Here is a 72,089-nt window from a genome sequence, read left to right as displayed (position 1 = left end):
GAACTGAAGAACTTTGCAGCCAACATCTTTCTCAAGTTGGTGATTAAGCCGCATACTGGGATCCGTGCATTGATTGGTTAGTCACGTACTGGGAGCCGTGCATTGAAAAGGAGAGATTGTCACTACAGAACAAGTCCAATTTTGTATTAGGTCAGGGTTCAACTATAGGTTGGTATAAGGTATTGGGATTCCTTTACTTGTAACCGCTTATTGTGATATTAGTGGATTCTCCGAATTGGTGACTTTAAAATCACCTGGTGGGGTTTTTGCCTTGGAGGATTTCCTCATTCGTAAACAAATCACTGTGTCAACTTTCTTTTCCGCTACGCATTAACTTAGTTGGTGATTTGTTTGTGCTACCACGCGTTTTACATGTTAATTGGATTAATTAATTAACTTGGCTAATTAATTAATTAATTTATCATAAGGGGTCTATACATTCTTGGCCTATCAATATCTAGACCTATGTGTAACCTCCTAACAAATGACACTCCCTTTGAATGGGCCCAAGCTTGCTAAGAAGCTTTTGATAAGCTAAAAGGCATGCTTACCACTTCACCTATCATGCAACCACCAAATTGGACTTTACCTTTTTAAATTAGGTGTGATGCAAGTGATTATGCGATTGGAGTTGTTTTAGGGCAAAGAAAGGATAAAAAATCTCATGTAATTTATTATGCAAGTAAGACTTTGAATGAAGCTCAAATGAATTATGTTACAACTAAAAAAGAGTTACTTGTTGTGGTATTTGCCTTAGATAAATTCCGTTCATATATTCTTAGCTCTCTTGTTGTTGTTTTCACTGACAATGCAGCTTTAAAATATCTTCTTTCAAAGAAGGATGCAAAGCCAAGGTTGATTAGATGGATTCTTCTACTACAAGAATTTAATATCACCATCAAAGATAAAAAGGGAGTAGCAAATGTGGTGACAGATGCGCCTCACTTTTAATGAATCCATGGATGCATTGCCCATTAGGGATTCATTCCCTGATGAACAATTTTTTTCCATCTCTACTTTGCCTTTGTATGCTGATATTGTCAATTTTCTTGTCACAGGGCAAACACCATCTCACTAGAGTGCTTAAGATAAGAAATGCTTCATGGTTGAGGTACGCAATTTTTTCTATGATGATCCTTATTTATTTAAGTACTGTCCAGATCAAATCATTAGGAGATGTGTCCTTGATAATGAAATATTTAGTGTCATCTCCTTTTGTCATAATGAAGCTTGTGGAGGCCATCTTTCTTCAAGGAAAACCATTGCAAATATTTTGCAATGTTGTTTTTATTGGCCTAATATGTTTAAAGACACACATCATTTTTGCAAATCTTGTGAGTCTTGTCAAAAGTTAGGAGGAATAACTCGTAGATATATGATGCCTTTAAACCCGATTTTAGTTGTTGAAATTTTTGATTGTTGGGGCATAGATTTCATGGGTCCATTCCCTCCTTCTTTTGGATATCTTTACATTCTAGTGGCTGTAGATTATGTTTCAAAATGGGTTGAGACTATTTCTTGCAAAAAGATGTTAGGATATGTGCCCTTTTAAATCCTATTGTATGATGCTATGTATGACATTATGTATGATATTATGTTATGATTAATAAAGTTGTTTTATTATTATCTAAAATAATGGTAACATGAATATTTGAACATTATCATATAGTCCATGAGATGCATAGTATGCAATTTATGTGATTTAGTCACAGAAGATATAAATCACAAGTTCTTTGTACACTCATATTTTTAGTTTGTAGTCGGTGATGAAATTGGGCATTTCATCTGCGAAGACTATAACATATTAACTAAGATGATTTGTCTTAATCATGGAAGTGGAGACTTCTAGTTGATATGTTGATATGTTTTAAGAGTTAAGACATATGTTTTAAGAGTTAAGATATATTGAACTGGACCGCTGTGAGATTTATTATTCTACTAACTACTGTCAAATGAATAATAAATCTCACAACTTCTATTTACATGAACTCTCAATCCTGAGAGTATAATGAACCTAATCATGAAGCGTAGGTTGCTTTGATATATCAAGAGTGAGCTCTAAAGTTACAATCAAAACCTCAGTATGTTGGGCAGCTGCATTTAATGTTGATGGAACATATATTCTCAAGATGGAATTCATAATCTCTTAACGGAGATATAAAATATTCCCTTGAGATAAGTTTAATGAGTTTGGGTATTCAGAATGTTAGGCCTAACTACTTTAGTAAGAAGTTACTAAAGTATATATTTATGAAATTGGATTTCATAAATATACGATGAATAATTTAAAAGATTAAATCGGGTACTCAAGGATTAAGAAGTAGTAATCTTCAAAGTGGCAGCCAACATTCATGACTTTGTATTACTACGAATATTTTAATGAAGGGGTTGCATGTATAATAAAGTCTTGGGATATAATTTATTAATAAGGCCTAGAGTGCAATTATATTTATATAGTGGTATTAAATATAATTAACGGTAACTTTGGACTTGTCAAGAGTTGACAGAAAAGCCTAAGCCTCCGCTCTATCTCTGTGGCAGTAGCACGGGCCTCTCTATCCCTCTGCCAATGCTCCCTCTCCCGAACTAATGCCCAAGCAGTCTCCTCCTACATGTGCGCCTCCCTAGCGGCAGCAGTAATCTCGAGCTCTGTCACCCTGGCCTGCAAAGCCTCTGCACGCAATCTCCACTCAGCCCCGGAGGCTACCTGAGCACGAACCACGCCTCCTAGTACTCTACCTTCACTCATAGGAACATCTCCAATAAGCCATGTCATCCAGGACAATTGACTCAAGTGATAGACCAAGAGAAGGCAGATCTCTAGGAACTCCGAACACCGGCATGACCTAATGAAAGGTCCTCTCTACCAAAAAGAACTCCCAGCTCGACAGGGCCTAAAACTAGCGCCGTATCCTTAACTGGCCCATGGCAATAGTAAGTTCTGGTTGCCTTAGTAATGAGCCATGGTAGGGACGAACCACCATTTCGCCCCAGGTAACACAGTCCAAAGCTGTAGAAATAGTGACTGGCTGCACCAAGACAACCCTGGTAATCGTGCAAAGAGACCAAGCATATGCTTGAGGATACACTGTCGCAGACAAACCCACAAGCCGTGGTCGCAAAGTTGGGATATACTCATATGCCTACTGTGTCAAAATCTGCCAACACCCCTCCAGGCTCTTGAAGTCTCGCTGGAAAGCTCGCCTAAGGAAAGCGATAAAAAGCCGTAAGTGACGGACCCCTAATCATATCTCCCAACATCGAAGACTGCTCTAATGGCCCACAGTAGTTGGTAGGACAGCGCTGATCAGTTGTTGCCAAAAAAGCAACTACCGAGGAAATACATGAAGAACCACCGGAGATGAATATCAGTCGGTGTTACGTCCCAAGGGATGCTACCCTACAACCACTCGGTGCGAATTTGTGGCGATATGGTGGGCCCAAAGTATGCTCTTGTGTCCCCAGTCAGTGGGAAAGGGATGCCCAAGAGCTCACAGGCTATCTCAAAACTCATGTCAATAGTCAGGATCGGGTTCCCACCAAATCTAATGCCCATGATGGCAGTCCAGTCAAGAGGGAGAATAGCATACTCCTCGCAGCTCAGATGAAAGTTGCTTGTCTCGGCATGAAACCGTTGCACCAAAGCCTCCCCAATCCCATGCCTCATTGTGTACGGGGGATCCTCAAAAAGTCCTCAAACCCCTGGTCTCCCAAAAAGTCTGCATAGCACCGATGGGTCCTAAGATCAAACAGAAGCCGGAGAAAAGTGGAGCAGGCACCCCGACCCCGGATCTTGTTGGGCCCCTGCAATCAGAAATAGAAGCTATCTGTTAGCATATGCATATTACAAGAATCTAAATAACAAAAGAATGAAGACAACATACCTGTTCCTTCCGCGCCTGAGCGGAAGGATGCCCCTTCAACCCCCGCTAAAGGTGACTGTCTCTGATATTGTCGTCCGCTACTCTAGTATAAGCATCGACGCCCGCTTGACGCAGCGGAAATCTCGGCCTCAAGCCGCGCCTCCGGGTGCCCGGATAAAGCACCTCCTCCCTTGAAAAATCGGCCTTTATATCAAAGAAGAGATCCTCAGCTGGCGTCTCTCCTTCAAAGGTCCCTCTCCCTGTAGCCGACGCGTGCCATGAGGAAGCCCTACTAGAAATAGGACAGGACCCAAAGGAGACACTAACCGTCTCGACAAGGCGCCGTCTTGGACCGGGTCTCCATAGAAATCCTACTGACGGGTCTGATGTCATCACCCCCGCAGTCAAAATGGCTCAGTAAAACTCGAGCCGCCCTTTCACTCGAAGAAATGGTCTCGTCATTAGAAGAAGATTCCCCATGGGATATAGCATAAATGGGGGCCTTCCCCCGATCTCCTTTGGATCTCGACCTTCATGACCTAATTTGTAAAGCAACTAGAAATTCAGACACAAGTGGTAAGCCCATGAAACAAATGGCAATACAGATGAACTAACATTGTTTTCTAAACATGTTGTGTCAAACATATGTTCTCACACGAAGACAGACTCTTACAAGGGTCCTATAGTAGGTTATCGCGGCCGCGCCGTAAGCTTGCATCTTATTTGGAGATTATCTTGGCCGCGCCGTATGTTTCTATAATGGGTTATCGCGGCCGCGTGCCGTAAGCTCGCATCTTATTTGGAGATTATCTTAGCCACGCCATACGTCTCCAGCCATCACAGTTATCAAGTTCCTAAAGAAGTTCCGAATTACTGATCTACAGTGGGTTATTGCGGCCGCACCGTAAGCTCGCATCTTATTTGGAGATTATCTCGGCCGCACCATACGTCTCCAGCCATCACACAGTTATCAAGTTCCTAAAGAAGTTCCGAGTTCCTAATCTATAGTGGCTTATTGCGGCCGCGCTATAAGCTCACATCATATTTGGAGATTATCTCGGCCGCTCCATACGTCTCCAGCCATCACAGTTTTCAAGTTCCTAAAGAAGTTTCGAGTTCCTGATCTAAAATGGGTTATCGCGGCCGCGCCGTAAGCTCGCATCTTATTTGGAGATTATCTCGGCCGTGCCAAATGTCTCCAGCCATCACAGTTATCAAGTTCCTAAAGAAGTTCTGAGTTCCCGATCTACAGTGGGTTATCGCGGCCATGCCGTAAGCTCGCATCTTACTTGGAGATTATCTCGGCCGCGCCGTACGTCTCCAGCCATTACATAGTTATCAAGTTCCTAAAGAAGTTTCGAGTTCCTGATCTATAGTGGGTTAACGCGGCCGCGCCGTAAGCTCACCATTTCCACTATTCCCGACTACCAAGTAAGTCCCTTTACCTATCCCCCGCATTTTATTTTCAACATTTAAGCTTCCGCATGTTTACACACCCATATAACACAGACAAAAAGCAAATAATAATAATAATAATAATAATATAAAAATATATGCATTTTCTTAAGATAGCATGGCATAAATCATGGCAAATATATATATATATATATATATATATATATATATATATACATGCTTATGAAAATTCCAAAAATAAAATAAGCACTAGCATGCAGAAAATAGACACTGACCTCAAGTGCAGAAAAGACTAAAGCTGTAGACTGAAGCTGAAAAGCTGGACCCACTAAGTTCGCAAGCTGCTCCAGAGAACTTTTTTAGAAGTGAGAAGTCGAGAAAAGTGTGAAATGAGCTAAAAATGAGACAAAAAGAGGTTTATATAGTGCTTTGGGTGACCTGGGCTGCCCGGCGCACCTTCTAAGGCCGCTGGGTTAGCCCGGCGCACCCTAAAGGGCCGCCAGTCAGCATTGACCAAGACAACGTTGACCCTGTCAAACCTATAAAAAAAAACCCTTTTTCTCTCACAGAGCTCAGAGACAAGTCCAGAAGATGTTTCAGAAGCAGCTGCAGCAGATCGGTCCAGTCAAGTAAAATCCGGTCTTGACCCGTGAGTAGTCTCCACACGCAATTTGGGGGCGATAAAATTCGAAATCACGTTTTTTATCCGACACCTCTCATTGCACTCGAGATGTCAAATAAAGAAAGGGTAACTGTTGATACCGTATTTTGTTCGCCCTCGATTTACGTGTCTGACCCCGAAAAACCCAAAAATATGATTTTCTCTCCATGGGCCACGAGAACATCCAGAATGACGTGGTGCAACCTGTTCGGATACCGGAACACCCATAGTGCCTTTTTCGACTAAAATGACCAAAACGCCCCTAGTTAACCATAGGTTGGCCGAAAGTGAAACAAGGCCAAAATCCTCACAAAACAACTTTTTTTTTTATGGTTTTACATCAAACCCAAGCTTCTCGGAGATTTTCGGCAACTTTGACCAAGTTTGACCCAGCCTTTAGAACAGGTTGAAACCAACACCATTGCGAAGATTATCAAATTCTCAGTCCAACGACTATTCATGGGTCAAAATCGGAGTTAGAACGGTCGAGATATTAGGAAAACCGGGCTAATGCACCGATCGATGCACCACTAACTTCCGGGAGCCATAAATTTTGATCCAACCTTTGGATTTTCAAGTTCCATGCCTTTTTAGAAACAGGAAGTCAAGATCTTTCCAAGGGTGTTAATATCAACCCGATCAGAAGCCATTTCAAGGTGGCAACCCTTTGGCTGCCCTACAAGGGCCGCCACCTCGAAAAATACGTCGGGGCAATAAAAGGCCCCAGGGACCCCCCAAACCAAAAAAAAGAGATTTTCTGATTTTTGCTCTCTGCTTGGACATTGTCTGCACGTTTTTCCTCTCTTTTAAAGACAAAAAAACACATCAAAGCCTCTTGATTCTTCCTTTGTCACCAAAATACAAGGTAATGTTCTTATACCCAGTCTTCTTCTCCTTGGTTCTACACTTAAGATTTGGGGTTTAGGGGTGTGGATGTAGCTTTTTAGCTACTATCCACACCCCTAACCCTCTAAATCTTTTATTAGCATTTATCTTGCTCTTTTTGCCTTAATAACATGATTTATTGCTTTCCTTAGCATGTTTCTTGCTTTATCTTGCTCCTAGCATGTTCTTAGTTTAGATCCATGTTCTTCCATGCTTGTTTATATGTTATTTGTCTTGATCTACATGCTTTATGCTTTATACCATGTTTTCCCATGCTTTGTTCCTCTTTTTGTTCTATGTTGATGTTAGGGTTACATGCTCACATGCTTAATGTCATGACTTTGGTTATGCCTTGCTTAGATCTACATGTTTACATGCATGTTTCTATGCCTATATTTCTAGATTCATGTTTTCACATAATTGTATGCTTAAGTTTGGTGTTCTTCCAAGCTTTTATGCTTACATCCACATGCTTAGATGTATATTCACATGCCTTCACGCGCTTATCCATGCTTATACATGTAGATCAGTGTGTTCTCATGCTTAGATCGTTGTTCTCTACATGCTTTATGCCATCATCTATGTGCTTACGTGCTTCACGCCATGCTTATGTGCTAAGGCCTAGGCTTTGTTTGTCAGGCCATGTGCTATTGTAGCCCTTTTGTTCCTTTTATCGCATTTTCTTATGTCTTGGCCTAATGGTAAGGACCCAATCTAGACCCTATGGTCTTTGTCATCGTCTATACACCAAGGCCCACATCAAAGGGTTTGGATCATCCTATTTGAATGTCTATGCTTGCTTGCTTGCTTCTATGCTTTATGCTTGTGCTAGCCTCTCTTGTTCTAGGCTTTGCCATGCTTGGCGCCCTCCGCGGGCTTGATCTTGTTTAGTTACATCTGACGCCCATGAGGCCTTGTTCGTATGTAACCATTTGGGAGGCATCTCCGGATGCGGGTTGCTTTGTGCGTACCCTTCCCTTTTCCGCTCCATGCGATGCTATGTTTACCATGATTGTTTATGCCACTCGCTGGCTTTCTATGCATCTTTACACGCTTGCTTACATGTCCATGCATGAGTCTTGCTTACTAGTGTGTCATCCATGCTTCAACTCAATGAAGTTATGGACATTCGATCCAAACCTACATTTGTCCCTCGCGAACACCACCTTTTTGTTTGCTTCCTTGCTTGTTTTGCCTTTTAGTTCGTTTTCTTATCTTGTTGCTTGTCATGCCTCCTACCACATGCTATGCTTGCTTCGCTTGTATGCTTGTTTACTTTATTCCCATTGCGCATTATCTATGCATCTATTCCTTCCATTGCTTGTCTGCTGGTTTCTTGTCTTTGCCTTTGCATGTACACACATTGAGCGAGGACACATTGAGCTAGGGCACGGTCTCCTAGGCGCCAGCAAAAAGGGCGCAGATGCAAGCATGTAGAGATAAGCCAAGCAGCTATGTTTAGTAGGTTTAGGGGTCTAGCCTCTCCCATTTGGTTATGTACTCTTTTAAACCCCCTTCCTTCCTCCCTCCTTTCTCTCTTAGATGGGTTGTATTAGGTATATCATGCCATATACCATTCATCCTCATCTCTAGAGTATGGTGACCCCTATTTACTTTCCTGCACCTATATTTTAGGCCATGCTCTATGGATGTAGGCATTTACTCTCTCGCTTTGTGTGCTAGCATTGTGCATGATGTATGTCTATATATATATATATATACATGTTCGCCCTTCCGGTGTGATTGTCACAATCCATGTCACCTAAGGCAAAGCAATGCCTAATTTCAGCCGCGAAAGTAAGGTGACACGTCGTCTGATTTTCACTGTGGAAATCTGGTACTTTGCTCGAATGCCTTAGGAAAGCATAGATTGGGACCACACCCATTCAAAAGCCAAACCTCAAAGCCCCCCATGCATGCAAAGCCACAAAAGCCAATGCCAAAATCATGTTTTTTACTGCCAATCTCTGAAAACTAAGGTTTTATCCAAACAAAGGACTGTCCATGGGCAGGTGTTGTGGGGTGCTTAACACATTCCCCACACATATCCAAACTTCCGAACTCAAGAATCAAGATTTTTTGCCATCCACATTATATTAGAAAAAATGCCATTTTTTCTTAGCCTAGGATTGGTAATAAAATTAACTAGAAACAGGTGACCAATCACACGTTAAAAAAACCCAATAATTGGTGGCGACTTCACTTACCTTTGGTAAATCCTATAAAATTTGGTCAAGATTCCTGCCACACCTCCAAAGGTAGACAAATACATTTCCTCTACTGAGAGAGAGAGCACCCGAAGCTCAACGCGAACCGCACCATTATCGAGAGGGGCCTCCAACGGGCCCCCGGCGCTCGGGAGCATCACCACGGCAGGTGGTCGAACGAAGGCCCGATGACGGTTATCCGTCTCGAGGCCGGGCGTCGACACAAACCATAGTACCACCTTGATGCACCTCCCGTAAGTGAGTCCAAATCTTCTGTCCCACTTTTCCTGCTCCACTCTATACTCCACCAATAAAAACTTGCCACGTGTTCACCTAAGTAATTAAATACTATCATTATTGACTTATTAATGCTACTGTTATTAATTAATAGTAATATTCAATTACTTAGGTGAACACGTGGCAAACTTTTATTGGTGGAGTATAGAGTGGAGCAGGAAAAGTGAGACAGAAAATTTGGACTCCCCGTAAGTGACAGAGGAAATGCATGCAAGGTTTGCTCCTCATCCAATCCTTTCATTTCAGCAATGCTTAGATACCTCCTAACATGTTAATTTGGGTCTCCAGTCCCATCAAACTTTTCCGCATTAGAAATCTTGAACTTTAAAGGTAATGCCATGGGAGTCTTGGAGCTTATGCCACCCATAGTTTAGAGACAATCATCCATTCCTCGAGCCTTGTGAAAGGCTAGTGGCATCTTGTCTATCTTTTCCTTCATGGCCATGGTATTAGCAGTGAGCTTTTCAAATTGTTTGTTTCTTTTATATTCGGCCTTATCCCTTTCATCCCAATCTTTCCTTTCATCTTCATCATGTATATCGACATGTATGGACTTCTTGAGCTTGCTCTCCTCTAGCTTGGTGAGGCAAGCCCCCATTTTCTTGAGAACGTCGCTTTGTTCTTCTATTTCCTTGAATATCTTTTGCACAGTTGCATTGCCGATTGGAGCAGCCATTACGTCTTGAGATGCTTCCCCTTGCAATGTCTCTTCTTGAAATACTTCTTCTTGATATGGTTCCTCAATTTTGACCAAACACATTCCGTTTTTTTCTCGGACCCAAATTGGAGTGGAGACGTGTTTTCTTGATCATGGTGGTGCAATGGTGCCTGAAAGGAAGTCCCATTTATTAAGCCCATGTCCCAATTAAAAGGTTCCTTGTACTAACTTAGTTGTTTTTAGAAAATCTTTAAGTCCATTTTAATGGAGACCCTATTACAAAATTACTCCCCTTCCTCTCATGAACCTTGCCCCTTGTTTTAATGGGCTTTATTTCTTTTACAATAATGCTCTCATCTTACTCTCATGGGCTTTCATTAGAATGTGCTTAGAGATTTTCAACCCTTTGTCTCAAATATGGGCTTACAATGTATCCATCACCTTTGGGCTCTTCTTCTTTCCATTCATTATCATCATTTTTTTGAAGTGGCCTTCTAGTAGGATATATTGTAGCCTTCCTTTCAAAGTCCATGAACTTCTCATCATTTTGGGCCTAGGCATGCAACAAAGAGGCCCAAGATTAGGAAATTTCATATTGGCTTTGTAGGATGTTGGATGCTAAGTCCATAGCATATTTGTTACCCTGGGGCCAAGGATCTTTTTCAAGAGGCCTTTTGATTTGTTACCCTAGGCTCAAGGTTCTTTTAAGATATACCTTTGGATTTTGAGACAAGCCTTTTACATGTGAGAGCTTCTTTTCTTTTATCCCAATATCTTAAGGTATGCCATAACCTTTGGGTCATCCTCAAGCTTTTACATCTTTTATTTTTACTTTAGAATTAGGTGAACACAAGATATATGGTTGAACAAACAAGAAATATAAAAAAGTACCCTTTCATTGATAGGATCTAGGATCTCTCTAAGTGTAGGTATGCTCCCTAAAGCTAAAAGGACAAATCAGTAGGTCACTCATAACTAGGTGAGCCATGAATTCAACCGAGGGCCTAAACGGACCTTTGTGGATTGGTGGCAAATCGTAACATACTCAAAGCTCATCATATGCAATGGCATAGATTGTGAGTTGGTGAGATGAACTTCAAAAGACTTTAGCCCAAATAGAGCGTACTTATCTTCCCATTCATCACCAACCAGGGTAAAAGGGACAAAAGAACCAAGTGAAGTGTGTGCAAACAAGTATTGAACAAGCCTTTGTTAAAATTAAGAAATAGGACACATTGAAATCAAACTCCCTATCCCCAGCGGAGTCGCCATTGTGGGCACAATGCTTTTTTGGAGGGGAGTAGGCCTCGACCGAATGGACTAGGGGAGAGAAAGGTGTTGGAGTTGCCACCTAGTTTAGTTTTAGGAACCATGTATATAGTGCCCTTACGTGGAAGGACTAGTCTTACTACCAGAGTATGGGTTTGGAGTTTAGGTATGGGGATGGAAAGCTGTTAGGCACCCAGGCCCGGGACCCATGGGTCGGCTTCCACTCATTGTGTCTTACATCTTAATCTCATTAAAGACATGTTCAATATTGCATCCTAAACTCACACACACACACACACTGACATTCATCTAACAGTCAACATGGTATCAATCATCTCAAAACCCTAAAATACATCCATCATGGCAACTCACAACAAGCCTAGCATATATCTATCATGCATATCATATTATCTCATCTAAAATAGTAAACAAACAAGATATCACAAAGGCAGAAACAAAAGCATATTGAGATCAAACAATCATGTTATCATATCCAAGGAAATCCTAGGTTACACATCCAATTTATACCATATTCATCATATCCCCAACCAAATGCATGTTCATGTGAATGCATGACTTACATCACTTACCTCACTACATCACAGCACCTATGCATCAGTGCATGATCATGTGAATCCATGTTCATGGTATATCAAAGAAAACATCAAAAAGTGAAACCCTAATCTAACATATCAAAGGAAAATAAACAAATAAACAGAGAAACAGAAAAATATACATGTGGAAACAAGCTTGAATAGAGACATATTAGACAAACAAAATAAAGAAACAGAAACAGAAAGCTGTAGATTAGGGTTTTTGGGCTTGGGTACCCGTACACATACATAGGACCTACGTACGCATACATGCCCAATCCTTAATCCAGAAACAGAAACACAAAAAAAAAAAAAAAAAAAAAAAATTGCAGAACTTAAAAACTATAAATCTAATAACCGTTCCCCTCAATCAATCTATTCACAACCAAACAAAATTGATTAGTAAACTTCAAAACTCAAAGACCAAGACCAGAAAAGTTCTCAATCAAAAGAAAATTGACTTAAGGATGTTTTGTGAAAAAATCTCTCCTTGATTCACTATTTCTAGTGAATCTTAGGATTTTTTGTGTGTTTTGAAAAGGTACCATGTATAGTTTTTTTATATTGAGAAAATGAGGGTTTGGAACGGCTCCCAGACAATGTGGTATTCATTCCAAACCTTAGCTTTAATGCAGAAAACTTATCTTTCATAGTTTCTGGAACCCTAACATGCGTACGCATGCCTGTGTATGCGTATGCATGCATAAAGCTTGTGTACATAGGTCTGAAGCATGCGTACGCATATGCGTGTCTCCATACACATGCCTTAGGGTTTCTGTGACCTTTATTTTCCAAAAATAGTTTTATTTAGCTCATATAATAGTTATATTTTCCATAAAAACCTTCGTCAAGTCAATTTCAATCTGATCGGGCCCTAAATCAACCTTGGGTTTTAGAATTTCACCATCATTAGGGAATAGGGGCCCTAGTCGTAAGGGATACAAAATGCGGAGTCTACAGGTATAGCACGACTCAACCATTTCATCCAGGTCCAAGAGGATTTTACCCTCCTTTGCAAGCCTTAATATGAGGTCTTTTAGAACAAAGCATTTCTCCACTGGGTGACTTACAACTAAATGGCATTTGCAATACTTTGGATCATTAGTGCATCTCATTTCTTCTAGTCGTTTGCTTACTAGTAGCTTAATTATCTTCTTTTCTAGGAGTTCATCAAGCATTCCTAAAACATCAGTGTAGAAAAGGATATGTCTTTTCTTCCATTTCTTTTAAGGTGGGTCGATGCTTCTCTTTTTCTTGTGGTAGACTTGCATTCTTCTTTTAATGAATAGGTTCTGTAGTGATGGTGAGAGACACCTCAACAATGGACTTGGAAAACTTGTCGCCTTTCTTTGTATCTTTATCAATAGGTAGGCCTTTTTCTCCATGGCGAGACAAGCTAAGCTCCATGTCATGTTCCCAAGTAGAAATTTCTTCAAAGGTGTGAGACTTGATCCCCTGAAGGATGTACAGTAGTCCTCAATGCATACCTTGGATGCACATTCTCACCTTGTATGCTTCTGAAAGGCGATCTTTGTAATCAAGGCTTATGGAATGCCAACGATTAATGTAGTCAACAACAGGCTCATCCTTCCATTACCTCATATTTGTTAGTTCCATCATGCTCACTGTGTGAAGAGTACTGTGATAGCGATTTAAAAACTCTCTTTCCATTTGCTCCCAATTGTCAATGGACTCAGGCTCAAGATCGATATACCAATCGAAAGCATTCCCTCGAAGGGAGCGAACAAACTGTTTCACAAGGAGATCTCCTTTTGTGTCAACATTGTTACAAGTTTTGACGAAGTGGGCAACGTATTGTTTGGAATTTCCCTTCCTGTCAAACTGTTGAAACTTGGGAGGTTGATAACCTACAAGCATTCATAAGTTTTCAACCCTATTTATGTATGGCTTTGAGTACATAAGAGAACTTTGAGGTGCACCACCATTTTGAGCTCTAATTGTATTCACTATCATGTCTTGCAATTGCTAGAATGATAGAGAAACGATGAAGGTGGAGCTCCCTTGTTGGTTGTTAGCCTTCTTTGGAGAAGATGTATGAGCCCCTTGTGATGTATGCTGATGAGTTTGAGACTGGCCATTGCTAGACTCCCCTCGACTCTGAATCTCAAGCTTGTTCATAGGGTAGCGATTTGAAGGTCTTTCTCCTCCACAGTCTTGGTAAGTTTAGAGATGGCACATCCCATTTCAGCAATATTTTCATTGATGGTAGCAATCTGAGTCATCATGGCTGGCATGAATATCGAACGAGATGAGCTTCTCAAAAATATTGAAGAGGGAACCTCTTGAGGTGATCTTAGGGAAGAACCCGACTGCGAAGCAGTGCTTGACTTAGTGTTTGATGCAGAGTAGGAAGATTTGCCCCCTATCATTGAGTTCTATAGAATGAATGTTGAACCTCTCGCTTCTATGAAGGTATGCTTTCTTGCCCCTAGAGTGCTTAAGGAGATGACTGTCTTTGGTTGAGTCAGGGCACTAACAAGGTTGGTCATAGGAGCTTTCCCATCGACTTCTTGTGATGTGAAGATTCCTATTGCCTTGACTTTGTTTCGAGTCATGGGGCCATGGAAGTATTATTTTGTTTGTCTTATTCATTTTAGATTTTGAGACTTTGTTTAAATTTGTTACTTCGATATATTTTGGCATTTAGAGATTTAGTTTTGATAAAATTGAAATATTAGGTTCAATTGTGTGCATGGTAGTCATTTTGAAAGCTCGGATTTGTGTTAAAACACAAGAGCTTGTTTAGACCCCAAATTACAATATTACGACTCAGTTGATTTTACTCTAACTTATCTAAGTGCGAAAACAAGAGTAAATGAAGCGCAAACAACAGATACTACTCTAGTGCATAAACATGAACAACAAACAATAAAAGTAAAGCACAAGAGTAAGGGAAGAGAGATGCGAACACAAGATAACACGGCGATGTGTTATCGAAGAGGAAACCGAAGAACTCGGCGAAAAACCTCTCCGCCGCCCTCCAAGCGGTAATCGATCTACTAGAGAATAAAGTTGGAGTACACGAATAACAAAAGACCCTCCAAGCCTAGTCTACCCAATGTACTTGAGCCCTCCAAGCTCCTGCTACCAACGGACTTCACGGAGTCATGTCTTCTCTAGCTTTCCGAATCCCACAATACGCCCAATTGCATCCGCCAAGCCTCACCGGCTTCTTTTGGCAAATCCCCAAAGCTTCCCAATCTCTAAAACACTCTCTACACTCTGAAAATGTGTGGATTGTGTTTGGGTACAAATCTCCTCTCAAGGTATGGCAATGGGAGAGGGAATGAGAAAATGCTAGGATGATTTCTCACTAAGGATTAGTAGCTCTCTCTCTAAAAGATGGGTGTGTGCGTTGTTGAAAACCTAACTAGGGTTTTTCCCTCTGAATGGCCTCCTTACACTTTTGTGGGTAACTAGGGTATATATAGTATGGATGAAGGGTAAGAAAGTCACACTTAAAAATTCTTCAGGCAAAGAGTTTCGCGGGTATATCACGGGAAGACCTTACCCGCGAGACACTCGCAAAATCCTCCAGGCTGGCACGACTCTTCAGCTTCCAGCATGTGCTTCTCACATGCCCTTTTCGCTGGATACTCTTCTCGTGAGCCAATCCCGAAAATGCACTGATTCTTCATTTCAAGCTTGATTCTTCACCAACTTAATACTAAATCCAATATTTTTTAATAAAATCCTACAAAATACAAGGAACAAATTAAAGCAAATACAACACTTTTGTCATGGAATAAAACCAACTTAAAACATAATTGTAAATTATAACTTTACACATTTATTAACAAATGTGCTTAAATAATTGAATGAAAGCAAAGGTGGAGGGAGGGGGTCATGCCCCTAATTTTTTTAAATTGCTCCTTGGAATCACATTGACCACCTTGGACTTTTCAAAGTCCTTCAATGAAATTGAGATGACCAAAATATATTTTCAAAACTAATCAAGTTTCAGAATTTACCAAAGACTAGTTTGTGTCAACAGAATGGAGAAAGTATATTTGAACCAAAACTACAGTCAACAAAGTCAAGATGCTTACGTTTATGGCTAAACCCTAGAGCTGACCAAGTTTGACTGAGATTTGATCATATTCTAACTAAAAAACCGACCATTCCATTTAACCAAGTTCATCGTCATTGCAAAGAACACGAGAAAAACCTTTCCATTGATAGCTCCTACATTAGAGAAAAAAAATGGATAAGCAAGATATCATAGAAATAGTGTAAAAATGGCCTAAAACCTGGCATATTTTGCCATTTGATTTTTTGGCAAAAAGAATAATTTTGAAGCAATATCTGTGCAAATATTTGCTCTACACCGCAAATCAGGGATCCAAAAAGTAGGAACATTACTAAAGTGGACGACATTCTCTACGACATAGCACTCCTAGTTGGTTCATTGAAGGTTAGGATTAATGGTAATCCCATTTGGAAAACGGTATATTTTTAGGTTTCCAAGCAAATATTTCCAACCACCCAACTTCAGAAATGCATAACTTTTTCACTGATCATCCAAATGAAATAGGGTTAGATTCGTTTGAAAGTATAATTCACAATCTTTCCAACGACACTGAAATCATTTGAATCAAACATCGGCAAGACCTCCCACCAAAGCCTCGAAGATAGGCTGCCAGATGTAGAAAACATGGGGAAAAAGTGTGAGCTCTGCACAAACCGAGGAATGAAATAGCTGGCGTAGCTTCATGCTATCATTGGTTGGAAATTCAGAGGCTTTGTCCTTAAATATGAGAGTCAAAGGTAAGAAAGAGAGAGAATGACTAAACTATACAAAGTGTGTTAATCTAGTAACTATATCCACTACTATAGTAACTAACTTCATCTAAGCCTTATACATGTCTCTTAGTGTCATTACAAGAGAATGTAGTTTAGAAAGAAATTCTTCTTCTTTATCCTACAGTAACTTCAATTCTTTAATGTTTACGTGTCTTCAAGATGCTTAATAATTAACCTTACATATTGAACCCAGATTTGGGAATCGACTTTCTCACCAAGAAGATTTTCCAAATTTTCACAAACACAAGGGCTCAAATCAAGCTCCATAAATTCAAATAAACATTCAGCAACCCAAAATTACTAGAGGAATCAATTTTTTATCTAAATTTTCTTTCGAATAATTTTTATAAAATAAAAAAATAAAAACATTAACGTCAAATTTGAAAATCTGGGCAACAAGATTTTTACAGATTTTCATACACGCCAAACACGCAAAAAAAATTTTATATAAATTCAAATCAAACCCAAATAAATCAAGGAACCAAAAAGAAATAATAAAAAACACACTCAAAACCACAAATAAACCATCGTAGAGCCACTCAAACAGCCCCATCATCACCGAGTTCAACCACCAGACCTCCACAACCCATCATCACCGATTACAGTAACACCAAACCTAATATTCTAGGACTTGACTGAGGTTAAGGTTGGTCTTGGTGTTAAAGAACCATGCTATTTCATCAGCAAACATGGTGTGGTGGGGCTCCATGGCACTTGCCGATATCTGTAGTCCACGACCAGAGTCGGATCTCTCAATATTGTCGTCCATGGCTGACTATCAATTCATCCATATTCTTGACCGGAGGGAGAGAGAGATTATGGATTCTGGAAACCAAAGGGAGAAGAGAGAGGGAGAGACTATGGAAACGTTGGAAAGAGGAAGACTTTCTATAAAACCAAATATCTAATTTTTTCACCTAGTATCAGGAAGCATACAATGCAGAACAAACAATGTTAGAAGATTTGCAATGCCTAAGTCAACAAGGGTTAACGCTTTTCATCAAGTCTATACCTCTGAGACGCCTATACACCAATGCTGGGTTAACCCAGCAATTTTGTAACACTCACTTGAACTCTGCCTAGGCATTTTTACTTGAGTATAGAAAAAATATTAATATATTAAAAAAAAAGTAAATATTTTAATATAAAAAATTAGGGATAAAGGAAGACTTCGTTATTTTAAGGGGTATTTAAAGGCAAATTGACAGTAAGTGCAACGTAAACTTACCAGACTAAAATGACCAAAGTAAAACTTAAAAGGACTAAAATCACAATTGACAAAACTTAAAAGGGTATAATTTACATTTCTACCTAAATCTTTCATAATTAGTACATGATTCATGTTATCTTTTATTAAGCACGGGTGCGTTTTGTGACTCGGGTGCGGGAGCGGAACTCGGCAATTTTTGAAAAAGGTGAGTGCAAGTGCGGCGAGACTTGGCAATTAAAAAATTATTAAAAATATTTTTATTTATATTTTCTATATATTTTTACAATTAAAATATTCTTAAAAAACATATTACTATGCCTTGATTCACAAAACAAAGAAAGAAGAAGGCAAGAAACACAAAAGAAAACACAAAACCAAAAAGAAAACACAAAAAGAAGCCACAAATATTCAAAATAAATTGAGGAATGACAGATTTAGGGTGTTTGGGCCTTATTCAAAGCCGATTTCGGCTGTTCCGGCAAGATTCAAGGCCGATTTCGGCCTGTTTCAACCGTTTCGTCTGTTTCGATTGCTGGCCGATACAACCCAATACAGTCGGATTCTGGCTGAATATGTCTGGTTCGGCGTGAAAAAAAAAAAAAAAAAAAGCTCAGATGCAGCACTGACGCTTGGGCAACCGCGTCGGACTCGGGTGCAGCACCCTCCCAGCAGGGTTCGTGCTTTCTAGGTTATCTTAAAGGTAACTCTTCAATAAATACAAGTAATTCATCTTAAATGCTGGCCATCAATAAAACGATTCATGTGTATTTGAATATGCTTTTTGCTTATTTCCTGTAAAAAAATGACTAAAAAAGCTTTTATAAGATAATAAGCTAAATAAGCTTATACCAAACGCACTAAAAACCTCAATAAAACCAAGTCGGTCAAATACATATTGCCTAATGTTTGACACATATATTTCACATTAAAAATCACAAAAATTAACCTGTTTTGGTATAATAGTTATTAATTACACATACATTACATCAAATCTAGAAGAATATAAGCGTCAAACAAAAACCTCACTTCGCCGAAATTCAATTTTGGGGTCTACACCACGGCGGCATTCATCTACAAGAGCTACACTTAACATTTCAGTGCAAAACTGATCATCCGGTTTCAGCCATAGAGCCTGATTCAGTAACAAGAACAATGGGAACAATTTCAAACCAGTGAAGCAAAACCAAACAAATAATTAACAGGATGCAGACTTCTCAGTGCACTCCTTTTAAGATCTTATAGTTAATGATATCATATCAAGCAATCCAACAATTATTGAGTATTTCTTAAAAATATTCTTAGAATAAATTTTATAATATTGTTACAGAACTAAAGGTAGATAACCACGCTTATGCATGAAACGCTATATAATTGGACCAGCACAATACATGGTATAACATAATTTCTAAGTTTTCAATGACAAACATCCAATCCTTCATCCCATTTGTATGATGGCTCTCAACCTTTCTTATGGTCCCATTAAAAATCAAATCCATTAAATAAACACCAGCTAAATCAAAATGGCAACAATTTTTGAGGGGTAAATAACAATAGGGCAAAAAAGTTCATCATGCCTTAAATGAAAGAGCACTCAAGTAAATCGGTGATTCCTCACCTTGTGATAGTATGTAATTGCTGCAGTAAAGTTATCCTGCACATATGAAAAAGGAAGAGAACCAGTAATATCAACATTAGACTGATTATCACAATTATCAGGGTTAAAAATGCAAATGTGTTTGAAATCTTCATGTGCTTAGAGACAAGTACAAATAATACTTTTCAAGCAGGTATACAGAAGTTTATTCATTTTATATCAAAAGAAATATGCACCTGCCCCAAGAATGTATCATGCATTTATTTAAAAGCAGTAAGCCAATCAAATCATCAATGACACATTTAGTAGCTATCCTCAAATTATTATTGTTTTGATAGGTGAGCTATCCTCCAATTATTCAACTCAGAAAAAAGCAATGCTGGTTCTTATTGATTAAGAAAGCATACCCAGTTACTAAAAAGTTTGATCACATTTCAACATTTCAAAAAGGATAAAGTTTGGCTATAAACTTAATTGTAGCCTAAGACTACAACTCCTACTCAAAAAATTAACTCTAAATATATATATATATATATATATATATATATATATATATATATTTGATAACTACATATTTTGAAAATCTAACTATTAAATTTCATGTTTTTTTAGTTCTTAATACACTATGTTAATCAGATGTTATTTACCATTCAATCCATAAACTTATTTTTTATTGCATAATTTTAGATTACATAAACTTGAAATTTAAACATTTGATTGATGACATAATTATTGATTTTTGATATTCTAGAAATTTTATAAGCATGGAGAATATATAAGGAAAACTAATCTAATGGTGGATTTGTTAAAATTCACATCCAATAAAAAAATATTGAGTGGAGTTGTAGCCTTAAGCTATAACCAAGTTTGTTGTCAAATATTGTACTTAAGTTTCTTTAAGGATTACATAAATAAGGACAAAATTTGGCTACAAATTAGTTTGTATTCAATGGCTACATCTCTCATTTTATAAAAAATTAACATGACTATATATTTTGAAAATCTAACTATTGAATTACATGTTTTTGGTGTTCTTAACACGCGTGTCAAATTTTGTGTCAATCGGATGTTATTTACTATTCGATCCATAAACTTATTTTTTATGCATAATTTTATACTACAAACTTGAAATTTAAACATTTCATTAATGACATAACTATTAATTTTTAATATACTCGAAATTTCACTAGCGTAGAAGATATAAGAAGAAATTGTAATCCAATGATGAATTTGTCAAAATTCAGATTCAATAAAAAGATATTGAGTGGAATTGTAATTATTGGCTACAAACTACTTTGCTAAGTCATTAAAACCATTGCTGCATACACAAGTTTTATAATAAATAGGCTTTTTATCTTTTCTTTTCTTTTCTTTTTTTTTTTTTTAAATTAACTTGTTCAACAGAGTGCATCATCGCAATTAATTGACCAGCTTTACTTTCCATTGAAAGATACAAGTATCAAAATTTCAGTTTAATTGACATCTGTACCCCAATTACCTCTTTGGAAATTGGTAGCAGTGTTGTTATAAGCATGCTCAAAGCTCGAAGCACCAAGGTCTAAGCACTTCGCTTGGCAAAAAAAAAAGCTCATTTAATGAAGCAATGAAGCATGCTAAGGCACGCTTTTTTGGTGCTTTTTAAAGAAGCACAAAGCATGCCTAGGCACGCTTTTTTTATTTTATTGCCAAAAAATATGACTCATCAAAATAGATTGCTTGATCTGGAATTAATGACATGGACCAATGATTTACCATACAACCTCTATTCTTAAGTTGTATTACACAAATTTTTTACTAACATGTCCAAAGATACAAACAAGATTAATCTTGTGCTTTTAGTCTCTTAAGTTTTAGATGTAGGTTTATTGAATGATATACATCATCTGATCATAAGTATCATGTTTATGTATTTCTATAAAGCACAAGAGAATTATACAAAATGCTATATTTAAACTTATACAACTAGATAATCTTGATAATGTTCGTTGATACTTTTTTTTCAATTATCTTTATAAAAATTTTAAGAATTGAAATAACTTTAAGTTAAATTTGAACTTACAAACATTATAACCTTATACAATTGTACTTACCAAATATGTAAAATATACAAATTTCGAGTTTTTATATCTTTTTTATTATATGTTACAAATATTTATAATAAAGGTTAATAGATATTGTATTTGAGAAATGTGCACTTGACTTCAATCAGGCGTGCTCTTGCACTTTGCGCCTAGGCTTCAAGAGGCCTATGCGCTTGTGTGCGCATGAAAGTTTTACCAACATTGATTGGTAGTCTATATAAATAAAAACCCATGCCAAAAAACCAATGTATTAGGTCTATAACTCTCAATATATGGAGAATACCTGCCATTTTAATTTGTAACTATTTTACACTCTTTTGTACAAATATTGTTCGTAACAATAAAAGCATGGTCATTTTTAGTTCTGGCTGAGGCAAAAAGGGCAGGAGGGTGGTGCTGGGCATGGATGCACCCCCTAATCGCAGTCCTAGGAAAAAGGGCATTTACCCAAATGACCCCTTAGAGGTAGATGCCGCTTCACCACAACATGAGTCAAGCAGGATTTGGACCCAAGCATTGAGCGAGGAGAACAAGCGCATTTACCACTCCACAATAATTATTAAATCCCAATCAACCCCTCCCCCCCACCAGCCACTCTTCTCCCACACAAAAAATAAAAATAATTGAAGACAATTTTTTATGCAGTCATGGAAGATTTATTTGTTACAATTATGCAAATTTGTTTATTGAAAATTTATTCTATGGGGCCCACATGTGAAACCCAAATGAGGTGAAAGTTATGTGGCTTTAAAGGAATAGTTATGTGTCCTAGGGTTAAAAGTTAACAGTTTTTCATGGGTTTTATTTATTAAGTTCAATGGTCAATTTTGCATTCACGGGCAAAATTGTAATATCTGCAATTCCTGTGAATTAAAAGTAGAGTCTAGATTTTCCTATGAGATCATAAGTATTTTAGGTTTAATTTTATGAGTCCAAGTTAGTCTTCTATTAGCTTTTAGTTTATTAGTCAAACTAAAAGCCCTAATGTTACTGTTACAAGAAATAGTCCATAGATATATTTGTGCTCATTTTACTCAAGGTGTATTCATGGGCAAAATTGTAATCTCCAATTTTTAAAAAATATACATATATTTTTTATAGGTATAACATCCAAAATTATAATAGCTGCAATTCCTACAAAGTAAGAGTATTTTGATATTTTAGTTCAGTCTCGAATTTTCTACGAGATCCTAAGTATTTTAGGTTTTAGTTTATGAGTCCAAATTAGTCTTTTTATTAGCTGAGTTTACCAGTCAAACTAAAGGCCCTAATACTACTAGTACAAGAAATATATATATATTACAAATAAGAGAAGAGAAAGTGAGAAAATAATAAGGCTAATGTGCCCCAACACTATTTTCTCTCTCTTTCCCTTCTCTTTTTTTGTTGTACTGTTCATACAGTCCCTAAACACCATAAAATTCTCTCTTTTCCTTCTTCCTTAAAACCTACAATCAAGCCCTTTCTTTCACGTATCAAAACCCTTGAAACCCCACATACTTTCTTATACTGAATAGCCATCAAATAACCTTCTAATTCCTAACACAACCCCAAAAGCCTTTCTTCAACAATTCTAAACCCCACATCCAAAAATTCCCCTAACCCTAAACCCCCACAACCACACAATGGACAAATTCTCCAATTTATCCTACGTCAATTTTTAATGTCCAAGTAGTCAATATTATTTAGACCAATCCATCTCTTAGACAATGCCAACTAAGAGGAGGAAATTTTCACAAAGATAATAGAATTGCATTTGCATTTGCATTTGCATTTGGTATTTTTCAGAAATTATTAATTGATAATGACTTCTAATCCCGACAATAATTGATTATTGGTTTCCAATAATAAGTCTGTGTTTAGGAAAAGGCAAAAAGGCAAAATTTGTTTTTGTCTTAGTTTTTTCGCAAATAATCTAACTTTTATTTTTATTTTTTGGAAACAAACTAGCTTTTAGCTTTTTGTCACACATTTAACATAAAAGTTGCCAAAAACTGCAGGGTATCCAAACGGATCCTAAGTATCATATTTGAAGGGAAGTCATGATCAACCATGTAATTTTACAGTAAGGAGCAACCCAAGCTCCTCATTCAAATCATTTTACCTGCATTCCTGAAACCATTTTAACTCATGTAGGAACTCAAATAAAAAAAGTAAACACATGTGCAGGTGTAGGGTACACACTCTAAGCAGGTCATGCGCAGAAGTTCAACTTGAAAGCAGTTGATCCCTCAAGTTGCATTCAAAAACACACTGCTACAACTGAGCACTTATTTCTAGAGGTAAGCAGAGGACATTCTAATTAAGACAATGGAAACAAACATATAAGAGCATTGGAAAACTGTAGATACCTGCAAATGATAAGTGTATGCAAGACCTGCATAAGTGCTCACACTTCTTGTTGATAACGCAAGTGCTTTCTCATAATGTGAAATTGCTTCATGGTACATCCTGAGACATGTTAGGTTTCTATGATAAGTACTAGAATAATCATATCCACCTTAAAATTCCAAATAAAACCCAAGATAACACCACAAGGAAGACTTTTTTTTTTTAAATGCGACATGAAAACGTAAATCAGTAAGAGAACAAGGTGTTTGTTTCACCGTAGAGGATGTGAAACTCACCTCAATAAGGACACAAAATAAAAGCAGTAAAAATACAAAATCTATAAGCAACAGAAAGATACTAACATCTCCAGGTAAAAACCAACTACTTGTCAAAATCCTTCACTAGTGAATGTCTTCTAGTGAGCTCCAAGCTATTGGCAACACAGGCTATTTACATACCAGTCAGACTGCTATGTAAATATACATTCACTTGTCATAATGGACCTTTAAATGAGATACTATGTTTTATTTTTTATTATGTAACTTAGTATCATGAATGTTTTATGCATATCTTGGCTCCTTACATAGGAACAAGGTAAGATATTGCCAGCAACGTTCAAAATGCCATCCTAAGTGACATCAGCAATATGTGAAACATCAATAAATAGTTATCTAATATAATTATAATGCCCCTCTTTTTCTCTTTTTTTTTTTCTTTTTTTTTGGGGGGGGGTGGGTGTTTGTTAATTTTTGGCCCCAAGGGAAATCATATAAGGGGCAGGAGGACATTATTTGTCAATATACTATGAAAAAAGGTCACTGTATGAAACGCACCTACAAGTGCAATATTGTTCTCTTAAACTGTCAGAATAATTTCAGCCATAACAGGTAAAGAGGCAACAAGACAATGAAAGATAATTGACTACAGAAGTACTACATTACATAGTCGTCTATGTTTCCTTTGTGATACCACAATAAAAAAGAATCAAACAAAAAAAATTCCAGGAAGTAAAAATAGCCCCAAGAACCATTTTAAACACATACTTTAACTTTCGGTATGCATGAGCAAGATTAACCACAGTTGGTTCCCATAATTCACTTAAAGGGGATGGAATATGAGCCAAAGTCTTCTCGAACCACAAAGCAGCTTTATTATACCTGAACCAAAATACAAAAAAATTGCTAGTCAAAATCACTCAACAATATATCAGAATTTTATACAAGAGAGATCAACCTTTCTTTCGCCTGATTTATCATATTTAAGTTTCCAGAATAGGCTCTCAGTACAGGCCAAAATGGGTTTAATTGATCGATTCTCAAGAAACATTCATCTCTTAGGCCTGCATTTTCTGCATCAGGCTTAATTGATTAGTGTTTTTGAGTAATTTTGAAGAGAGAAGGGGCTTAGGAATTAGGATAATTGAGATTGGTACTTGGAGGTCAATTTTGTCAGTAAAGTGTCAAGTCGTCAATTATTGCTAGTTTTGAGGCTTGCACAAATCAGAATGTTTATATACGTGCTATTTTTGGATGAAGAAGCATCATATCAAGTGTGGGCTGTCTTGCTTCAGTATCAATCATCTTATGAATTGGGTACAAAGTTAAATCTACTCTCAAAGACAGCTTCATTATCTTCGCATCTTTTCCGCGTTCTTTTTTGGAGTTATCTAGATGAATTTATACCATGCATTTGTGTAGTGCTTATAGTTATCTATTAAGAGCAAGCCTTTCAAGTTTATGCTTCATGTTCTTGCAGTCTTTTCCTCTTCAAAAAAGATAATTCAATTCTAAAGGAGAAGGAGAAAGGAGTAAAGCCCCACTCTCATAGGAACAAAACCTCCTACTAGTGACAATATGAGAGTGATGACAAAGCAATCAATTACCAGTAATTTTTTTTATTGGTAAGTTACACACGTACCAAGTGGGTCTTCAACCCATGACCTCACTCTCCATCCCATTATTATGGGAGGAGAAAGTACCAGTTAAGCTATAACTCAATGATAAATCAAGTACAAGCAAATTACACTTAGAGCCCTCATCAATGAGAAAAAGAACTACTCTTTGGCCAAAGAGCTCTGGCTCCAATGACACTTCCTTGCATGTAGTTTGCTCACCAGTAAAAATAATAATAGAGAATCAGTTAAATCCACAAAACAAAACAAAAAAAGCATTAAAGTCACATAACTTTTAATTTTCACATCTCTATTCTAGTGGTAAATTAATTAATCAAGATCAGGAACATAACTAAGTCCACAAAATTTTCATCATTTAAGTCATTGAGTATTGAGAAGCTCATAACTAGTTAGTAGTTCACACTTCACATACTAACAAAGTGGAAGAAATATGTAAAGTAAATTTGAATTTTGAATTTAAGAAAAGAGTGTTTTTTTTAACTTCTGCAGAATTTCACAACATTCTACAAAGTGAATACTTAAACCTCTTAAAACCTTACATCAAGCCTTACTGATAAACTTCAATAACTTCTACAAACTTGAAAACAATTAACAGACCTCCGAAGTTAGATGTTTATCTATGCCATTTGTCAAACTTTAAAAGTAGAAATTTCACAGGCAGAAAAGGTTTAATAGAAAATTGGTTAAATGTTTAAATTTACCATTTCCTAACAACTTAATCTTTGGGAATCAATTGGTAATTTATCTTTTATTTTCATTTATTTATTTATTTATTTTATGACGAGGAACCCCCTCAAGGTTTGGGCCAGTGGGACCACCCCTGAGGGGTAAACCTCGAATTCCTACACACCCCCACTGAGCAGGCATCAGGTAAATCACGAAATGCCTCAGGTAGGAATCAAACCAGAGTCACTCCCTCACTGCTGAGGCACCCCGGGTGTGGGTGTGTTGGCATCCGGGCTTTGCGTATTTACCATCTTGTATATCTAAAAGTCGAACTTCTATAGTTTTAGGTACTTACCATCTTGTATATAATAAAAGCTTTAAACACAAAACACTAACTCTAAGAAAATACATCTCACAAGAATATTACGCATAACACGAGCATAATATTTCATGAGGCCAGAAATCCTTACTCTTTCATATGATAAGCGACAACACCAAGTTCATTATATACAAGTGGATCTGAAGGGCATATTGTCTTAGCCTGCATGAAAAACTAAAGAAAAATAGGTGCATCAAATTTTTGAAAGTTTGATATAAAATCATGAAGAGGTCAATAGAGAAGCCACCAAGCTACTTAAAAAATAAAAATCAATAGAGTTAGATGATAAAAACATTAATAACAAGGAACTAATAAGGCCAGATTATGTTCCCAAACAATCCACCGGTGTCTCCTCTTTATAACCCAACTATAGGTTTCACCGTTTTAGTATTCCTTAATGACTTAATAGAGAATGATACAATTCTCTTCATTTACAAGCAAGGGTTACACATCAATTTCGCGCACTCCAAATCCTAACCACAAACAAATCAAAGACTGTTATAATTATAATGCTCTCAATTAAAAGGGAGAATGAGGTTGTGGATACTAAGCAGAAACAAAACGTATGCACATGTTTTACAAATTTTAATTTTCTAAAAGTGCTTATTCTTTTTCCATTAAAATCAGTTAGGATTAGAAGTCCTATACTGTGTTGCAAACCAGCCAACAGGTGAAAAATGAACTTTCTATATAAGAAAAATGAGTGTGGATAATATGGGAATGTTAAGATGGACATGTAGCAAACTAGGAAAGATATGATAAGAAACACAGTTATCGTGAGAAGGAGGGGAAATGAACCAATTGAAGATAAAATGAGGGAGAGTATTTTTAGATTGTTTGGACATTCATAACAGATACAAATGAACCAATCCAAAAGAGAGATTATGAAAATGCAGAAGGAACAAATTGGCCAAAAATGACATTGATAGAAATTATAAAGAAAGACATGATATTAAATAATTAACAATTGATATGGCCCTAGATAGGGCTAAGTGGCAAAAAAGGACCAACATAATCAACCTTCGACAGCTGGGAATAAGGGTAAGTTGAGTTGAAGTATCTCTTTAAAATAAATAAACCAAAATAAAACACTATCTAGCCTCGAATGGTTACTTTCAGTTTATTTAGGTAGAGTTCCTTTTGCTCTAGAGATAAGGTGTAAAATATTTGCATAAAGTTATGATACAAAAGTCCATGAGGACGACATCAATGGTGTAAAACGTCTTCTTTCACTTAACAAAAATATATATTTTCCTTCTTTCTTTTTTTGATAAGTAAAATAATTTTATTAGGAAAAAAGGTAGCAATTAGAATACACGCATTCCAAACTACACAGAAAGATAAATATTTATCTTCTTTATTGGTTTTGTTTCATATCTTACTTTTTCTAGAAGTTTTTATACAATTAGAACTCGTAACTTAAAAACTTGTTTCACAAAAAAAAAAAACTTAAAAACTTGGTTAAATTGAAAAACAAAGTCCAACAAAAAATAGTTTGGGGTCATGTATTTCATGCCACTTTTTGTATCCACTATGCCAATAACCTCTATTATTTCATAAGCATTACTATCTAACAAAATCAAGAAAAAATGTGTTCAATTTGTGATTTTATATCATGTTTCAAGATACATACAGATTGAACATGATATGATATTATTTCATACATGCATGATATAATTAGTTAGCTTCATACTTTTTCTTCTCTTAGGATAGATTTCATATAATTGAACACATGTATGTATCTGCAAAGACAATGTAACAAATAATTCAGTCTTTTTTTGGAGAACTAAAAACACCATGACTTTCAACCCTATAAACTCACTACTTAACAAAGAAGTCTACCAACATCACCTTAGAAAATAAGTACGAAGCTTGTGTCAAACTTAAACAGCAATATCTACAATACAAGTTCAGAAAGTACTCTTCCACTAACATAACACATGATGAATTCACATTCTTGAAAAACCAAAACCAAAAATGTCAATTTGCCAATGTATTTAAGAGGGTGAGTAACCTGCTCTGCAAGCTTAAAGCTGTGGGTTCGCATATATTCCATCCCAATGTATAAAGTTGGTAAATGGCACCTGGAATAAGTGAATATCAAGATTTAACCTGTAAAGTAACAATTTATAAATACAAGCAGATGTCCTTGATGCATCACTTTAGTTAAAATGAACTGAACGCTAGGCATATGCACCACCATGAAAATAATCACATATTTGTTACACAATTTTGATTAAGACAGACAACTTTATGCTGTAATAATAGTAATAGGGGTGCATCTTGGAAAAATTTTTCAAGACCAACCTGAAGGTCCTGAACCCAACCCAGACTTTGGGCAAGCCAGAGTTGCACATGGTAGTCACTTAGGTGCCCAGGCAAGGAGAGGCACTCACCTTTAGAGCCCAGGTGAGCAAGGTGAGCACCTTAAACCATGTTCAAGGCATTGAGGAAAGAGGCTCACTTATATTCAACAGCAATGAGCCATTAAAAAATAGTGGCAGTTACAAAATTTGGTCTTAAAAAAATGTGGCAAACACATACTCTAAATGAAGTTAGTGGGGGATGAGCTTGCAATCACAACCCTCTTAAAGTTAAACCAAAAAAAACAAAGGACTAACAAAACAAAGACTTGTGGCCACTAGCAAGACCATGGGTTTAAATTCCATCTTGAAATTGGAATTCAGCCTGTTATCCCATCTAGGAGTGAGGTTTGGCCATTAGAAGATTGTTGGTTTATGGCGTAGGGTGATTGCTGCCAAGTACAGAATTTCCCCGGGTGGTTGGCGAACAAATCCTGTGGATGGGACATATGGTGTGAGCCTATATAAGTGTATTAGTAAGGGATGGGAAAAGTTTTCCAGTTAAGTGAAATATGAGATAGAAGCAGGGGATAGAATTCAATTTTGGCATGATAGATGGTGGGGAGATTCACCTTTAAAGGATCATTATCCAGAACTTTTCTAATTGCTAGAGATGAATAGGCTAAGGTGGCTGACTATTTAAATTTTATCAGATGGAAGACTTCATTGGCATCCAATATTTATCCAAGATGTGCATGCTTGGGAATTGGAATACTTGAATTCATTCCTGAATGAGTTATACTTTGTTCGGTTACGTCCAGGACAATAGGATAACTTGGATTCTGTCCAAAGCTCAGGGGTTCAAAGGTAAGTACGTTTTATCATGGCGGATTCATTGTTCCCTAGGCGAGCTGTTTGGAGAGCTAAATCCCCTCCTCAGGTTGCATTCTTCATGCAGACGATAGGGAAAGGCAAGATTATCACAACAATCTACGGAAGTGGGTTATTGTTATCCCAGATTGGTTTAGTATGTGTAACTCTAATGGAGAGACAATTGACCATTTATTTCTACATTGCCAGATAGCTCGAGAACACTGGGGTTTATTGCGGTGCATGGGTGATGTCTAGACAGGTGTCAGACTTGCTGCTAAGTTGGACTGGTCTGTATGTTAAAAAGGGCCTGTTGCCTATCTGGAGAGTTGACTCCTAGTTTAATGCGGACACTTTGGAGAGAAAGGAACTCACGTGTCTTTGAAGATAAAGAAGGTCGATGGATCAGATTAGGTCACAGCTGGTTGACATGTTATTCGCTTGGAATCATGCTTTCTTGCAATCCCATGAGTGTTACCCAGATTTGATATCCTTTCTAGATTGCCTGTGTCTTTGTTAATTTTCTTTCTTTCCTGTTCGAATGCTCTTTAGTATATTGCCTGTATACTTTAGACATTTTTTTTTTATCATCAACAAAATTTTCTTAACTCTCTCTCACAAACAGCTCCCCCATTCTTTATTTCCTCACTCTCTATCTGGCAACTATACTCATCCCTTTTTTGTTTTTTTTACCCTTTCTCTCTCTCACTCTCACCTCTCAGGCAGCTCTATTCCATCTCTTCCCCCCCCCCCCTCTTTTTCTGTAATACCTCTTTATTTCCACATCGATTTAGAATTTTTTTTTAATATTTTAAATTTTCAATCAAGTAGTCTTTTAGGCTTTAGCTTTGATAGTTCTCCTTTTTTTTCTTTTTTCTTTTTTCTTTTTTTATACAAGTTTGTTGTAAAAACCTATTGTTAGATTAATTATTTATAGAAGCCTGTTGTAGAACCTATTGTCAGATTATTAATTTACATTAACTTCTTGTAGAACTTATTGCTAAATTTATTTATGTACAAAAGCTTGTTGCAAAACCTATAATTAGGATATGTAATAGGCGGTTTAAACTGCTGAAGTCCAGTTAATTGCTTGGGAATACCTTTCTCTCTGGTTGTTTGTAGTGGCCTTCCTGGATCCAGCTTAATTCTCCAAAATGGAACTGTGTAAGTAGGAAAACGGTGTCCATAAGGGTGGGGAACGCTATTTTGGAATTGCTTTGTTTGCAAGCTTTCTACGTTTGGGAGTTGGAAGATTTGGAAGTCAATTATTTTTTTAGTTGAGTCACTGATGGGGGGATTTCGCAGCTTTTTCAATGAATCCAAGTTTTTTCAATTAGATGTAGAGGAAGGGGGACGTTATTTCTTGCTACGGATCTCAAATACTTTATGAGATCAGTCTTCCTGAGCAAGAATGCAGCACAATGGCTGATGAAGAATATAGAACACATTGTTGTTGGGGCAAGCACCAAACAGTTTTTTACATTCAGGGACGGTGACACAGCTTATACTCTCCAACGTAGCACCAATTCTTTTGGTCAGTTTTTACAATTGACTAAACTCAAAGCTGGCGGGTGTAGGAGGTCGATCAATATCCCTTAAGGCAAAGGGAAAAATGGTTGGGGGGCTTTTGGCCTTGAACTAAGAAAGATGTTGTTTCCTTCCCAATATGCGGTGGGTGGAACTGGTCTTCCAACATTTATTCCTCAGGTGCATGGGCAATATTTGGAGACTCAAAACTCTAGAACTTTTGCTGAAGCTGTGCAAGGCATTTATGGAAGAGTAGAGGATAGAAAGCAGCCAAAGCAGTTAGGTTCCACTATCAAGGGGAAGAAGACACATTTAGGAGAGGAGAAGATGGAGGTGAATGTGCCAAGGTGGGAGTTTTTCCGATGGGCAAGCCTATTAAGATGGTGGTGGGAGGAGGAGATAGGAGGGAGCTGTGCATTAATGAGGAGACAGTGGTAGGTGAGCAAAATCAGGTAAATAGTAGGATACGTTTCCCAAGTCTTAGTTTGAATTCAAAAGCCTATGATAATAGGAAAAAGAGTGATGTAAGGAGACCATGCTGGACAGGGAGTGGTCTTATCGTGGAGGTTGACGTGAAAGGGAGGAGGCGGGTTTCCTGGGATAGGAAGAAAGGGGGAGCTCAGAAGCTTAGATGTGAAACGGTTTCACAGGCTAGTAAGGAATTGTGTAAGGGTAAGCGGCGTTTGGGTTTGGGCCCTAACAAGCTGGTAGCCCATATGACAGTTAGTGAGTCATGTTTAGGCCCACATGTCACAAGCCCAATAACCTTTAAGCCTGGGGAATGTTCCGTTAAGTGTGTAGAGCCCTTACTCTCAGCCGATAATCACAAGAAGGCTGGGGAGTGTCCATGGGCGAGTCCGACGAGCTTCATGATGCCGACACAAGTGGCCGGAGGTCTTGTGTGATCACCAAAGGTACAAGTTCAGGCCGAGAATGGTGGTTTGTACCTTTCGGTGTCTCCAGTGCCTCCGACGAGCCCTGCTTTTGCCGTTACCGGAGATGCGTCGCACCAGGGTTCTGGTGGGTTCGTCTCATCGGCGTTGCGCGTCGCTGGTAGGAGTGGCGGGGTGTACCAAGTCCCCTCCAGTGATGGTTTCAAGCTTAGCTCTGACCGGAACAGCATTTTGGGCTCCATTTCGCTATCGGGTGGGTTGTTTTCTGAAGGTAAGAGGACGGTGACTCTCGATTTAGTGCCGCGATTGGTTCGACCTTCTCTTCCCGATCTCTTTTTGGAGTTGGTGCAAGCTGGAGCACTGGGTTTTGGGGCATTGGGTCAGGAGGTTAATTTTTCCTTTAGTAAGGAACTCTTTAGCCTTCCTAGGGAGGTTATGCTGGTGGAGGAAGCAACTGATTTCTCTGTGGGTGTTGGTGAAACAGATTTGTCAGTTGGCTTTCCTCTACAAATCTTTGCTCCAAGTGCGTCAACAAATTTGGCAGAGTTGGAGGAGGTCAATGAGGTATTGAGTATTGAGACTAAGTTAGATATTTCTAGGTGGGTGAAACACAGAATTCCTAGTTTTAGTAAATTGGTTGGGTTGTCTATGACTAGACATGAGAAATTGTGCATTGCTTTCTTACAGAGGCTTGAATCAGTGATGGAGGCAGCCAATGTGTTACACTGGAAAGCAACGGGTAGCAAAAAGGTGGCTAAGTCCAAGAAAAAGGGACGTAGAGAGCTGCAAAACTTGATCTCTTCGGTGAATTATGACAAGAGATAGAGGGTGCAATGGAATCGCCGAGAGTTTGGTAATGTAGCGCGCCAAAAGAAGTAATTACTGGAGGAGTTGATAACTTTAGACGCTAAGGTAAGGGATTTTGGTCTCTCCGATGGGGAGAATTGTCATAGGGCTGAGTTGAGGTCCCAGGCGAAGCATCTTCTTTCCTTGGAAGAAATTTCCTGGAGAAAAAAATCTAGGATGTTATGTATCAAGGAAGGGGATAATAACACCAAGTTTTTCACCAATGGCTAACTCTCCCAAAGAAGGTTTAATCATCTTAGGACTTGGAGGTGGATGGGGTGGTTTTTGAGGAGGTTTCCGAGGTAACTAATCAAGTTGTACAATTTTATAAAAATTTGTACAAGGAGACTAAGGAGTGGAGGCCTTTTGTGGAGGGGTTGAAATTTGATCGTATTGAGAATATGAAGAGGGTTTGGCTTGAAAGGAAGTTTGAGAGAGAGGAGATTCTTCAAGTTGTTAGTGACTTGGAAGGGGACAAAGCTCCAGATCCGGATGGGTTTACTATAGCGTTATATCATCATTGTTGGAGGGTAGTGGAGAAAGATGTCTTAGCGGTCTTTGAAGAGTTTTTCCAACATTGCAAGTTCGAAAAATCCCTTAATGCTACCTTCATTGCATTAATTCCTAAAAAGAATGATGCCTCTAATATTAGAGATTTTCGACCTATTAGTTTGGTGGGGAGTGTGTATAAAATCTTAGCTAAGGTCTTGAAAAATCACTTGAGAGTGGTTTTAGATCAGTTGATCTCTGAGAATCAGAATAGCTTTGTGGGTGGGAGACAAATCCTTGACTCGGTTCTTATTGCGAATGAGTGTGTGGATAGCCGAGGGAAGAGTAGGGTTCCTGGAGTCATTTGTAAGCTCGATATGGAGAAAGCCTACGATCATGTGAATTGGGAGGCTTTGTTGTATTTGCTGAATAGGATGGGCTTTGGAGTGAAGTGGTGTAAGTGGATCCGTACTTGCATATCCACAATTCAGTTCTCTGTTTTGATTAATGGGTCTCCAGCTGATTTCTTTGGTAGTTCAAGGGGTTTAAGACAAGAAGATCTGCTATCTTCTATGCTGTTTTTTATCATGATGGAGGTGTTTAGTAGGATGTTGAGAAGACTGGAGGGAGCTGGCTTGATTTTAGGTTTTAATCTTAAGGGTAGGACGGATGTAGGGGAACGTGTTTCACATCTATTATTTGCAGACGATACTATCCTTTTTTGTGATGCAGATAGGGAGCAAATTTTTCATATTCGGTTGCTGTTACTTAGTGCATAAGAGTGAAATGGTTCCAATAGGGGAGGTTGTTGATGTGCATGCTCTAGCTGATATTTTGGGCTGCAGAGTTGGAACTTTGCCTATGTCGTATCTTGGCATGCCATTGGGGGCTTCTCATAATTCCCCTTCAATTTGGAATCCAATTTTGGAAAAAATTGAGCGGAAATTAGCTGGGTGGAAGAAGTTGTACTTGTCTAAGGGGGGTCGATTGATGCTACTCAAGAGCACGCTATCTAGAGACTTACTTTCTATCGTTATTCACAATTCCTACTCATGTGGCTAATAAAATTGAAAAGTTGCAAAGGGATTTCCTATGGGGTGATAGCAAGATTCATTTGGTAGGATGGAATAAAGTTTGTGCGCCTATAGCCAAAAGTGGCTTGGGGATAAAGAAACTCACTACTTTTAATAAAGCCTTATTGGGGAAATGGTTGTGGCGGTTTGGGAAGAAAGAGGTTCGGTTATGGAGGAGGGTGGTAGCTTCAAAATATGGGGAAGAATGGGGGGGATGAACCTCAAAGCTGGGTAGGAGAGTTCATGGATGTGGTTTGTGGAGAAGCATTCGCATGGGATGGGAGGATTTCAGCAAAAATTGTCAGTTTGTTGTTGGATTGGGGAATAGAGTGAGGTTTTGGCAAGATGTGTGGTATGGAGATCAACCTTTTCAATTGGTATTTCCAAGGCTGTATGGTATTGCCATTGATAAGGAGGTTTCTATTGAAGCTTCTTTGCCTAGGCAGGAGGCAGAGGAGAGAAGAATTTGGGATGTTCATTTTAGTAGATTTTTTAATGATTGGGAGATGGATGAAGGGTTGCAGTTTCTTCGTATATTGGGTGTCTATACCCCTCCTATGGATGTTGGAGACCGGATGAGATGAAAATTGAAGCCTAATGGGGCTTTTGACATCCAGTCGTATTACAACAACAAAAAAATTCTCCCTCAACTGTCTTTCCTTGGAAAGTTATTTGGAGAGTAAAGGCCCCTAGGCGAGTTTCTTTTTTTGTTTGGTATGTAGCTTGAAATAAGATCCTAACGGGAGATAATTTGAGATTGAGGTGATTAGATTTTATGAATTGGTGCATTATGTGCCGTCATTGTGGAGAGACGGTAGACCACTTACTTCTCCATTGTGAGATGGCTTATTGGTTATGGAGCTTTGTTTTATAACTTTTGGCTTGTCTTGGGTTATTCCTAGATCGATCCCAGACTTGCTGTTTGGTTGGTGGAATTGGCTGGGGAAGCATTCATCTCAGATCTGGAACTTAGTCCCGTTATGCATCCTATGGTGTATTTGAAAGGAATAGAATCAGAGGACTTTTGAGGATTTAGATAGCTCCAGTGATCAGTTGCTTGCTTCTTTTAGTGGAACTCTTTTTGATTAGCCTCCCTTCTTTTCTTTGCTCCCTTTTTCTTTTGTAATTTTTCTATTTCTTGGTTTTCTCTTTTGTTTCTCTCTGTTTTCTTCTTGTATTTTCTGGGTTTGTTCTATGTTTTTCATGCATAGAGTAGCCTTTTGTATATATATCATTCTTACTTATCAAAAAAAAACCTATAATTAGATTAATTAATAGAGCCTAAGCTAAACTGTGTAAAGTCTATGTTCAAATCAATTAATAGACCTAATTTCTACATGCAACACAAGTCAGACCATCGGAGACACTTTTTTTTTTTGAGAAGCCACCCCAGAAAGAGGGGGGAAGAAACAATTCATTAAGTAATTTCAGACGAGTACACAGAATCAATCTCATGAGGAGTCTCCTCCATCCAGACCTAGAAAGAGGAAAACTTATAAGCTGACCTTGCTAAACAATGCACTACCCTGTTCCTTTGCCTACGGGTATGACAAAAAGATACACACTGAAAGGCGGAGGATAGTGAGATGATGTCCTTGATGATATGCCCGAAACTTGAGGAGCTCATACCACCCTTAGATAGAGCCTTGATAATGATTGCCGAATCACCTTCGACTTGCACCTGGTTCAGACTAAGTTCTTGTGCAAGACCAATGGCACTGCGCGCTGCCAACACTTCCACCATCTCTACTGATGTAGGCAGTGGAATAGTTTTTGTAAAGGCAGCCATGACAAGACCTCTGTCGTTACGAATAATACCACCCAGACCGGCTAAATTCTTTTCTTTGAATGTTGCCCCGTCAAAATTTACTTTCACCCAACCCATTGGAGGAGGAGACCAACTGGTTGTAATTGCTGGCTTCGTGGTTGGTTGGGGATGCGCTATTGCCCTTTGATACTCCTGAAGGTTCTCCATGGCCAAGGCATTGATTTTAGCCAAGGGGGCCACGCTCTCACCTACACGGAGCTTGTTCATACAAGCCCAGAGCAACGACACAATCATGGCCAACAAATCCAGGTGGCCACCATGATCATGGCAGCACTGAATGACTTCCAACATCGACTTGCAATTTCTAGTTTTCTTCTTCAGCCAAGCAAATTTGACATCCCAAACTAGAGAAAGCACGGTGCACAACCAAAGAGCGTGGAATGTGGACTCAACTCTTGAGATTACTCCCCGGGCAGAGGTCGTCATTTACAATTTTCCTCTTTTTAAGATTAGCTTTTGAGGGCAGTGAATCAGACCTAGCTCTCCATAAAACTATTTTGACCCTATTAGGAACTTGTAGTCTCCATACTCCCTTCCAAAGGCTCTTGGTCAGCGACAAATCCGAGGTTGAAGGTTCCCCATTCAGCACTTTCTCCATGGGCCTTCTATACCCAGACCTGACAGAGTAAGCGTCATCCGGAGTGTGCAGCGAAAAAATCTGATCCTCACAATCCCTAAGGCTGAGTGGAATTGATTGGATCATAGCCGCTTCATGTGGCAAGAAAGTGTTGTCGATTGTTTCATTCCTCCAGCAGCGTTGATCCCTATCAATTAGCACAGAGACACAGGCATCACTGCCAAGAAAGTCCCTTGGAGACACCACTCTTTTGATATAAGGATCTGGAAGCCAATTTTCATGGTAGATTCGGATCAGTGACCCATTTCCCACCCTCCATTGCGCACCTTTTTTGATCACCTCTCTGCCCTTTAAAATGCTCTACCAGGCAAAGGAGCCATTGTCTTCTTTGGCATCAAGAATGGAGCCATTTGGAAAGAATTTAGCTTCAAAGAATCTATAAAACAGAGAGGACTTGTTGTCCATCAGCCGCCATACCTGTTTTGCTAGCATGGCGTCGTTAAATTTCTGGAGTTCTTTGAAGCCCATACCACCTAAGCTTTTTCAGTGACATAGTGAGCTCCACTTTGTCCAGTGGATCTTTCTCTGATTACCTCTCTGACCCCACCAGAATTTCCTAATCAAGGCCTCAATATCATTGCAAAGGGTAACTGGGAGCTTGAAACAGCTCATGGCGAAGGTGGGAATTGCGTGAATGACGGCTTTGAGGAGGATTTCACAACCCGCTTGGGAAAGAAGCTATTCTTTCCACCCTTGAAGCTTAGCCTCGACCCTATCCTTGATGTAAAGTAGACTTGCCTTCTTCTTTCTGCCTACTAAAGAGGGAAGGCCCAGGTACTTTTCATACTGTTTGATCTCTTGAACACCCAAAGCCTCTTTGATCTGATCAAGAATGAGGGGAGGGGTAGATTTGCTGAAGAATAAGCCCGATTTGTTGCGATTCAGCTACTGGCCCGAGGCCTTCTCATAACAGTCCAGCAAATCTTGAATTCATCAAGGAAGGCTCTACAGAAGACCAAGCTATCGTCAGCGAAAAATAGGTGGGTCAACCAAGGGCCCCTTTTGCAAATGGACACTCCCCGGATCTGCTTGGACTCAGTCGCCTAATGTAATAGGCTGTGAAGTCCCTCAAAGCATATGAGGAATAAATATGGTGACAATGGGTCACCCTGGCGAAGGCCTCTTGAAGGGTGGATGACTGGGGATGGATCGCCATTAATAAGGACAGAATAGCTGACAGTCATAATGCACTCCATGATAAGATCAACCCATCTCCCCGCAAAACCCATTTTCATCATAATAGCCTCTAGGTAAGCCCACTCAACCCGATCATAGGCCTTGCTCATGTCGAGCTTCAGGGCCATGAAGCCTGATTTGCCTAATCGGTGATGTTTCATGTAATGAAGTGTCTCGAATGCCATCAGGATATTGTCAGTGATGACCCTACCTGCCTGAAAGGCACTCTAATTCTCTTATATTACCAAGGGGAGCACGTCTCTAAGTCTGTTGGCAAGGACTTTTGAAACTATTTTATACACAACATTACATAGGCTGATCGGCCTAAAATCAATGATAAGCTCAAGGGATTTGACCTTAGGAATCAAGGTGATATTGGTACAGTTAATTTCTTTAGGAATTTTGTAGTTATTCAAACAATCAAGTACCACAGAGGTAATATCCTCACCAATTAGAGACCAAAAAGATTAATAAAACAAGGGAGGCATACCATCAGGGCCCGGGGTAGTAATGGGTTCCATCTGCTTGACGACCTCTTCCACCTCTTCCCTAAGAAAAGGCCTGAGAATCCGAGCATTCATGTCCTCAATTACCGAAGGTTTGATTGCCTCCAAAATCACAAAGAAATCCAATGGCTGGGATGAGGTGAACAGGGTTTGGTAGTACTCACATACAATATTTCTGATCAGGTTGTCCTCAGTACACCACAAATTAGAAGCGTTCCTCAAACCAGCAATCCTATTTCTTCAAAATCTGTGGGAGGCCTTACTGTGAATATAGCTTGTGTTTCAATCTCCGCACTTGAGGAAAAGGGATCTCAACTGTTGTTGCCACATTTGGCTCTCCTTATCAAGAAGATCGTTAACTTCTGCTCTTAAAGCTTTAACCAACTCATAATCAACTTTCCCTTTAGCTGCATCAATTTCAGTTTTGGTAAGAAGTTTACCTTTCTTTTCAATTTGACGTTTAATGCTACCAAAAGACTATTGGCTCCATGTTGTCAGCTTTTCCCCACAAACTTGTATCTTCCCAGCAACCAAAAGCATATTGGCATTCTGGGATGTTGACCCCCACGCCTTGTTCACTGTATCACTGCACCCACCCTCCCTAAACCACATTTGCTCAAATTTGAAGGGGCGATTTGCGCTCGGAGTAATACCTTCCGATTTGATTAGAATAGCCTTATGATCAGAGGAGTGGGGTGGAGGTGTTGAACCTTGGAGCCCAAGAAGCGAGCAAACCAACCATTGGTGGCTACCACCCTATCAAGTCTTTCTAAAACCAACCCACCAGCTCATTTGCCCCTCCAAGTGAACTTATCACCAACATAACCGAGGTCCATAAAACCGCACTCGTCTAGGACATCTCGAAACTCTTTCATCAAACAATCTTGTCTGGGACCAAGGCCGAGTTTTTCGTGAGACCGAAGAAGCTCGTTAAAATCCCCAGCGCACAGCCAAGAGAGAGTGAACCGAAGGTGAAGGCTACGGAGGAGAGACCAGGTTTCATTTTTTATGGCCGAGTCTAGAAAGCCATATACCCCGGTGAATCCCCACTTTTGGACAACGTTAAAGCCGCGTACATTTGGACAATAACCCTATTTACTTAACCAAGATGAGAAAAGTTTTAAAGAGGAAAAAATTTCAAACTATTATGGTCAAATTTTTTTTTTTTTTATAAGTAAGAATGATATATATACGAAGGTTACTCTATGCCTGAAAAACACATAGCAACCCAGAAATACAAGAAAAAGAAAACAAAGAGAAACAAGAGAGAAAACCAAACAACAGAGAAATTACAAAAAGAGAAGGGAACAAAGAAAAGAAGGGAGGGAATCACTAGACGTGAGTCCCCACGCCCTAGACCAATCAAAAAGAGTTCCACAAAAAGAAGCAAGCAACTGATCCCTAGAGCTATCCAAATCCTCAAAAGTCCTCCGGTTCCGCTCCTTCCAAATACACCAAAGGATGCACAACGGGACTAAATTCCAGATCTGAGACGAATGCTTCCCCAACCAATTCCACCATCCAAAAAGCAAGTCTGGAACCGAACTAGGCATAACCCAAGCCAAGCCAAAAGTTATAAAAACAAAGCTCCATAACCGATAGGCCACCTCACAATGAAGAAGAAGGTGATCTACCGTCTCTCCACCATGACGGCACATAATGCACCAAAAGTTATGAGCATGTTAAACAAAGAGTCAAGCAAGGTCAACTAAAATTTATAATACAATTATGTTCTCTTCAATATACAGCCAAGTGGCTGAAAAAAATAGTTCAATAATATTTCACTATAAATAAGAGCCCAGTGGAACAACACAATACCCTGGAAATAAGCGAGCAGCAGTGCGATATACCGACATTGCTTGATCACCCTCTTCTCGAGCAGCATATGCATTTCCATAACCTATCCAAGCAGGCGGAAATGTTCCATCTAAATTTGTGGCCTTGCTGTGGATTACACCAAAGCCAATGAGAATTTTTTTTCCTTTATCAGTAAAAAATAAAGCCAATGAGATTTCAGTTTGATTCACAATAATGTAAAGTTAATCGAATTAGTTACGAGACATGACTACAAGAAAGATTTATATAATGACTCAGAGCAAGAAACAAAGCACTCATCACTTCCTTCTTTTTTATTTTTTATTTTTTTAGGAGTATACAATGGACACTCACCAGACAAAGAATTAAGCAAAATACAATCTGTCTAGATATGCCAGAATATCTAATTCTGATCCAGCAGCAGAAGAATATACATGCTGTCAGTGCCACTCAAAGAAAGTAAGAAACTCCAACAACTGAGATTTGAGTTGAATAATTGAGCGTTCATGTCCATCAAAATTTTGCAGGTTCCTTTCCCTCCAAATAGTCCACATCAGACACACAGGAATAGCCCCCAAATACTAGTATGTCTTCTAAGAACACAGTCCATTCCAACTAATGGTTAAATCTGGAACCCTCCTAAGCATCACCCAACTAATTCCCATGAGTGTCAGAATTGAAAGCCCATAACTCACCAGTAACAGCACAACGCAAAAACAGGTGATCTATATCCTCCCCATCAGATTCAAGCATAATACATCAGTTGGGAATCACCATACTCCTGAGATTATCTGTAGCTAAAATCTTCCCTTTCTCAGTGGACCAAACGAAGAAACCAACACTAGGAGGTACTCTAACCCACCATACCTCTTTCCAAGGGGGAAAAAATCCCCTCCACTCAAAATTATGTAGTAGGAATGCTCAGAAAAACCTAGAGATTTAGGTGGAGTCCAAACCAACCTGTCTTCCTGTAAAAGACTTACCTTGGCAGAATACATTTCTGGCAAGAAGGAATCACTACATTCTAGCTCCCAATCACAAAGAGGCCGAATGCAGGTGGGATTCCATTGGGGCCACCCATTGGCCAAACCCAAATAACCTGCAACAGTGTCATCTCTATTCTTGGCAATTGCAAAAAGTTCCAGGAATCTTATCTTTAACAGACCCAGCTCCCCACCATTTTTTTTATAGGTAATAAAACTTTTATTCAAAAATGCCGAGCATCAAGTTCACGATGGTGAACGTTCTGATCAAGAAAAAATACAGCAGGTTCAGAAACTTAATCTAATAGAGTGTAAGAATTCAGAAATGGAAATAGAATTTGTAAAACCCCAAACACGCGCCCACTGAAACAAAGTACCGAAGAGGAGCTTTTGAAAGATCTAAGGTTCTCTCACTGTCTTCAAAGATGCGTGTATTACGTTCCGTCCAAACCAGCCACATTAAACATGCCAGGACCATCTCCCCACCATCTATCCAGCCAAAAACTAATCTTATGACCTGTCCCCACATCATAAAGCTATGCTCTTGGAAAAATCAGACCACCCTTTGCTTATATATCCCCACAAGCTAACCCCATAATTGCCTCCCACTTTTCTGTACACCAGCCCCCCTTAGCAATGCCATATTTAATCCCAATCACTTCCCACCAAAGAGAGCCAGTTTCTATCCCAAATCGCCACAACCATTTACTTAATAAGACCTAATTGAACACCATCAGTTTTTTTAAGCCCAAACCACCCAAATGAATGGGTTGGCAAATAACCTCCCAATTAACCAAGTGGAATTTATATTCATTCCCCAAACCACCCCAAAGGAAGTTCCTTTGAATTTTTTTCCTTTCTATTTGCAACCAAACAAGGAAGTGGGAAAAGAGACATAAATTTACACGCCAAATTTTAAGCTAACTCTTCTATATGAGGTACATCCCCCACAGGGACTATCTTGGACTTTCCCAGATTAATCTCAAGTCAGAAACAGCTTCAAAAAGCAATAAGGTACAATAAATTTACCAAATAATTAAAAAACTATAATCAACTCAAACAAAGAATCACTGAGATTCCCAACGCATTTGGTGCTTCTGCAATAATTTCAAAAACATGATCACCTAAAAGTGAGAAGAAAAATAAAAAGAGCAGACACCAGATCACATTTGGGCAGGACAAAGCCCCATACTTGGGGCAGCCAAGAGAATCCGACCTATAAATAATATCTATTAATAGATGTCTGAAAATTTTCTGAGCTCAAACACATCGTAAAAATAAATAAATCCATGTGTTTGGAGAAAAATAACAAACGCAAACCTACTTAAAAGCAAGGAAGCGCAGACACTGACACGATACTAGACACAAGGACAAGGAAGTTCTCAAGATACGGTGGGGACACGGCAATTAAATAATTTTATATATTTTAGGGCATAATTTATTACTAATTTAGTATGCATCAGATTTTTTTTTTTTGGTAGTAATTTTATCTACAAATAATTCAACTTCAAAATTAAATAAATAAATACAACTAAATGACAACTTTTAACTAACATATTTTATTTCTAGTAGTAAATTGACCATAAAGAACTAATAAATAATAATTTTTAACAATTAATCAAAGAATTGATTGGCAAATAACAATCTTAAATACTTAACCAAAATTCTTCTACTTTATAATAATTTTAAAAAGTATATTAAAACCCCTTGTCTTGATAGATATGAGATAATACTCAGTATTTAGCAAAAAGAGAGAGTACTCAGTAGAACAGTCTAGAAAAAAAAATCAAAAGCATTAGAGAACAGAACAGGGGCAGGTAGGCAGTAGAGTTTAGACAAACAATGAATTGGGTTTACTGAGGAGCAATCGGCAACAGAGCTTGGAGAAATCAAAAGGGTCGCTGATCTGATGCTAACAATGACCGATGGCAATATTGGGTTGCTGATCTGACATTGACAAAGCAAAGACAGTCAACAGCGCAATGCAGAGAGATAACTGAGTGTGAGAGTGAGAAAGAGAGATTTGTTTGAAGCCTTTGTTCTACTAATCAACAAAGGTTATTCTGGTAGGGAAGTAAACACTGATATTTTTTTTCTTTTTTAATTTTGTTGTCAGTCGTGTTGAGTGCATCACAACCATGTCGATGACATGTCCCACTTAAAAAAAAAATTTAAAGGACACTCTACACAAGACATGGCCATTTTTGCCAAGACTGCGCTTCCTAGCTTAAAAGACCACAGATTTTTAAAAACAAAAAGCCCATGTATGAGCTCTGCTTCAAATAGAACTTCTTCCACAAAGAATGGGTAGAGGCTGAGGTCATGGATTCAAAACTCATTGGGTGCCTGTCTCACTTAGCAATTTATTAATAATAAAAAATAATGTGAAAAATGATTGAAGTCATGAAGTTAAACCAACCATGATCAAGTGATTTGACTAGGCAAAAAACAAGACCATTAACGTAGGATTTGAAGCATTATAACAGAAGTATCAACAAACCCACACCCTTTTTTTTATAAGTTAAATATGCACTCAATGGATCTTGAACTCAAGACCTCACCCTCCACCTAAGACTTGTAAAAGGAGGTGCCAGTTGAGTTAGGGCTCATTGGGCACAAATCAATACCAATATTGCAACTGAAAATTTGTTATAGCCTACTTGCTAGGGCAGAGAACATAAAAATCTACTAACTAAAAGGTAATAAACTAAGAATATCAAGCTTTACACTTACGTTCCAATTCATAGACAAAAAACAAAAAAAAACCAACAAATTATAGTTGAAACATTTAGCAGAGGTAAGGCAGCTCAAAAGTATGATAATTTTTATTGGGATTCTATTAATAACATCTGAGGTATACCTGAAATAACGGTGTGATTGATCGTATTTCTTGATACAATAGTAGTAGCAGCCAACAGCAAACCATGATAAAGCCCTAAAATGGGAAAAATTCTGATTAGTAATCAACTTAAAGCACTTAAGGCCATATAATTCCAAGGAAAATCTAGAATCTATATACCAATAGCAACAAAGATTGTATGCATCAATTTTCTTTTCTATAATTTGAGGGAAAGGGGCAATGGGAGGGGGAAAGTTGGAAAGATATATCCAAAACTATTTGTCAGCTCTTAATTATACATTACCATTCTATCTGGAGAGCCCTAACCTTGATGGTAAGCAAAACATCTCATGATGAGTTGTGGTTGATGACTAAATCAGAAATTTGAATATTAAAAAAATAAAATAAAATTCAAAACATACCAACAAGGTAAAAAAAACAATAAGAACAATTGAATAATGGAAGTCCCTCTTACTTTTGAGGATAGTCCTTCACTAAATTGCATGCCATAAGATAGAGCTCATTTGAATTTCCAAGCTCCATAGCAGCTGCTAAATGCACCAAGGTACTTTTCAGATGGAAAGGGTCTTTTTCAAGCAGTCTGTAACACAATTGCTGAAGGCTAAGGTCAAATAGAGACATCTTAGTAATACATTGTGAGTGTAGTTGGAAAACAGCAGTCAACTTACACGGAAGTTAGTTCAAAACATTTTTGATATTCGCCACATTGATGGTAGTATTCAGCTTTACAGGCCAAAAGATCTGTGTTTGTTTTTAGAGTTTGTGTGATGGATGAATCAGAAGAGTCACTAATACAACTTTCTTTTTCAAGTTCTCTGAATTTGGCTTCTACAACACTTTCTTTGTCATACTAGGTAACACAAAAGAAATAGAACCAATGAGTGAACAAGCACAAGAAATCAATGGAATTTAGTTTAGGTCCGACATATTTTGCATTTGGTTTATTAACTTAATTTACCTTCTTTGTTAAACACGAGTAAAATGATGAGAGCCATCCATCTTCGGGACCAAATTGCAGTGATGAGAGTAGAGTTGCTTCTGAAATTCAGCAGCAACTTGAAAAGTTAAAAAGAAGAAGATATCATCGTTTAACGAAAGTAGGCGGGCATTGATGAGGTCCTTTTGTTTGTCTTAAATAACTGAGTCAAAGAAAAACATAGCGGCACTCACCTTCATCGCAGGTTAGCATGTGCTTTTCAATAAGACACTCTAAAGCCTGACCATGAGAATAGCATCAACACAGACAAAGAGTATAATAATAATAATAATAATAATAAAGGTAAAGATAAAGATAAAGATGTATGTACCTCGTAACATAAAGGATCAGCTTTGACAGCAGCTATGTACCTTTTTTTTTAAATCAGAAATTATGATAATTATAAATAATAATAAATAAATAAATAAAAACAAATAATTGGAGGAAAATGAAACTAACCAGAGACGAGCCTGGGCACGGTTTTCGAGAGCTTCATATGCCTTAGCGCGAAGAAAGCAAATAGCGGAAGATATCTGTTGATGGAGGATGGAGAGGAGAAATAAGAATTTTTGTTTATATAAAAATATGATTAGAAGAAAGAGTAAATAAAGATAAAGATAAACATTGATTTCAGCAGCGGCAGGGTCTTTATCCAAGTAGATTAGAGAGTTATTGGTGTGGTGGTGAGGGAGGTTGAGCATAGAGAGGCATTGGTCCCAGTCGTTGAGTTCCTCCAGACATTTAGCAGCGAGGTATCGAAAGCGGAGATCGGTGAGGACGATCTTTGAGGCGTTGAGGAGATGGAAGGCGCGCCGGAAGTGGCGGCCAAGGAATAGAGCTTGGGCCTGCATGTAGATGTCAGCAGGGTCATTGGTCAAGGCAGCCACTTTGTCTGCGAAGAATATGGCGGAGGAGTAGAGGTGCTTGCTCACGCAGTCCCGTACCACTCCCCTAAGCTTCTCTATTTCTTCCTCTCTCATTTCCCTTTCCACCCTAGGGTTTTCCTAATCCTCTCTGTGTCTGTGACTGGCTTTTTTTTCTTGATTTTACTTTTAGGTTTCAATTTTAAAGGGAAATCAGAAATGGGCGGGAGGTTTTAGATACGTGACACACAATCTAAGAGCATCCACAGCAATGAAGCTAAATTTTTAGCTTTTAGCTACATAAAAAATTATTTTATCTATTTTACCTTCTCACATTTTACAGCAGTAGAGCTATTTTTAGCTTTTAACAAAATAAAATAATATAAACACTACAATAATATAATATTTCATTCAACCACCAACACACAGCCACATCCACCATCAAACCCATAAAAATCACAGCTCAGCCACAACCCCATTGTGCCCATCAAAACCAGTGAAGAAGAACAAAACAAAAACCCAGAAAAATCAACACAGCCAAACCGAAACCCATGCCCGATACTCTGTCTGATTCGGTACCGGCCGACAAGACTTGCGCCAATCATCAATCAGTGATCATAGACAGTGATGATGAGTGCAAAGCGAAACGGAGTGCTTCGATTTGAGGTGAGTCAGGTAATGTGGGACTCGATCAAACAAAATCACCAACCAGAGACAAACCCTGCACGAATCGGAGACAAATCCACGCGTCGATGCTACCCACACTGTCAACATCCTCGCCGATGCTTTGGTTTCTGATTACGCTACAACTCTCTCTTGGCTTCGATCTCATCGCTCTACTCGTGGGTCTGAGGCGGATGGCAGATCGGCGGCATGGGTTTGAGGCGGATGGCGGCGTGGGTCTGAGGCTGATCGGCGGTGGGTCGGTGACGTCGAGCTTTGGAGTTGAGAGAGATGAGATTCAGATGTGATGAGAGAGAGAGAGAGAGAGAGAGAGGCACGGCGTGAAAGTGGGATTATTTTAATCGGGAGCTGGAATAAAAAATTATTATTATTTTTAGCTCTCATGAACAGTGCACATCTATAGCTAGATGTGCACTGTTCATGAGAGCTAAAAAGAAATAGATTTAGCTCCACTGCTGGAGCATGCTTTTTGATGTTTGAGGAGCTAAAAAATACCAATATAGCAATATACCACCACTGCTGTGAGTACTCTAAAAGCGATTCCAAACAACCCTTTACACTTTTAGTGCTTAAAAACTGACAACTGTAGGTAAAAATAAATAAATAAACATGTTTGTAGTTGTTTATTTACGAGAGTTTGAATATGATTCTCAATTTAGGGTGTTTTAAAGCAATTTGATTCTTTTTACTTTAATTTTCTTTGCAAATTTTCTTTTTAAGCATATCATGGATGGGCATATAAAAAAGAAAAAAGAAGTACCCAATTATTTTAAGCTTTTGACATTACACTTTTGCTATGCCGAAGCATACAGATGTCATTTCATGATTGGCGGGCAACAGTGGTAAGATGATTATATATACCTTTCTCTTAGGATTTTTTAGTCATTCTCGTTAAAAAGAGTGATACGAGTGTTAAGTATAAGAGATTACTAGATCTTACTCATCACAAATATGAGCCACAAAACTCATTTGCTTAGTTGTGCATAGAAATGCTCATCTAAGTTACAAGAGATACAAAATTTAGAAAACTTTATTTCAATAGCCATTCAAGGTACACAAGTACCAATGTACACAAACACAATATTTTTGTATTTTTCAGATTTTTCAATCTTTTTATTTAATAAAAAACAAAATAAAGTAAAACTGAAAACACACAAACAAAAACATGTTAAACAAAGCAATGCATAAAAATTAAACTGACTCAAAATAATAAAGCAAAAACACAAGTAATGCAAACACAAAAAGAGAGAGAGAGAGAGAGAGAGAGAGAGAGAGAGTGACTAAATCACTTGGAGCCTTTTTCCTTCCACACCATGAAAGAACATTTCATTTTTGCAAATCCTTGAACTAGTGGAGAGTGGGAAGCATTGTACTCGTTCAAGTTCAAAAGGAACATGAGGACTTTGAGGAGATCTCCAAGAGGAGCAAGAGAGGATGGAAATTGACTCAGGTTTCCCAATGAGACCATGCTATTACTCTGTTGTGTGGCTAGCCACTTATAGCAATTAGGGCAAGTATGTCTAACAGCTCCACAATGATGACATAAATGCTGCTTCTTCTCTTTAGACTTTTGAGCATTACTCTTCTTAACCCTATGATTTTTATTCTCTTTCTTAGTAAGCTTAGGGGGTGCTCCTAAGATAGATTTACCCTTGTCTACGTTCTCACTAGCTAACATAGTTTTGACATCGTTATTCTCAGATTCAATATTATTAACAGGAGAAACAAAAATAGTAGTACTGGAAGAAGTAATATTAGGAGAAGAGAAATTGTACCCTAAACCAATTCAATCGAAGACAGATTTTTGCATACTGAGCATCTCATCAAACTTTGCACTTGATGTCCTCTCCAGCTAAACTTTGACTTGAAATAGCCTCGCTTCAAGCTTTTTGGTATTCTTAGCCAAAAAAATTGTTTTCAAACCTCAGTGCTCCTATAGTCTGATTTGCTTCATTAAACTTTGTAGAAATTTCTTCTCGTTTAAGCTCCACATCACTAAGCTTCTTGGTGGCCAACCTGTACAACTTCTCATGCTTTTTGGAGACCTTGTATAACTTTGCATAGGCAGTGTGGATATCATCTTGTTCATCATTTTTCTCAAACTTTGACTCCACCAAGTCTTTTTCTTCATCCATATCTTCTACAATCCCCTTAATAGGATTGACAGTGGCAGTGAAGGCAATTAGGATTTCGTCATCCTCATTTTCGGAATCATCCTCAGGTTCGGTGTCGCTTAAAGTAGCAGCAAATTTCTTGCTCTTCCCGATGGACTTGAGATAAGTATGGCACTCTTGTTTCATGTAACTAAATTCTTGACACCCGAAACACTTGGGTCCTAAGGGAACAATGTACTGACTATCATCTCTAGCATCCTTCTTCCCTTTGTCTTGGCTTTTAAACTGAGAAGAACTAGATTGCCTACAGTCCTTGTCGAAACCCTTCGCATTGGCATTCTTCATGAACTTCTTGAATTGTCTGGTAATGTAGGACTTCATTTTAGAATCTTCATCATCTTAAGACTCATCTGTGTCACTGCTCTTGGCCTTCAGTGCCATGTTCTTTCCCTTACTATATTTCAATGTCCTTGTCAAAACCAACTCATAGGTCTGCAGATTGCCAACCAGCTCTGTCAAAGCAATTTTGTCAATTCCTTTTATTCCTCAATAGAGGTGATCTTGGCATGAAATCTCTCGGGTAGAGATTTGAGCACCTTTCTAATAATCTTGGATTCAGGAATGGTTTCCCCAAGATTAATGGCTAAGTTTACTATGTCTTTAAGCTTGGCATGGAACTCATCAAATAACTCATCCTCCTTCATCTTAATCTCTTAGAAACTAGTAGTAAGCCTCTGAAGTTTCGAATCCTTGACAACCTTGGTTCCTTCATAGGTTGTTTGGAGAATGATCTATGCTTCCTTTGCAGTTTCAGTGGAGGATATCTTCTTGAACTCCTCAGTTGTGACCGCACTGAATAAAGCATTCAATGCCCTGCTATTAAAGTTTGTCGCCTTGATCTTAGCATCATCCCAATCGGCTGCCGCTTCCTTCAGCTTGGTCCAGCCTATCTCTACAACTTACCACACTTTTTCATTTAATAACTGCAAGAAAGCTCCCATGCGTACTTTCCAATATGCATAGTTAGTACCATCAAACAAAAGAGGTATAATAAGAAATTGTCCTCTATCCATGGCAACAGGGGTCAATGGATCACACAGCAAAGATTAAAACTTAATTAGAGTGTGTCTGTTCTAATACCACTTGATAGGCCAAAAATGTATTGAACCCTTGTGATGAATTAATTAATTAATTAGCCAAGTTTATTAATTAATCAAATTAATATGCAATGTGCGTGGTAGCACAAACAAATCACCAACTAAAATAAAATGTAGCAGAAAATAAATTTGACAAGGTGATTTGTTTTTAAATGGGGAAAACCTCCAAGGCAAAAACCCCACCGGGTGATTTTAAGGTCACCACTTCCGAGAATTCACTATTATCACAACAAGCGGTTACAAGTAAAGGAATCCCGGTACCTTGGTACCTACAGTTGAACCCTTACCCCAATACCCAATTGGACTTGTTTTGTAGTGACAATCTCTCCTTTTAATGCACGGCTCCCAGTACGTGACTAACCAATAGATGCGCGGATCCTAGTACACGACTTGATCACCAACTTGAGAAGGGTGTTGGCTGCAAAATTTTTTAGTTCATCACACGATGAAGATCACGAAGTTGTTTGGTTACAAAATCCTACTGTGTACAAACACAGCAGCTTCGTCAAGAGAAGGAAGAACAAGGGCAAACTAGATTTCTGGTCACAATTAGCATGAACAATAGTTTGCTCCACACTTGTGCAATTGTGCATTCTATGATGGCCCTTAAAATAATCCTTATATATGTTTAGAGTTGTAAGAAAAGAAAGCTCAAACATATACTCGCGGATTGTAATGAAATCAGAACTGAAAATTTGATTTTCATAATTTTTGATAGATACCCTATCTGTAGAGCAACTGTCGAGCTTCGGGCTTAGACAGCTTTTTAAATCTTGATAGATACTAGCTGTCAAGCTTTAAAAACCAACACTTCATTATTTGATTTTTGGACAGATTTGCATGACTTTAACACTTGAACTTGAAACATTGTTTCTTGAAGCATTAAACACATCCTAGATCTATCCAATTATAAGTAAAGTGCATTTTGTCAAAGGATTAGCCAATACATGATGACATACGTTCCTAAAATAAATCACATATATCCTAACAGACACCCTCGGCCCCTTTGCAATAGACGAGGATTTGTGTCTTTGGGAGTTTACTAAATCCTTATGTGACCGAGCGTACACTTGGTACACTGGCTTCAAGCCAGGGTCGATCCCGACATGGGATGATATGGTAGATGTGTTCTGCACCAAGTATTTTCACAAAGAAGAAACAGTAACGCTTGCAACTTTGTAAGGAACTAAGTTAAAGAATGGTGAAGACTTGATGGAGTACATCAAGAAGTTTAGGGACATAGCCCTCGATTGCTATGATCATTGTGAAAAGAAGACGTTGGTGGAAATGTGCATGGGTAACATGATCATGGAATACAAAGCTGTCCTGAAAAACTTGGAAATCTCGCAGTTTGCACAGCTATTGCAAAAGGCCAAAAAGACTAATCAATCAGTTAGACCTAGTTTTGACAAGCCCAAGGAACGGAGATCCACGCCACAGGCTATGGCAGTATCCACTGGTGAGAAAAAGAGGAAGTTAGATGGGAGGGAGTACGAGACCCTTTGCCACTACCATGTACCAAAGGAGCTAGATGTGCTCTTGGACAAATGGATCGCAAATGGGGTTTTCAAACCCAATCAAGTTTCTAAAGAACCCATTGAGAAAGAGCAGAGGGATCCATGTTTCTGCCGTTTGCATAATTATGTGTAGCATCCTACCAATGCTGGGCACTCCGTAGACTAGTGCATCGCAAAATCACAGAAGGAACCCTTGAGCTATCCCAGCCAAAAGTACAAAGAAACCCACTCCCAAACCACAAGGGAAAAGGAGTAGCAATAGTCATTATTTGTGCAGATTCAGTAGAGGATGAAGAAGAAAGGTTAGCCATGCCTACCTCAGCCATTACCACCTTGCAGAAAAAGTTCTAAGTTCAAGAACTTGTTTGATTAGCTGGAAACTCATAGCCAACGAACAAAGGGTTGCCATGGAGGCTCTGGTAAGCATTGCCTCAAAGGCGGGAGTAGAATACCTCGCGATAGAAACCAGAGCTGACAAAGTTTTCCTAATAGACGCCAATGAGATCATTTTCAGCAATGAGGACATGGGAGTAGGATACTCAAACCACAGGAGACCTTCTACTTGGTAACCTCCATAAACCAAATCCCCATTAAGAGAGCCCTAGTTGATATGGGCGCTTCAGTGAATCTCATCCCGCTCAACAAGTTACAAGCAGCAGGAATTTCAGAAAATAAGATTCAGGGATGTCAAAGTAGCAGGGTTCAGAGGAAGTGGTGAATAGACTGCAAGTCACATACAGTTGTGGCTGAAAGTGGGACAAATAGCCTTTTTAGCCTGCTTCCATGTAGTGAAAACAAAAGTTTTATATCATATATTGCTAGGAAGACCATGGTTGCATAAGCACCATCTAATTCCGTCTACCTATCATCAATGTGTGAAGGGAAGATTGAATGGTAGGATGATACAGATAGCGGCAAACCCGTCACCGTTTGAGCAAGCAGAAGCCCACTTAGTAGAAACCATGTTTTATGACGAATGGGCACCATCTAGTGAAAGTTCGGTGTCTAAACCGCAAGGCACCTATGTCCCCAAAAGGGAGGATGTCCAGGACGACCCAGAGCCTGACTTGAGAAAGCTGCTAATGCGGAGGAAGAAAGAGAAAGAAGCACTCACTTTGGAGTTAAGTGGTATGCCACGATGCGTTAGGATCCGAATGCCTAACGACAGGATATTTTACAAGTTATGAAGGTACGTGGGACCTACTTGCAGCACACAAGGGGCTCCTAGACGAGAGTCACATCATAAGAGTTTAGTGCACTATGTGGCCCAAGAAAATTCAGAAGAAGAAAGCGACATAGAGAGTGAAAGAAAGGTTACAGTAGAAGAAGATGCGCAAGTAACTACAAAAGAAAAGTTAGAAGAAATTGACTTGGGTACAAACCCACAAAAGCCAAGACCCATTTCCATAAGTTCAAAGTTGTTAGAGAAAGAAAAGGTAAAGTTGATCCTACTGTTGAAAGAGTTCAGAAATGTCTTTGCATAGGATTATAGTGATATGCTTGGGCTAGACCATTGATTTGTGGTACACGCGTTTAACGTAGATCCTGAGGCTAGGCTAGTGGTTCAACCTGCCAGAGTGTTTCACACTGAAATAAAAGAACAAATAGTGAAAGAAGTACAAAAGTTGCTAGCGGCTAGCTTTATCAAACCCATCCAGCACCCACGATGGTTGTCCAACATTGTACCAGTGAAGAAGAAGAATGGGTAGATACGATGTTGTGTTGACTTCAAGAATCTTAACCAAGTCTGCCCTAAGGAGGAATTCCCGCTATCCAACATGGACCTGTTGATAGACTCTGCAGCGGAGAACACCATGTTCTCCTTCATGGACAGGTTCAGTGGGTGTGAGAGACCACAAAAAACTTCTCTAGTGAGAAAGGGTGCCCTAAAAAAAAAAGATTTGGGTCCTTTTCCAAGGCATCTCTCTTTTTAGGTAATTGGTGTGGAGTTGTCACCTATTTTTTTATACAAAAAAATAAATACAACTTTACATGACCAAAAAGTTTCATTGTCATTAATTGAATAAATATACAAACTTGATAGATTGGATATTACAAGGCTTGGAGTCCTAGTTACAACCGACCCAAAAATAAAGATAAAGACAAGGCACAGGTCTACCTATCCACAAGAAACTAAGTTCGGAGGCTAGGTTACGGAATGGAAATGTGTTACGCACCCATTCCGCCCAGATAGAGTCTGGTCTTCTAGACTCTCATGACCAATATAACCTTTATGCATGATATGAATGATATGTTGCATACATGACAAACTTAACCAAAATTGACTCACATAAATCTATTTTATGAATGTGTCCTCTTCTTTTAAAAAAAAAAACAAATTTGTTTTTGTAAATAAAAAAAAATGATTTTATTCATTAAAAAGAAACCAAATCTGTTTTTGTATAAGTAAAAAAAAAGTTTTGTAGAGGAAAATCAGATCTGTTTTGGAATAAATTTAAAAAAAAAAAAGGTTTTTGGTTTATATGTAAAAAAAATCAGATCCATTTTGTAAATAAGAAAATCTAGATTCGTAGAGAAAAAAAAATCAGATCTATTTTTTATGAATAAGATGAGAAAAAGACTTTTTAGAAAAGGGCTACACTCATGAAATAAATCTACGTTACATGCATCAAACAAAAAAGCATCGCAACTATTGGCTTCCTCTTTTAAATTTCAAAATCTGCTATTTTTGTAACAAAGAAATCTTTCCTGAAAAAATCAGATATGTATTTAATGAAAATACAGATCAGTTTTGATGTGTTTAAAAAATTCAGATTTGTATTTAATGAAAATATAGATCTATTTTGATGTGTAAAAAAAATTCAAATCTGTATTTAATGAAAATACATATCTGTTTTGATGTGTAAAAAAATTCAAATCTGTATTTAATGAAAATACATATCTGTTTTGATGTGTAAAAAAATTCAAATCTGTATTTAATGAAAATACAGATCAGTTTTGATGTGTAAAAAAATTCAGATCTGTATTTAATGAAAATATAGAACTGTTTTGATGTGTAAAAAAATTCAGATCTGTATTTACTGAAAATACAGATTTGTTTTGATGTGTAAAAAAATTCAAATCTATATTTAATGAAAACACAGATCTATTTTTTGTTTTAAAAAGATTTAAAAGATTTATTAATGAGCAGATTTTTGAGGCTAAAAAGAAAAATCATAACAAGAAAAGAATCATCTAAAGACATATTTTAACAAAGTTTAGCAACTCATAGCAATAACATCAGAAATTAAAATTAAAAAAAATCCAAAATCTAATCATGCACCATCAAGTAGAACTAATAGAAAAGATCATAGAAAAAGGGAAAAAAAAAAAAAAAAAACTTCCTCTTGCATGGATGTGCTCTTCTCAGTGAAGGAATATTTTAGGGTTCAAAGAAATTTATTCAATTCTCTTTGAAACCTAAAATATCTTGCTTACAAAAAAGAAATTCCTAAGGCTAGAGTCTCCAAAACGTCTTTAACGTAAGAGAAAAAATAATAGAAAAAAAGAGTCAAAAAGAGGGGAAATCAGAGAGCATGAAAAAGTCCCCTGAATTTTGAGATGTAGCCTCTATTTATAGAGGTTGGGATATTCGAAAAATTAGCTAAATGATCAGAATACGAACTGGGACGCGTCCTTATCTTTAAAAAATCGAAAATGATGTGTTTTAGTTTAATCCAAGTGCCCTCGGGCAGGGGCTCGAATTTGTGCCAATCGGCACTCCAAAAGTGCCAAATGGCTCTTTTAGGTGCCGGTCCCACTTTTGAGTTTCGACCCATTTTGGAATCCTTTTTTGAGGTTTTTTTAGCCAGGAGTCGCACTTAGACGCGTTTTTAATCCATATTCTAAAAATTAAACTCTTTTTCTGATAATTCAGGTCTTTTCAGCAATGATTATCTTATAAATAAATTCTCCAAAAAGTCTTGATTATCCTTAATTTTATTGTTATCCAATTATCCGATTTATTCCTATGCAAGCAAGCCTATTTTTGACACTAAATAATAACCAATCAACAAATTATTTAATTAATTTTAAATTGTCTAGCCAATCAGAATTAATTTAAAGTAATCATATATGGTTGATCCTATTTAAACACAATGCATGTTGACCGTGCAAACCTGATCATGTGATATCTTTCAATCTAACAGCCTGATTTGGAAATTGGGGATATTGTCATGACCGTTGGAACCTCAAGATCATTTTTATGATATGCAATGAACAAATTAATGCATGTAATGCAATCATGAATTTTGGGTATATAAATGGTCATTCTAGCCATCTTCCTTGCTTAAATCATGGGTGCAAAATCTAGTATTTATAGTGGGTACAACCAAATTCGAATGACGTCAAAAAATGCGAAGAAGACTGCCTTCAAATTCCCATTGGTAATTTCTATTATATTGTGATGCCCTTTGGGTTGAAAAATCCAGGTGCAACTTATCAGTGCATGATAACTGCCATATTCTACGACATGATGCATCGTGACCTAGAAGACTATGTGGATGACATAGTCGTGAAATCAAGAAGACGGGAAGGCTATGTCAAAGTATTAAGAAAGGTATTTAAAGGGTGCAGACTTTTTCAAGCCGAGAATGAACCCACTGAAATGCACTTTCGGAGTATCTGCCGTGAAATTCCTAGGGTTCCTGGTCCACAGCAGAGGAATAGACGTGGACCCAGCCAAAGCAACAACTATAGCGACCATGAAGCCACCAATCATAGTGAAGGAATTGAAGAGCTTTTCTAGGGAAGGTTTCCTACATCCGGAGGTTCATCCTTGGCTTAGCATCAATCACCCCAGCTTTTACGAAATTGCTCAAGAAGGGATAAAGCTTCGAGTGGGGAGAGGCGTAGTAGGCAGCTTTTTGAAGACTACAGGAGATTATAACAAATCTCTTTACGGCACAAGTTCCAATCCACAAGAAGCCATTGTTACTCTATTTGGCCTCGAGCCTATCTACCATCGGTGCTTTGATAGCCTAGGAAGACAGAGGTGATGTCGAACAACTAGTTTATTACATAAGTCGTGCCTTAAGGGATACAAAGACCCGCTACCCCATAATAGAAAGGGCATGCTTGGCAATAGTCTACGTATCGCAAAGACTATGACATTATTTCTAGGCCTACGAGATACATTTGATAACAAAGTCCCATGCAATCAAAGCTCTTCTTCGACAACCTATTCTCTCTGGAAGGATATCACAATGGTTGTTACAATTGTCGCAATACGACTTGAAGACAGGAACACCCAAGGCGGTGAAAAGTCAAGCCATAGCAAACCTGCTGGCCCAATTTCTAAGAGAAGAGGAATTTTCGCTAGATGATGAGGTTTCAGGAGAAATGGCCACAACAGAAGTAACAGAAAAGCAATGGGTCATGAAGTTCAATGACTCTTCTATAGCAAACTTGAGAAGCGCAAGAGTGGTCCTTTATAATGAAGGGAAGAGACTGTGCCCTCTCGTTCAAGTTGGAGTTTTCGTGTTCAAACAATACTGCAAAATACGAGGCCTATCTTACTGGGTTGGCCACAGCCCTCGAGATGGGGATTAAACATTTGAAGGTGATAAGTGACTCCAATCTGGTGGTCTGCCAAGCCAAGGGAAATTTCTTTTTAAAGGAACCAAGTCCGGCCCCGTACATGACATTAGCTTAGAAAATGGAAGAAATGTTTTCCACATTTGAGATAAAGCATGCTCAGAGGAGAGAGAATCGGTATGCGGATGTGCTGGTCGCATTGGGCTCATAGATTGCCTTCGAAGGAAATAGTAACAGAGTTGAAGTCAACAAGTGAAGAGAGTCCATCATTGAAATGCTGCAGGATAGGTTCCAAGAAAACAAGGATGTGAAGAAGATTGGAGGGTTCCCATAAAGGAAGCCTTATTGAAGGAGGGAGATGTGGCAGAATTAAAGACATTAAAGGACTATGTCCTGATGAAAGGTTAACTGTATTGCAGAATGCCAGGAGGAATTTTGTCAAGATGCGTGGGGCATGAAGAGGCCCAAAGAAAACTGAAGAAATTGCACGGTAGAACCTATAGGTCCTGCGGCAAGATTAGCCTTTATCGCAGGCTTTAGAGAGTGGGTTTTTTACTGGCCAAACATGGGTAAGGACGCGAACCTAGTCCAAACTCAGTGTGAGGCCTGTCATTTGGTTGTAGATAGAGAAGAAAGTTATGTCGTGTTCACCAATGAAGATTGGAGAAGCCCATTCATGCAATACTTGACAACAGGTGTCCTGCCACAAAAGTATAGCGAAAGATATAAGCTCAGGAAGCTGGCAACCCGCTACTTCCTACATGAGGGAATCCTTTTCAAAAAGGGATATGACAGGGACCCATTATGATGTTTAGGTCCCGATGAGGCTAGAGACATGTTAAAGAAGGTACATGCAGAGGAATGTGGAAAGCACCAAGGAAAGAAGAAGCTATATCGATGCATGCTACAGATGGGTTATTATTGGCTCACTTTGAAGAGGGATTTGATAGAATTTGTGAAAAAATGCCACAGCTACCAAGTGCAAGCCAACCTGATCCACACCCACCCACAAGTGCAAGCCAACCTTAGTGGGACCAACTAATCCACCTTCTTATAGGTATATATGGATCCTTGTGGCTACGAAATACTTTACCAAATGGGCAGGGGCCATACCACTCCATAAAGCCAAGGGAGGAGTTGTGGCGAACTTCATCAAAGAAAATATAATTGTCTGATTTGGGGTGCCTCATAGAATCATAAGTGTCAACAAAAAGGTAAGAAAGATGTTGAAGTTTTATCAAGTTAAGCACCATCGATCATCGCCTTATTACCCTTAAGGGAACAGGCAGGCAGAGGCAACAAATAGAACCCTTATCAGGATTACCAGCAAGATGAGCCAGGAGTACACTAGAGGATGGGTAACTTATTTACCAGACGCCCTTTAGGCCTACTGAAGTTCGCCCAAATCTGCCACAAGATTTTCTCCCTTCTCTTTAGTATATAGAACAAAAGTAATGAGCCTTGCAGAAGTGATGATACCTTTTTTAGGGGTTATGTATGCACAAAAGAGAGAAAAGAAGAAGGAAGCCTTTGCTGCAGAATGATGCAAGGACTTGGAAGGGTTTGACGAAAAAAGGGAAGAGGCACAAGAGCGTAGCCGCAGGTACATGCAATAGATTATTGAAACTTATGGTAGGAAAACTAAAGAAAGAGTGTTTGCAGAAGGACAACTTGGGTTGAAGACGGCAGACCACATCAAGCGAGGTATGGTAGGACCATCTAAATTCTTGCCAAAATGGGAGGGACCTTTTGTGGTAAAGGAAGCACATGTAAGTGGGTGTTATCATTTGGCCTAGATGGATGGAAAAGATTTAATGGACCCCATTAATGGCAAATGGTTAAAGTGTTATTATGCCTAAGAAACATTATGTAGTTGTCCCTTTCCTTCATTTTTTTTCTCCAAGTGACCACCCTTACGAGGGATAATGTCACAAGAAGGTGATTGTAGGATGTTTTCATTTGTAGTTGATGATTAAGTGCAAAAAAAAAAAAAAAAAAAAAAAAAAAACAAAAACTAAGAGTAATGAAGACCATGTAATATTAGCAAAACATACTGTATCATAAAAACATAGTAGTAGCTGTAGCAGATATGGCATAATAGATTACAAACCCAAAATATATAAGTCATACTAGACTTATCAAATAAGTGCTAGAGAAATAAAGAAGTGTACTGAGTAGGGAGAAAAGGGAGAGAAATAAACATGGGGAAGGAAATAAAGATACATAATGTGATAGTCTAATCAAAGGCTTGAAATAAGGGTCTGATCTCCATAGCGACTAGGGCTAGTAGCACTAAAAAGGAGATGTTCACGACGTGCCTTTAAGTCTGCCACCTCCTTCTTCAAATTCTCAATGCGAGCATCTATATCATCCACAGTAGACTGAACCCTCCTTGTAAAGAAGGCTCGCGCAATCTCTTGCAAGTGATCCAGTAGGAACTCCACAGCAAATCCGACCTTGATCAACTCTTGAACCACGACCCTCCACTGTAGAATCCTCTCAACAGACACGGTATCGATGAAGTGATGCTCAATGTTGTTCATCACAATCCCTAATAACTTAAGGAAGTGATCCCTCATGGATCGACAGAAGAGAAATCCTTGCATAAAATCTCCATGGCTGTTATAGACTCTCTCCAAGTGGGCAATGCACTCCCTAGGAACTCAGAAGTCGTGAATGTCAATATAAGGAGCTCTAGCACCCCAGAAGTCTACAGAATCAAGGTTATTGGTCTCAGGTTGGTCGAATCGGGTGAACAAAGCAATAGCCTCACTTGTCGGGTTAGGAGCAGTGGCAGAACTGCTACCAACCTTAAACTGAGAGGATGGAGCCACCTCATCAGGAGTCAAACCTAGGAATAAAATATGAGATAGAGCACGAGTTCACAAGAAATAGAAAAAATGAAGGAATGAATCTAATAATGAAGGCCTTGATTAAAGAAAGTACAAGGGAAAGGAAGTTACTAGGACCCATAGGAGTGGGGGCTACGGGTGTAGCAAAAGCAGGAGCCATAGGCATTGCGAGGCCTAATGTAGTCTTAAGATCCTTAGGAATGTTTATGGCTGCAAAAAATGATGTGCAAAGTAGTTAGAGGTTTGTTCCAAGAAATGACAAGAAGAAAGGAAAAAGAAGGTTTGCTAAAGACAAAAGACACATACCCATAGCCTTAGCTTCTTGCTCATCGCCATCATTGTCCTCATCAGAATTAAAAACCCTTGTCTTCATGACGGGCTCATCGTCGAAGTCCTCAAAGACCTCCTCAAGCCCCTCATCAAAAGACAAATATGCATTAGGCTCTCTGGTGGCAGAGTTGGGAATGGAAGAAGGAGTGACCACCAAAGAGGAGCCATCTTTCTTGGCCTGAGAGAGGGTAACGAAGGGATCGCTAGCAGAGATGACAGGAGGAGTAGTAGGAGAAGCACTCTCAGTCTAAGATGTGTTTGTGGGAGTGACTTCTTTTAGGTTAGTAGGGATCTTAGCAGAAATGGGAACAGACTCACCTGTTAGGGTTTATACCTTAAAATCCAATTTATTGGCATGTCATACATAATTAAATTGTTTAATTATATGAGACTATCTATAAATGAACTAAGGAGACATTATCTTAGTCCATGAGATGCATAGTATGCGATTTATGTGAAAAGTCACAGAACATATAAATCAAAAGTTCTTTGTAAACTCAAAAATTTAGTTCGTAGTCGGTGATGAAATTGGGTATTTCATCTACAAAGACTATAACATATCAACTAAGATGATTTGTCTTGATCATGGAAGTGGAGACTTCTAGTTAGTATATTTTAAGAGTTAAGACATATTGAAATGGACTACTGTGAAATTTATTATTTTCCTAACGACTGTCAAATGAATAATAAATCTCACGACTTCTATTTACATCAACTCTAAATCTTGAGAGAATAATGGACCTGATCATGAGATGTAAGTTGCTTTGATATATCAGGAGTGAGATCTATAAGTCACGATCAAAATCTCAGTATGTTAGGCAGCCGCATTTAAGGTTGATGGAACATCTATTTTCAAGATGGAATTCATAATTTCTTAACGGAGACATAAAATATTCCCTTGAGATAAGTTTAATGGGTTTAGTTATTCAAAGTGTTGGGCCCAGACACATTAGTAAGGAGTTACTAAAGTATATATTTATGGAATTAAATTTTATAAATATATGATGAATAATATAAAAGGATTAAACCGGGTACTCAAGGTTTAAGATGCAGTAATTGTCAAAGTGGCAATCAACTTTCATGACTTTGTATTACCACAAATATTTTAATGAAGGGGTTGCATGTATAATAAAGTCTTGGGATATAATTTATTAATAAGGCTTAGAGTACAATTATATTCATATAGTGGTATTAAACATAATTAATGGTAATTTTGGACTTGTCAAGAGTTAACAGAAAAGTCAAAAGCCCATTGGAGTTAGAGTCTTATTTGTTCTCTTTTGGTCCCACTCCAAGCCACATATTAGAGTCCAATTAGAATGGCCCAAAAGGCTAGCCCAATTAGATAATCAATTATATATATATATATATATATATATATAAGGAGAGAAACATACATAATTTTAAGAAGACTTTTCATAAGGGTCTTTCATTAAGAATGAAATGGTTTGTATGTGAGTATTGGACACTCTCTTATTTTCTCATTGGAAACTGATTGAGAGACCACACTTCTTGGGCATTAAGTGGAATTGGAGTGAAAATTAAGAGTGTTCCCAAGTACTTCTAATCTTTTGTTTTGAATTTCACCGCACCAAGGTACGCTTTCTTGTTCTTAAATTCTGAAGCTTACATAGCACATGTTATCAATTGCGAATGAAGTAAATCCGTTGATTTTTCACTGGCGTATGTTTTGTATGTGATACAAATATGTATTTTTTCCAACAAATGGTATCAAAACGGTCTTCAATTTCGAATCTGTATAACATATTTTGTGAGTTTCGGAATTAGAGATAATAGTTTCATGATGTTAGAAGATTATACATGTATCTAATTTTTTGCATGGTTGTTGAAACTATGGCTTGATGAAAACTGATATTGATTTTATGATGTTTAAATTTGAATTCAAGTATGTTGAATTGAACTTTAAGGCTATAACATCAATGGAATTCAGTTTTGATATCAAATTCTATCTATTATTTCCATATGGTGGTTGTTTGTTCATGAAAAACCGTTGAAAACTGTCTACATCTACCTTTTAAAAACTGAAAACACGGGTTTTTCGCTGGTTACCTTCTTGCAAAGTTACTCGCGAAAATTGCCTTTGAAGCACAAAACTTTTCGCGGGTAAGCTTTACTCGTGAAACAGTCATGAGACAGTTGTGAAAGTTTCTGTCTGAATTTTGTGATTTCACTATTTTCCCTTAACCCATTTTCGCGGGAAGAGCTTAGTCACGGGATTCTCGCGAAAATGCCTCTGATTTTATCTAACTAAAAGACCTAATGAGATCAAAGATGTTAGTTAAATAGAACTCTTAGTCTTAAATTGTTTTATGATTAAAAGTCCTTAATTTATTTTAATTAGAGGTTTTTAATGAGATTAAAATTCTAATTATAGTTATATAGATTCTAATGAGATTAGAATACTTTATCTAGTAAATTAAGGATAGAGTTCTATATAACTAATTTTTGATTCATTAGTGTTTAAGGAATCCTAAATAGTTTTGGACTTCCATTTTAGTTAGTGGTTCTAATGAGATTAAAGTCTTCAATAAGTGTAAGGTTATTAGTTGTGATGGGATCACAATTATTTAAAGAAAAACCCAAATAATGAGTGGGAGTGCTAAAATAACCATTTTGTTAAGTTTATTGTAATGTGAATAGAATCCTTGTCTTGACTTCAAGTCTTGTATTCCATGCGGAGGGTATTTATCACGGATTACAAGTTTAAACTTCTTTGTGATTGTGTGAATGTTCGTTACGCTATTGTGACGTGACTTAGTTACATCACATTGAATTTAAACAATCAAACACATTTGATGTGTAGGGTTAAAATTGCAATAAGATCACAATGATTTCATGACAATCCACTTGTTTTAAAATTTCTAGTGGGAGAGAGATACAAGAGTTGGATCTCACGGCCTCTATTGTCGGTTCATAGTGGTGTAGGGTAAACATTGTTAGGATTAGTGCCCTTAAATCCTATTGTATAATGTTATATATGATATTATGTATGACATTATGTATGACATGATGTATGACTTAATATTATGGTTGATAAATTTGTTTTATTATGATCTAAAATAATGGTAACATGAATATGAGACATTATCATATAGTCCATGAGATGCATAGTATGTGATTTAGTCACAGAAGATATAAATCACAAGTTCTTTGTAAACTCAGAATTTTAGTTCGTAGTCGGTGATGAAATTGAGAATTTCATCTGCGAAGACTATAAAATACCAAGGGCAGAGCCAGAAATATATTATCAAGACAACCCTCATATAAATATATATATACACACACACACGTTTTTTTATTATATATACACACATATATACACACTTTTTTATTTGATAAGTTATATATATACACTCACCCAACAAAAAAAAGAACTTAGTATTTTCAATTAAAGTTATGTTTGATGATGATCTTTATAAAATAAAATTCATTTTTTTTCCATTTTCATAGTGAAATTCTTAAAAAGTTTCATTTTAAATACAAATAATCAAATTTTATACTAAAGTAAAAAAATCTTTCAATTGAATTAATGAAAATTTCAAAAACATGCAACTAAAGAAATTAAAATAAGTTAGGCTCCAAATATATTTAAAGTTATCTTGCTTTATCCTATTATGTGTCAACTAAAGACATATTTCATGTGTAGTTTTAGTGACAAGATTTTTTTAATGAGTCGATGACTTGTTAATCACTACATAACGGGTTAAAAAAGATAAATTCAAACATGTTTGATGCCAAACTTTATCAAATATTTAATAGATGTAAGAGCACATTTTACAATAAAAAAATAGAATTGCAAAAAATAAAGTTATATCTCCATAACTATTAGACCAATTATTTTTTTTAAGAACATCATTGGACTAATTCAAATATTTGGGAGGCCAACTCTTATTTTTATAGACTAAACTTTGAAAATACTAAAATAATTATATATATAAGTTTAAAAAATTCAAAATTTGAGGGGGGGGGGCAGTTTCAACACTGCTCCGCTCCTGAACATATCAACTAAGATGATTTGTCTTGATCATGAAAATAGAGATTTCTAGTTGGTATGTTGATATGTTTTAAGAGTTAAGACATATTGAACTGGACTGGTGTGAGATTTATTATTCTCCAAACGACTGTCAAATGAATAATAAACTCACGACTTATATTTACATGAGCTCTTAATCTTGAGAGGATAATGGACCTGATCATGAAGTGTAGGTTACTTTGATATATTAGGAGTGAAATCTAAAGTTACGGTCAAAACCTCAATAAGTTTGGCAACCACATTTAGTGTTGATGGAACATCTATTCTCAAGATGGAATTCATAGTCTCTTAACAAAAATACAAAATATTCCCCTGAGATAAGTTTAATGAGTTTGTGATTCAGAATGTTAGGCCTAACTACTTTAGTAAATAGTTACTAGATTATATATTTATGAAATTGGATTTCATAAATATATGATAAATAACTTAAAGAATTAAACCGGGTATTCAAGAATTAAAATGTAGTAATATACAAAGTGGAAGTCTATATTCATGACTTTGTATTATTACGAATATTTTATGAAACGGTTGCATGAATAATAAAGTCTTGGGATATAATTTATAAATAAGGCCCATAGTGCAATTATATTTATATCGTGGTATTAAATATAATTAATGATAACTTTGGACTTGTCAAGAGTTGACAGAAAAGCCCAAGGCCTATTGGAGCTAGTGTCTTATTGGTCCATTTTGGTCCCACTCCAAGTCACACACTTGAGCCCAATTGAAAATGCCCAAAAGGCTAGCGCAATTAGATAATCAATTAGATACAAAGGGAGAAACAAACAGAATTTTCTGTAGAGAATTGCAAAAACATCATTGTGAAGTGGTGTGTATGTAAGTGTTAGACACTTTGACATTCTCCCTTTGTAAACTGATTGAGAGACCACACATCTTGGGCGTTAGTGGAATTGGAGTGAAGATTGAAAGTGTTCCTAAGTATTTCGAATATTCGATTTAAAATTCATCGCTCCAAGGTACACTCTCTTGTTCTTGTATTCTGAAATTTACATGGTACATGTTAACATTTATGAATGAAGTAGATCCGTTTTTTTTCCGCTGCGTACATGTATATTTCCATCAAACATCTCGTCTTGGCCTTGAGCCTTGCATTCTATGCGGAGGATGTTTATTTCATGGTATTATAGATTGAACTTCCCGGTTTATAGTAGTGTGGGTAAGTACCTCGTCTTGGCCTCGAGCCTTGCGTTGCGGAGGGTGTTTTGCATCATGATACTACAAGATTAAACCTTTCAAGGGTAGAGTTATATGGCTACACATGGGTCTAGGCAATGGTGTATACTAGACGAAGTTTGATAGTATCATTTATGCTGAGTTCTTGATATTATTACTTAGAGGCCAAAGGAAGAGCGGCAAATTATTTTTGTTTGGTAAAAGTTACCATGATAGCATTAATAATGAGAAGAATTCTCATCTGATCATAGTGGTTGGTATTCACTCTATGCTGAGAAATATTAATTGCGGGATCAGGTTGTCGTTGCACCTAATATAGTATATTTTTCGGGTTCCATACTATATGGTTATGGATGCAAAATATAATGTCTCTGTAATTATGTTCATTGTCTCAAAATAAAGTTGTCATAAATTTTGTACTCTAGCTGCTATTTTAATTGAATCACATTAACTAAAAATTAATTTTGGATATGGTGCTTAAAGAAGCTGAAGTACATAGATATATTTCTATTCAGCATTGTCATAATTTCTTATGCATGATGCATTGATGGAAGATAGCTTATGATATGATCATAGTCTCCATTGAAATGCTAATATGTTACATTGGCTTCTATCTCAATTGTGCTACTGCATGAGATGCAAGAGTTAGTACTAGACTTGGACTTTATATTAAATCTAAATGAAATATTTGGTATGAATCATATTAAGTACCAAGAAAAGCTTAAGAAGTTCCAATTCTATATCATTTTATGAAAATATTTTATTTGTTAAGTGAATTGGAATTCTTGGATGTAGAGATTAAATGTTAATCTCGTTTGGATTTGATCCACAAATCCCTGTTAGAATCATTTGATCAATTCAGATTGTTTTGAAAATAAATTCTTTTTATGTTATCTGAATTGATGAGTGAGTTCTAAGCAACGGAAGACATCCTAAAAGCCAAGGCTAGGATCAATATGATTTAATTCAAATTCTTAGCCTGAACCGAAAGGTAAGGGTGATAAGAAGAGAAATTATAATACCAAACAATTGGACAAACTAGTTGCCATAGTAGTTACCAAGAGAAATTTAGACTCAAAAGCATGACCAAAAGGAAAGTGTTTCTAATTTTGGTATAGCTAAGCATTGTCCATGGTTGTTTTCTATATGGAAACTTACATGTTTTACCTTTTAAAGAGACTGTTTCCATCCTTCGGTATTGTATGTTTTGACATTTATGTCTAAATCTTATTAATCTAAATGGTATTCAAGATTGATGAAAGATTGGGTTTTAGGACCATTATTTTGTTAAATTCCCAATCTATGAATTCTATTTAAAAGATAATATGATCTAGGACTCCTTTTACAAAGGAATATAGTTTCATTGACTTCTTTAAGACAAAGCGTACATGAAGGAGGTGTTGGATAAACATGTGAAAGAAAAAAAATAAAATGGAAAATACGTGTTTGTATCATATACAAAACATGTGCAGCGAAAAATTAACAGATCTACTTCACTCGCAATTGATAACATGTACTATGTAAGTTTCAGAATTAGAGAACAAGAAAGCGTACCTTAGTGCGGTGAAATTCAAAACCAAAGATTAGAAATACTTGGGAATACTTTTAATCTTCACTTCAATTCCACTTAATGCCCAAGATGTGTGGTCTCTCAATCAGTTTTCATTAAAGAGAGAGTAGGAAAGTGTTCAACACTCACATATAAACCATTTCATTCTTTGTATGAAAACACTTATGAAAAGGTCTCATCAAAACCCCTTAATAAAATTTTGTATGTTTCTTTCCTTATATATAACTGATTATCTAATTGGGCTAGCCTTTTGGTCCATTCCAATGGGCTCATGTGTGTGGCTTGAAGTGGAACCAAAAGAGACTAATAAGACACTAGCTCCAATGGGCCTTGGGCTTTTCTGTCAACTCTTAACAAATCTAAAGTTATTTAATATCACTATATAAATATAGTTGCACTCTAGGCCTTATCTATAAATTATATCCCAAGACTTTATTATACATGCAACCCTTTCATAAAATATTCGTAGTAATACAAAGTCATGAATGTAGACTGCCACTTTGAAGATTACTACATCTTAATCATTGAGTACCCAGTTTAATCCTATAAGTTATTCATTATATATTTATGAAATCTAATTCCATAAATATATACTTTAGTAACTCCTTACTAAAGTGGTTGGACCCAACTCTCTAAATAACCAAACCCATTAAACTTATCTCAAGGAAATATTTTATATCTTCGTAAGAGACTATAAATTCTATCTTGAGAATATATGTTCCATCAACATTAAATGTGGCTGCCCAACATACTGAGATTTTGACCGTAACTAATAGATCACACTCCTGATATATTAAAGCAACCTACATCTCATGATCAAATCCATTATTCTCTTAGGATTAAGAGTTCATGTAAATAGAAATCGTGAGATTTATTATTCATGTGACAGTCGTTAGGAGAATAATAAATCTCACAACAGTCCAGTTCAATATGTCTTAACTCTTAAAACATATCAACATACCAACTAGAAATCTCCACTTTCATGATCAAGACAAATCATTTTAGTTGATATGTTATAGTCTTCGCAGATGAAACACCCAATTTCATCACCGACTACGAACTACATTGAGTTTACAAGGAACTTGTGATTTACATCTTCTGTGACTAAATCACATAAATCACATACAATGCATCTCATGAACTAAGATAATGTCCCATTAGTTCATTTATAAATAGTCTCATATAATTAAACAATTTAATCATTAATGACATGCTAATAAATTGGATTTTAGGGCATAAACCCCAACAGGAGGAATAAGACTCTTTTAGAAATAGTAAAATACATAATAAGTATTTCCATTTGCTTATTTATTTTGGAGATATACTTTGATCATTTATATACATTTTCTAAAGTTGATTTCAAAAGTTTGTTCCTAGGATATTTGTCAAATTGTGAATTAGGTGAAAACCTAGTTGTTAGGACATATGTGGTTCACTTGATAAGAACATATGTCATTCTTTTATGTAATTGGCTAATCCTTTGACAAAACACACTTTACTTGTAATTGGGTAGATCTAGGATGTTTGTGATACTTCAAGAAATAAGGTTTCAAGATCAAATGTTAAAGACATGCAACTCTATCCAAGAAACAAGCTGAGAAGTGCTCTTCGTTAAAACTCGACAGCTGGCTCAACAATTACATCTATCGAGCTTTAAGAAGCTGTTCTAGCCCCGTGGCTCAACAGCTGCTCGACAGCACCTCGACACCTTTAGTTGTCGAGATTTAAGAAAAACAGTTTTTCAGTATTGTTTTGATTCTAATCCGTGGACATGTCTTTGGGCCTTCTTTTCTCATAACCCTAGACATATAAAAGGATTATTTTAAGGGCCGTCAAAGTAAGCACAAGTTGCACAAGAATTGAGCAAAGTCTGTTTAAGCAATTTGTGACCGAAGACAAAGTTGCCCAAGTTCATTTCTTTGTGAAGAAGCTGCTGTGTCTTTGCACCATAGGGTTTGTAACCAAGCATCTTCTCATTCTTCATTGTGAGGATGAATTAAAGAACTTTGCAGCCAATATCTTTCTCAAGTTGGTGATTGAAGTCGCGTACTGGGATCCGCGCAATTGGTTAGTCACATACTGGGAGTCGTGCATTGAAAAGAAGAGATTGTCATTACAGAACAAGGCCAATTGAGTATTGGGGTAAGGGTTCAATTGTAGGTTGGTATAAGGTACTGAGATTCTTTTACTTGTAACCGCTTGTTGTGATAATAGTGGATTCTCGGGAGTGGTGACCTTAAAATCACCCGGTGGAGTTTTTGCCTTAGAAGTTTTCCCCATTCGTAAATAAATCATCGTGTCAATTTATTTTCCGCTGCACTATAGTTTATTGGTGATTTGTTTGTGCTATCACACGTTTGTATGTTAATTTGATTAATTAATAAACTTGGCTAATTAATCAACTTAATCCATCCAAGAGCATATGGTATGCAAGTTGAAAAAGTCCATTTATGGACTTAAGCAAGCATCTAGGTCGTGGAACATCAGATTTGATCAAGCAATCAAGTCTTTTGGTTTTGAACAAAATCTTGATGAACCATGTGTGTACAAAAGACATCGAGATAAAGTAATAATGTTCCTAGTGCTTTATGTTGATGATATTCAACTCATTGGGAATGATGTAGAGGTAATGTCATCAGTAAAGGTTTGGTTGTCAAGCCAATTTGATATGAATGACTTGGGTAAGGCTAACTTTATTCTAGGGATCAAGCTTTGGCGAGATCGCAAGAATAAGATGTTAGGCTTATCACAAGCTAAATATATAGATAAGGTCCTAGAACGGTTTAGCATGCAAAACTCTAAGAAATGATTGCTTCCTTTTAGACATGGAGTTACTCTATCTGATGACCAAAGGTCTAAGACTCAAGAGGAAGAACATATGATGAGACAAGTTCCTTATGCTTCTACAGTGGGAAGTCTCATTAATGTCATGCTTTATATTAGACCAGATATTTGTTATTCAGTTGACATGGTCAGCCGATATCAATCAAATTCAGGACCAAAACATTGGCAAGCTGTAAAGCATATTCTCAAGTATCTTAGGAGAATGAGAGATTATATGCTTGTTTACTGGTGTGAAGATTTAATTCCCATTATCTATACAGATTCAGATTTTCAATCGGATCTAGATTTCAAAAAATCCACTTCAAGATGTGTTTTCACCTTGGGAGGTGGAGCCATAAGTTGGAGGAGTGTTAAGCAATCTTGTATTGCGGACTCCATCATGGAAGTTGAGTACGTTGCTGCTTGTGAAGCAGCAAAGGAAGCTGTTTAGCTTAAGAAATTCCTTTCTGATCTTGGTGTTATGAGAATGGAGCAAGTTCCCATCACATTATTTTGTGACAATAGTGGAGCGGTTGCACAATCCAAAGATCCAAGGAATCACAAGAAAGGAAAGCACATTGAGAAGAAGTACCACATTATTCGAGACATTATTGCTCGTGGAGATGTTATGGTAGCAAAGATTGAAAGTGCAAATAATCTAGCAGATCCTTTTACCAAAGCCTTGCCTCAAAGGACTTTCGAGTCACATTTGGAGAGAATGAGAGTTAGATTAGTGCACAATAGTCTTTAAGGCAAGTGGGAGATTGTTAGGATGTGTGCCCTTAAATTCTATTGTATGATGTTATGTATGACATTATGTATGACTTAATATTGTGTTTAATAAAGTTGTTTTATTACGATCTAAAATAATGGTAACATGAATATTGAGACATTATCATATAGTCCATGAGATGCATAGTATGTGATTTATGTGATTTAGTCATAGAAGATATAAGTCACAAATTATTTGTAAACCCATAATTTATAGTTCGTAGTCGGTGATGAAATTGGGCATTTCATCTGTGAAGAATATAACGTATCAACTAAGATGATTTGTCTTGATCGTGGAAGTGGAGACTTCTAGTTGATATGTTGATATGTTTTAAGAGTTAAGACATATTAAACTAGGCCACTGTGAGATTTATTATTCTCCTAACGACTGTCAAATGAATAATAAATCTCACGACTTCTATTTGCATGAGCTCTTAATTCTGAGAGAATAATGGATCTGATCATGACGTGTAGGTTGCTTTGATATATCAGGAGTGAAATCTAAAATAACGGTCAAAACCTCAATATGTTGGGCAGCCACATTTAGTGTTGATGGAACATATATTCTCAAGATGGAATTCATAATCTCTTAACGGAGATATAAAATATTCCATTGAGATAAGTTTAATGGGTTCAGTTATTCAGAGAGTTAGGCCTAACCACTTTGGTAAGAAATTACTAAAGTATATATTTATGAAATTGGATTTCATAAATATATAATGAATAACTTTAAAGGATTAAACCGGGTACTCAATGATAAGATGTAGTAATTTACAAAGTGGCAGTCTACATTCATGACTTTGTGTTACTACGAATATTTTATGAAGGAGTTGCATGTATAATAAAATCTTGGGATATAATTTATTAATAAAGCCTAGAGTGCAATTATATTTATATAGTGGTATTAAATATAATTAATGGTAACTTTGGACTTGTCAAGAGTTGACAGAAAAGCCCAAGGCCCATTGGAGCTAGTGTCTTATTGGTTCCTTTTAGT

At 37.5% G+C, this 72,089-nt stretch overlaps 1 protein-coding gene across 3 annotated transcripts; it reads right to left on the bottom strand.

Moving 5' to 3' along the window:
* Positions 1-18,726: 18,726 nt before the first annotated feature.
* On the bottom strand, positions 18,727-46,685 carry LOC142640745 (anaphase-promoting complex subunit 6). 3 transcript variants are annotated; one of them, XM_075814978.1, is made up of 15 exons: positions 46,252-46,685; positions 46,088-46,161; positions 45,960-45,999; positions 45,823-45,868; positions 45,611-45,690; positions 45,321-45,502; positions 45,107-45,232; positions 44,653-44,727; positions 40,813-40,938; positions 28,861-28,879; positions 26,938-27,020; positions 24,933-25,046; positions 23,910-24,009; positions 19,499-19,534; positions 18,727-19,015 (listed from the first exon to the last, which is right to left on the bottom strand). In XM_075814978.1, the coding sequence occupies exons 1-15, from the start codon at positions 46,606-46,608 to the stop codon at positions 18,893-18,895; spliced, it is 1,581 nt and encodes a 526-aa protein (XP_075671093.1). In that variant the 5' UTR covers positions 46,609-46,685; the 3' UTR covers positions 18,727-18,892. The 3 variants fall into 3 exon arrangements, with proteins under 3 accessions (XP_075671093.1, XP_075671092.1, XP_075671094.1); XM_075814977.1 differs by having other exon boundaries at positions 28,861-28,930; positions 46,252-46,684; XM_075814979.1 differs by lacking the exon at positions 40,813-40,938 and having other exon boundaries at positions 28,861-28,930.
* Between the last annotated feature and the right edge of the window lie 25,404 nt (positions 46,686-72,089).

Source organism: Castanea sativa, chromosome 6 (genome assembly GCF_040712315.1).
Source record: "Castanea sativa cultivar Marrone di Chiusa Pesio chromosome 6, ASM4071231v1".
Taxonomy (NCBI): domain Eukaryota; kingdom Viridiplantae; phylum Streptophyta; class Magnoliopsida; order Fagales; family Fagaceae; genus Castanea; species Castanea sativa.
This window is presented reverse-complemented; position numbering and strand designations above follow the sequence as displayed.

Excerpts from the sequence above, each read along its gene's own strand:
- LOC142640745 (XM_075814977.1), bottom strand. The coding sequence starts at position 46,608 with ATGAGAGAGGAAGAAATAGAGAAGCTTAGGGGAGTGGTACGGGACTGC. Across the intron at positions 40,939-44,652 it reads CAATCACACCGTTATTTCAG|CAAGGCCACAAATTTAGATG; the intron begins GTATACCTCAGA and ends TGTAATCCACAG. Across the intron at positions 19,535-23,909 it reads CATACACTTATCATTTGCAG|GATAACTTTACTGCAGCAAT; the intron begins GTATCTACAGTT and ends TCATATGTGCAG.